General features: G+C 39.3%; 1 protein-coding gene and 1 pseudogene across 2 annotated transcripts; both read left to right on the top strand.

Moving 5' to 3' along the window:
• Positions 1–40055: 40055 nt before the first annotated feature.
• On the top strand, positions 40056–49257 carry LOC131316230 (ubiquitin carboxyl-terminal hydrolase 3). 2 transcript variants are annotated; one of them, XM_058345534.1, is made up of 10 exons: positions 40056–40163; positions 42013–42104; positions 43780–43911; positions 44043–44081; positions 46664–46769; positions 46952–47010; positions 47116–47190; positions 48099–48147; positions 48510–48586; positions 48827–49257. In XM_058345534.1, the coding sequence occupies exons 2-10, from the start codon at positions 42039–42041 to the stop codon at positions 48920–48922; spliced, it is 699 nt and encodes a 232-aa protein (XP_058201517.1). In that variant the 5' UTR covers positions 40056–40163; positions 42013–42038; the 3' UTR covers positions 48923–49257. The 2 variants fall into 2 exon arrangements, with proteins under 2 accessions (XP_058201517.1, XP_058201518.1); XM_058345535.1 differs by lacking the exon at positions 44043–44081 and having other exon boundaries at positions 40062–40163.
• On the top strand, positions 42211–43596 carry LOC131316129 (eukaryotic translation initiation factor 3 subunit D-like; annotated as a pseudogene).
• Positions 49258–57993: the final 8736 nt, after the last annotated feature.

Here is a 57993-nt window from a genome sequence, read left to right as displayed (position 1 = left end):
TTTCAAACTCAAAAATTATGGACTTATTGAAATCTAAAAATATGCAATATGAATCTTATTTGAATCGAGATCTTTTATATGATGCAAAAAAAATTGAAAATTTATTTTTCATTTATATTATTTTTGAGTTTGAAAATCTAAAATAAGCTACTTATTTTTTAAGAATAGTTCTGAAACGAGGCCATTCAAAATAATATTTGAAAAAATAATATTAAATATCAAATATCATATGCACCGTAAAGATGGCAATTTTATCAAAACTCCACGGGTAATTTTTTTTTTAAATATTACAAGTATTAAGTACATCGTTCACCACACTTGCACACCAAATGCACATCAGCCTGAGGTGGCAGCTCAATTGGCTAAAAAGGTGGGGCTCTCTTCCAAATGTTTTAGCACTTTCAAAATTAGGTTAAAAATTTGTCCAGAAAATCGAGATTTAGTTTTATGCTACTAACCAAAACACCCCCACCATACTACGCTTTTGTCTCCCCCGACCATCACCGTCGTAGGCAACCACACCGACACTACACCCACCCACCGAAATCAAAGTTGTAGCGAGGTTCTCCCAAACAAGTACAATTAATAGCAAAGCACGCGACACGTGAGGTCAATGCCGTGAATACTTCAGACGATGCCATCGACCAAGTGGGGGGTCGGTGTTAAAGACAAACGGCATGAGAAGCCAGTAGCTTGCATGATTTGTTCAGTAACAAGATGCCCGAACAAATAGGATTCTTGACCCATATTGCCTTAAGTGATAAGGTGGTGGGAATATTCTGGAAGCAATATATTACGTGATAATATGAGATCCCGAGAATAAAGGATCAGATGGAGTTTCCTAACGAGGATAGGATACTTGGCTTGTTATGGAAAAGAATTCCATAAGGATTAGAGGTGTAATTCGATTAAAGGAACGAGAATCCATCATATTCTGGGTTTCCTATACGAGATAGAAAATCTAGGGTAATTAGGATGTTTGGGCTACAAGCATCAGAATGACTATATATATGAGGTAAACCTAGAGGTGAATGGTACGCAGTTATTTGCAATTGAATTACTTTCCTAGTGATAATTAGGGTTTTTTGTGAGTATGAGATACTTGTTCTCTTTGCAACTTAAAAAAAAAATTTCAAAAAATTCCCCCTAGATTCCTCCTACTTTCAATATTTCTATCTCTATCTCTCTCCACTTATTACCCTACTATTTTTCAAAAAACTTTTCAAATTCCAATCCAAACAAAGCATAGGCATCGGAGGACCTTTGCCGACGAGAGGTAAATGTGCGCTCACCCCTACCTGTGTTTGGAGCTAGGGTTCCGATGAAGAGCTAGTGTTTTGGCAAGGAAGCATGTGAGATTGCTCAACCAAAAAGCTATTACTAGCACTAAGAGGATTTATTCCTCTTACAATTAGTGTCGTCTATGAGAAACGAACAATTCCCAGAGAAGAATCAACCATGGTGGACGAAACCCCGCATGATCCAAAGAATCTACTCAACTCGGGAGAAGACTACGACAAGTCATCGCCAAAGGCTCTGAAAAGGCTAACCGGCGACCAGTGAAAGGAGGCAGCGGGCAAAGGCCCCTCTTTGGCTCTAATCGAAAGTTTCAAGGATAAAGATGGCAAGACGAATTCGAGGTCCTCAAAAAAGGATAAGTCCCACCACAGGGACGAGTCTGCTAGTCAATCAAAGAGCATTCGAGACGATGGTGATGTCCTTGATAGGAAGAGGTAGAAAATCGAAGAGTATGCACGCTTGATTAAAAGGTGCGGAAGAGAGATACGATAGATCGAATATGATAGGGCTCACCCTGAGAAGTCTGGAGATTCACGAGACAAATCCAGGAGGAGGAGCAAAACAACGGAAAGGCTTAAAACGGCTTCCCCATGAAAAAGGAGAAGCAGAGCCGTACCCATGAGCGAAAAAGGGCTTCTTCATGAAAAAGGAGTTGGAGTAGAAGCCTAACTCCAGAGGAGAAAAGGTCAAGGAAGCACCACAGAGACAGGTATAAGAGACCTAACTCTAATTGGGAGAAAAAGGGAGCACGAAAAGCAGCGGCACAAAAGATTGGTCGACATGAGGACGGAACCATGACTGCACGAGAGGTAGCACAGAAAACCCTTAGTAATATTGTGTCTACCCCTTTCTCCAAGAGGTTGCAAGAAGCAATGTTGTCGAGCAGGGTGAAGCATAGCCAGTTCATCCTTTATGAAACTAATGTGGACCTCGTGGCTCACATACAACACTACCAGCAGGATATGTTTATGCATGTTGGCGACGATGCCATCATGTGCAAGATGTTCCTTTCGAGTCTGGGGAAAATTGCTCTGGCTTGGTTCCACAAGTTGGACCCACACTCTATACGAGGATGAAGGCAACTAGCTGAAGAGTTTACTGCTCTATTCTTAACGAGCAGGAGAGCACCAAAGACCTTTGAGTTTGCTGTTAATTCGGTCCAACAAACAGGAGATCAACAGGGTCGTCCATACAAAGCTTTGTACAAAGCCATTTCAATGCTAGCTTGGTAACTGTTGTTGTAAGCAAATTTGACCAATGGTAGATGTCGCTCCCAATTCCCCTTAAAGTCCAAAGCACAGGCACAGAGCATGCCCTCTAAGGTTTGAATTGTCCTTTCAGATTGCCCATCTGTTTGTGAGTGAAAGGCTGTCCTAAGGTGGAGGTCAGTTCCTAATGCTTTCTATAAGCTCTTCCAGAAGGTTGATGTGAATCGCTGGTCGCGATCGAATACAATGGATATTAGTACACCATATAAGCGTACAATCTCTCTGATGTAGAGTCTGCTGAGTGCATCCATGGAGTCAGTCATGCGTATCAGCAAGAAATGCACTGACTTAGTCAAATGGTCATCAATTACCTAAATAGTAGTGTTGGATGTAGGGGATCTAGGCAGTCCTGTCACGAAGTCCATGGAGATGTGTTCCCATTTCCATCAAGGAATGGGCAATGGTTGGAGGGTCCCACCAGGTTTTTGAGGTTCAGCTTTGACTTGTTGGCAGGTGAGACAGGTAGACACATTCTGCCATGTCTTTCTTGATTCCACTCCACCAATACTGTCGACGAAGGTCTTAATACATTTTTGTACTTCCTGGGTGGACAGCGAAATTGGAATGGTGAAACTCCTTGAGTACAGCTTCCCGAAGGGTACCAATGTTAGGTACAAAGATTCACTCTTAAAATCGGAGGCTCTTGTCAGCATGAATCACCCATCCCACGGACGTTTTCCCGGTTGATAGCAGGTATCGGATGAAGTTGCATTCTTGGTTGAAGGTCTGGGCCAAAAGGATTTCTTGGTGTAAGGCAAGGGTGGCAACTAAGGTGGAGAGAAATGCATGTTTCTCCGATGGTAGTTTGCAACTTGAATTCGTTGATGGCTTCCATCATTCTCCATTCATTGATAGCTAAACAAGCCATTTGTCCTTGAGTTTTGTGACTAAGTGCATCAGCGACCAAGTTCGCCTTCCCCAGGTGATAAGACATCGTGAAACTGTAATCCTTCAAGTATTCCATCCATCTCCTTTGCCTCATATTCAGTTCCTTCTAGGTGAATAGATATTTCAAACTTTTATGGTCTGTGAATACCTCGAACTGTTCTCCATATAAATAGTGTCGCCAGGACTTGAGGGCGAATACTACTGCCGCAAGTTCCAAATCGTGAGTCGGATAGTTCCTCTCACGTAGCCTCAATTGTCGGGATCCATAGGCAACCACTTTTTCATTTTGCATGAGCACAGCTCCCAATCCATTTTTGGATGCATCAAAGTACACTATATATCCCACGTTCTGCTCAGGGATGATCAATATGGGGGCGCTAGTTAATCTCTTTTTTAGTTCTTGGAACGATTTCTCACATTCTTCGTTCCATTCAAACTTAACTCCTTTCTGGGTCAATCGCGTCATTAGTTTTCCCAAAATTGAGAAATCTTGATTGAATCTTCTATAATAGCCTTCTAATCCCATGAAACTTCTAATCTCAAACACTATTGAGGGTCGTTTCCAGTCCATGATAGATTCTACCTTGCTATCATCCACCGATATTCCTTTCTTTGATACCACGTGTCCTAGGAATTTGACTTATTTCATCCAAAACTCCCACTTGTTGACCTTTGCATACAATTGATTATCCCGAAGTACCTACAATATGATTCTCAGGTGCTCCTCATGTTCTTTCTCCTTTGGCGAGTACACAAGAATGTCATCAATGAATACCACTACAAACTTGTCCAAATACGGCATGAAAATCTTGTTCATTGGACATATGAAAATGGCGAGAGCGTTAATTAGCCCAAATGGCATTACTATGAACTCGTAGTGGCCAAAACGTGTATGGAATGCCGTCTTAGGTAAATCACTGTCTATGATCCGCGATTGGTGATACCCAAACCGTAGATCAATCTTCGAGAAACAAGTTGACCCTCTCATTTGGTCAAACAAGTTGTCTATTCTCGGAAGTCAGTAACGGCTCTTAATCGTCTCTCAATTGAGTTGGTGGTAATCAATGCAGTGTCGCAAGGTTCCTTCCTTCTTTTTGACGAACAAAGTGGGGGCTCCCCATGGCGATGTGCTGGGTTTGATGAAGCCTTGGTCTTTGAGTTCTTCAAGTTGCTTCTTTAGTTCTTGGAGTTCAGTCGGTGCCATTCTGTACGGGGTCATAGAAATTGGTGCCGTTCCTGGTTGCAATTCTATAGTGAAGTCCATATCCCGATGTGGTGGTAGTCCCGGTAATTCCTTAAGAAATATGTCATCGTATTCACATACAATGTGGGGAAGACCTAACTCCATGCGATATGTCTCCTCTAATTTGAGGCTCGCTAGCCATCCAGAAAGCTTGTTGTGCCACATCAATTTTTGCGTGTTTGCAACGGAAAGGTCTTGTCTATCCCCCTTAAATCTGAAGCATGTCTCGTTAAGTGAGTATGCCGTCACCATCTTCTGATGGCAATCTATGACGACACAGTGCGCAAATAGTCAATCATTCCAAGGATGACGTCGAAGTTCGTCATGTTGATTACTCTTAGGTCACATGTCAAACACAGGTTAGATATTTCTACTTCGCACCTTTTATAGACTAGTCCCACGAAAATCTTAACCCTAGTGGTGAAGTTACATGCATCAATGTTCCTAAGGGTTCCGTTTCTAGTCCAAGTGATTTTACACATGATGAAACTATGAATGAATGCGAGGCATCCGAATCAAATAAAGCTTGCACGCACGTGCTAAATAATATAAGGGTACCTTGTATCACTGAAGGGTCTTGTTCCTCCTCCGTTCCTTGTAGCGCGAACACTCTAGCAGTAGCTTGTTGATTTTGAGGTGGTGGTGGATTCCACCCGATACGTGGCCGATTTTGGTTGCCTTGCTGAGTCCCAAACCCAGATGGTTTGATTTGCCTCTAAGATTGCCCACCATGTCCGGAGTTTCCGGATCCAGCAAGCTGAGGGCATTGATTCTTGAAGTGCCCTTCTTGGTTACAGTTGAAGCATCTGCGATTCTGACCTTGTGGGGGGTACGGTCCTCTAGGTTGAATCAGAATTTGGTTCGGGTTAGAGTTAGGATTAGGGTTAGGGTTCCTCCAGAGTTGGTTGTGTTGTTGTGGACAAGGGTTGTTCGGGGAATAGAGTTTTGGACCAACATACCCTTGGTTGTTATTTCGAATAGGTCCTCCTTATTGTTGAGTAGTCCTTTTTTGCATTACAGGTCTTATGATAGTCATTAAGTTCTCTTTCATAAATCAAAGTGGCCTGCTCCACCTGTGCGTAAGTCAGTCAGTTAGAAGTCGCATCCCAACTACTTTTTCTCTAAGTGTGTGGTCTGGTCCCCATTCAAACTTTCTAGCCTTAGTCGATTCGGTTGGTATATACTTTGTGGCGTAACGTGACAGTTCGTCAAATCAGGACATGTATTGGGTCACCGTCATTGTTCTTTTATGTAGAGACAGAAATTCTTATGTCATCTCATCTTTAATAGGGGTTGGAAAGTACTTCTCCAAAAAGATAGTCTCAAATTGAGCCCACGCAAGCTTGGCAAGGTTGACTATAGCTTTGGTGGCTTCCCACCAGTAATCCGCCTCTCCTTCAAATTGGTAAGTGGCCAGAGCTATCTTGTCAGCACTTTGCTGGACTCCCAGAGCGTCCATCATTTTCTTAACTTGTCGAATCCAGTGGTTGGTGACAAGGGGATCAGGTGTTCCTTGGAAGGTAAGGGCTGCTTCCTAAATTCGGAAAAGAAGTAAGTGCGGTTTTGGGTTCTTGGTTGTTACGCATGTGGGTTAGTGACTAAAGTTTGGAGGATTTGTGCAACATTGTTAAGGGCGTTGGTGATGAGTGGTTTTGGTGATTGTCCATTCGGTTGACCGTTGCTACCAGATCTATTACGAGTTTCCACCATCTAAAAATATGTATATACATATACATTGGGGGGGGGGTTTCCTTGTTTTCTAGGTCAAAAATAAATTAATTTTTTTTAAGGATTCTGTAGGAACACGAGATGCGATAATGTGACTAAAAGTTTATTCTCATAGATAATGATAAGTGGTACAACATAGATTTTACTACACATCTCGGAATAGAAATAACAAGTCCAACAGAAAGGAAACACACATCATCCACTAGGCGTTTAGAACTAACACTAAGGTGCTAGCTTAATTTATTCATTAGTACATATAAAATTGCCCCCATTTGCCCATCCTACGATCAATCAAACTGCTCCAGGTAGTGTCCTTCCAATTGACTCTGCCGCTCAATCGTGTCCTCGGTCAGACCGTAACACTGCCATGTCACCCGCCACTGAGGGCTCGTCTACTCCCACGTGCTGTTGGGATCGTAAGAGCGCTCCTTGCAAATCGGTATCCCAGTGTAGCTAATATGGTCGGTGAAGTCTACTCCGACCAATATGATGCGGTGAGTTGCCTTGGGTCGATGGTTCGATACGTAGGTATAGTGAAAGTGGTTTGCATCGTGCTCTGCAAATCCTGGGGGCATTGTAATGCGGTAGTAACTACGATAGCATGGTGTCAGGAGGCAGACTGTGTTGGGATTATTCCTTTAAATCAATATCACACGCAAATGGAAGCGTAATCGAAAAATTAAATATGCAATAAACAAGGCACAACGTGAACAACCAATATTATGTGGTTCCCCAAGCTTGGGTACGTCCACGGAAGAGAGAAATCAATTTCCACTATCACTAAAGGTTTACAAAACATCAAAGATCTCACAAATACCCTATCCAACAACCTATAACCAAAGTAGAAAGATCTTACTGAATACTTTTTAACACGACTGGAAATGAAAGCCCGAAACTGAGATCAAAATAGCCTCAAATGTCCTCAACAAGCTACCACAAATTTGCTTCAATTGAGAGGACCAATGGCTGCCCTATAGCTTTCCCTTTTCCACCGAGAACACACTGATGCACTCCCTTTTTCCATCTCCACCGAGATCACCAACACACAGTCACACACAGTACACCTCTCTGTTTCTTCTTTCTTCTCTCTCACACCCTCTTCGACTGCTTCTTGCCAGGAGACAAAACTCCTTTTTAGCTTCTAAGAGAAGCTAAGTTACTCATGTGCCAAATGGTGTGTAGAAAGTTCCACAAAAGTAACTAGCCCACAAATTAATCTTTTTAGGCAAAACCCCAACAATCACCCCCTTTTGCTCTGATACCACTTGTTGGGAAAAACTACCCGAACACGATGAATATTTTTCCCTCCTTGTGCAAATAGAGAATAAGCTAAATATTGCAACCACAATAACCAACAACAAGCCAATCTAGGAGCCAAAAAGTAAATAGCAACAAGCAAACCATGAGATACCGAAATTTATACGTGGTTCCCCCTAAATTAGAGGTATGTCCACGGGAGCGTAATCGCTACCAAATCTTCCACTATAATGATAATGGGGTTACAAGAGTTCTTCCCTAGCAAGCTACTAGAGGCAGTCAAACATCACCGTAAGGGGGATTTCAACAAAATCAACAAAATACAAGTTTAGGTCTCACCAAATGTGGATATCCCAAACTCTTAGAACCCGAGAGAACTTTGTCGATCCTCTCCGATAAACACGTAGAGCTTGTCGAAGTGAAGAACATACCAGAATCTCATCAAAATCGAAGAAGAAACGGTGGTCCGATCTTTGCTTGAATAGAAAAGCAAAACCCTTGCCCTTTCTGCGTTTCTGGAACTCTCGAAAAACAGCAACAGTAAAAGTGAGACTAAAAAAGTCTCCTGACTTTCTTTTGTAATCCCATTTAAGAAATTACAAGCTTCCTCCTTTGCCATTTCAAGAATAGCAAGATTACCCTAAATATTCTTGAACCCAACAAATGAGTCCCATGTGGACCCACTAATTAAGGAGAGACCCACCCAACAGATCTCCCCCTCCCAACTTAGGTGGGGGGTTCAACCAACCCCACTTGGGAACAATAGAACATATGCTTCTCATTAGGTGAAGATTTTGTCATCATATCAGAACGATTATTGTTTGTATGGACTTTCTCTAGTTGCAACAATTTTTCATCCAACACCTCATGAATCCAATGATAGCGCACATCAATGTGTTTCGACCATGAATGAAAAGTTGGGTTCTTGCTCAAATGAATAGCACTTTGATTGTCACAATAGAGAACATACCTCTCTTGTTCAAAACCCCAATTCTTGAAGAAGCTTTTTCACCCATAGCATATCCTTGCAGCCCTCTCCATTGCAATGTACTTGGGCTCAGTGGTAGATAACGCAACACTTTTTTGCAACTTGGACTGCCAAGATACGGCTCCCCCTGAATAAGTCAGCAAGTAGCCTGAAGTGGATTTTCTAGAATCAACATCTCCCGCCATGTCTGCATCTGTAAAACCTTCTAACAAAGGCTTTTACCATTTCCAAAGCATAAACACATTTTGGAAGTACCGCGGAGATAACGCAAAATCCATTTAACTGCAGCCCAATAATCCTTTCCCAGATTAGTAAGAAATCTACTTACCACACCAACTGCATAGGCAATGTCGGACCTAGTACATATCATTGCATACATCAAAGAGCCAACTGCCGATGCATATGGAATATGCTACATTTCAATTTTTTCCTTCTCACTTGCTGGACTTTGCTTGAAGCGAAGTATGAATGATTAGCAAGTGAAGTGCCAACTGGTTTAGCCTTACTCATGTTAAATCTCTCTAGCACCTTCTCAATGTACCTTTCTTGCGATAGCCAAAGCTTGCCATTTTTTCTATCACTGGTGATCTTCATACCAAGAATTTGCTTCGCGGGACCCAAATCCTTATCTTCATAGCAAAGGATTTGCCAAGCTCCTTTTTCAACTTCTCAATTTTTCCTGCATCGTGGCCAATGATCAACATATCGTCCACATAGAGCAATAAAATAATGAAGTCACCATCGGAGATTTTTTCATAATGATCCGAAGAAGTCCTATTATACCCATGTTCAACCGTGAATTAATCAAACTTCTTGTACCATTGTCGCGGTGCTTGCTTTAGCCCATACAAGTTCTTCTTTAGTTTACAAACTAAGTTCTCCTTGCCTTTGACTTTGAACCCCTCCGGTTGTTCCATGTAAATTTCTTCTTCGCACCCCCTCACTTGGGCTCCTCGCACCACCTCGTTTGGGTGTTGTGCACGCCCTCACTTGGGTGCTTATTCGAAGACATCGGCAACCAAATTGGTTGCAAATGTGACCCTTTTCCTTGCACTTGTTTTTCCTATGTCAGCCCTATCAAAACTCATCACTTGAGACACATCTTTTTCGATGTTGCTCGCCACACATATCAACTCATTTGCTTGCGCCCTTACACGCCACACTTGCGTAACTCGACGCTTCTCTTTTCCGCTAGCTTGGTGTTCGAAACTTGTATGCCTCCTCTCAACACGACCTTGAAGCATGTACAAGTTTCCCACCATCATGTCTCGCAACATGTCACACCCTCGATTTTCAACATAATTACATAATACATTTTAATAAAAGAGCCTCGCATATCGTACATATTACCCAAAAGAGTTCCCACATGTCTTAAATTTACAAATCAAGTCTCCAAGATTAAAGTCTTACAACTTAGGCACTTTGGCCCCAAATGTACAGAAATACAAGTACGAACCTGTTTAGAGTATTTTAAACGATTAGTCAAAAGGATTGAAAAGATAAGTTACAAATACATCTCTGTCAAAATAATGTTAATACAAAGATGCTTAAGTAATACATGAGATTAGCTTCCGAAAAAGTCTTTCATTCCCAAACACACATTGCATGCGAGCTATTGTCCAGCGTTTTGTCCTGAAAAGAAAGATTAGGTTGAGCTACACGAGCCCAGTAGGAAAATCTTTACCAAATCTATGTATAAATATAAAGCCAAGTGCAAAATGAGATGACAATGAGATGTAGTTCAATCAGGAGATAACAACGAACTCATAGGTGTATCGACATTCATTACGATTGCTAAAGGATATGTCATTATCACAAAAAGCCACACAATTCATAAGACTCATACACTCTAACAACTCAACAAGACTTGCTATCCCAAATTTCCACCATCGGTATTTTCACCCCTTGCGTTACCGTATAACACTACAAGGATTACGTGTTACCACCCCTTATGTCACAATGATCCTTAACGACTCGAGTCACAGTATTACCACCCCTTGCGTTACGAGACCTGTCTAAGTCTCCGTATTACCACCCATTGCGTTACGAGACTCCTTAAACCAACTTCCAACTCAAACAACTACTTTCTCGCGTAATATGCAAGTTAAGACTCCCCCGTGTTCACATTCCTAGATGAGACTTCATACAATATGCCAACGTTATCACAAATATGCATAAACATTCACAAGTGCCAACAATTAAAAGAAAGTATTTAAACGAAGTTTCAACTAAGCAATTCCTTGTTTGTTCCGCACTAATGGAAGGCCAATGGGTCCAGAATATCATCCACTAATCATAGGAAGTCATAATGACAAAACAAGAATCATAGGAGTAGCCAACGGATGTTGGGAGACCGACACACCCCCACTCTAACAGTCATAACTTTCTGTGTACTTAGAGTCTTTCGGTGATTTTGGTGGAAATGAAAAGTTAACTTCAAGACCTTCGAATTAATATAAAGTTTGCATGAATCTAACATTGGATGAGAAAGTTATGGCCGTTTGAAGTTGAGCTGAAACCCAAAAGACGAGCAGAACTTCCAGAGAGGGGAGGGATCGATCCCCCCACCACCAGGGATCGATCCCTGGGCTTGCTGGACCAGAAATAAAAGGGGGGATCGATCCCCCAAGTTTAGGGATCGATCCCTACGCGATTTTGGGTGATTTTTTGCAGATTTTGATAGATTTCAAAATGAACGAAGGGAGACAATCAAAGCCCGATTCTTACACCAAACCAACATATAAACACATAAAAGAGGTAAAAAAAGTCCCTACCTTGCGATGAACACCAAGATCTAAGAGATTTGAGCAAGCCCTAGCCTCATTGAACTTCAAATCTTTGATTCAAGCTCGACCCACGGATTTTCGAGCTTAAGAACGCAAATGAAAGGCCGGAGAGAGGTTAATCTTTGAGGGTTTTGTAAGATTGAGTGAGGTTTTGAGTGTAGGAGCAAGAGAGAGAGAAAGAGATCGGTGCAGAGAGAGAGAGAGAGACCGGATGAGAGAGAGAAAAGGGGATATACAATTATCCCCTACACACACATCCCCTATTTATACTCATATATCTTTATATCACACCTATACTCCCTCAATTTTCTATTCTTTCATTTCACTCATCAATTCAATTAACCAACAAATAAACCATATTTTCCTCAATTAGCATTTAATAAGTATTTCAATAATTAAAAATATCTGGGTCTCTACACAACACCACCTTCTCATTCTTGAAAACCTCAAGAGCTCCATCCCTTGATGCAAAGCTACAACCCTTTGCGTCCAACATTCCTAAGGAAATTAAATTTTTCCTCAAACCCGGAACATGTTGAACTCCGATCAATGTCACAAACCTTCCATCGGCCTTACGAAAATGTACCAAACCCATGCTAACAACCTTGTTTATCGTGTTGTTCGCCATCCTAACGGTACTTTTCTCACAAGCCTCGTATGAACAAAAATACTTCCGATTTGAACACATATGGAATGACATCCGGATTTCATAACCCAACCAAAATGCTTCGTACATTCGGAAGTCACTAGAGAGAGAGAGAGGAGTGATGGCAGCCGATTTGTGGCTTGCCGGTGAGGTTTTTTCATGTATATTATATTTGATTTGTGAATAATACAATTACAGAGTTTTTCCTCAGATCTCTCATTTGTGCTAAGTTTGTTTGCACACTTGTGCTTATGGGTAGGGGTTTCGGGCGGGGGTCACGACCCAACAGACTGTGCACGAATATTTTGTGTGCATGGGTACAGAGGTTCCAGTCGCACATAGACCAGAGTGTTGGGTTCATAATCAACAAGTTGGCCTCACCATGATACTCAGGGAGGTTGTGCCATGAGGGGGTTTGGTTGTGGTGGAGGATTAGCATCTTCAATCTCACTTTGTGGTTCCTCCTCTTTGACTTGTGCAGGGGGTGGTGGTGGTATCGGGCCCATCGGCTCTACTTGACCGATTCTTAGACCTAAAATAATGGATTGCCCCAAGCGTAGGGTTAAGACCGATGCAGCACAATACCCGGTAAGACCAGAGTCGAATCCACTAAGGACGGTGACGTGTGTGCTATGAAACCTCGAGTTGTTATAATTTAAACGGGCTTTTAAGTAGCCACCTCTTGTCGATTGATTGAGATTAACTAAAACTTAAAGAAATAACTGTTCTTTTCAAATAATTAAAAGGATGTATGGTCGTAGGGTTCACAGCACTTGTAACTAGTTCGGATTATCCTGCTCCATTCGCTGTTCTTAAAAACATTCAATTTCAGATTGGAAAAAATACCCCGCGAGATGCGAGACCCCATGGTCGCCGTTTACCCATGCGCAGCGAAGAATGAGTTTTGGATCCCCATTCCCCCGTTCACATAGGCTCAGACTATGCATGGGTTCGTCCACGGGAAGAATTTTTCCAATCTTAAATCGGTTTTCCATTGTTTGAAAATATGAGCAGTACCCGAACTGGCCACAATGTGCTAATCACCCCGCGACCCTACCTATACGACTACTCAATAGCCATTGCACATAAAATAGAAGAAACCCTAATTTGATTCATGTTTTTTTATAAAATTTATAAAATTAAATATGGGGAACCAAAGATTCAAAACAAATAAAGGAAAACAAAACACATTAATAAATAAGAAAAACTGAAACGAATTTCCGAAGGATGTATTCTGAACGGAAGAACAAAAAAGCTCAAGAACAAAACTTCGAATCTGAAATCTCCAATTGCTCAACTGTGCTAAGTAAAATTCATAACCTACTAAACTAAAACTTAAAAGTATTTATACTAATCTTTCCTCAAAAAAACGTAATTCCAAAATAAAAATGGATAAAGGAAATTCCGGAGTTAACGGACGCATATCAATACTAACAAACTTTGTATCGATACGCAAATGCTAACAAAAGTATCGATACCAACAAGTACTGTATTGATACGAATTCCTCTGGACCAATTTTAAGCTCAACAGTATCGATACTAACATTCTTAGTATCGATACGCATTCTTTTCGTGGGAATCCAAGCCCTTTCATGCTCGCCTCGACTGAATCCTTTTGTCATGCACGTACGTCCAATGATTCCCACACTTCGCCAAACAAACTTGGCAACAAAACCGCCTTATTTCCTGAAATTAACCACGAACACAAAAACCAAGGAAACAACGGCATCAAGTGGAAAAATGAGATAAACCGCGCATCTAATGCGCTAGTATGCCCTATCAAGGCGCTAATATATGCAATATCACGCGCCTATCACACCCCTAACTTGAGCGTTACTAGTCCCTAGTGACGAACGAATATGAAAGTAAAACAAAGACACAAAAGAGGGGATACGAGGGTTATGCGTAATGTATAAAACTCATTTGAAACACAAGATATCACCTCAGTCAACAACCTGCAACTCAAACGCATGCATGCTTTGACAAAATTATAAACAATATTAATGCCTAACGCATGCGGAGAAAAGTGCCCCCATGAAGCAACAATTTCACTCGCTCACTAGAACACTCACACATCTCACAAAAGACGCTTGGCGAATAACGTGGAACCAAAGCAAAGGCTACCACGTGCCAATCAAATAGACGCCACAACAAAAAGAAACAAACTGATTCCATAACTAAGCAACGTCCACATAAACATGCATTTATAAAAATCAATAACTGTGCACAAGGTCCACTAAGGACTTCCAGGCTAAAAATTGACTGTGGTTAGAAACGAAGGGGAACCTACAAAATAGGTGGCAGCCTATAGTAGCTCAGGGATAAATACCCAGATAGCCGCCACCTTACCCCTAACTACCTGTTTTGCACCAACCGGTGCCAGCCAAACAAGTCCAACAACGAAAAGAAAGAAATACGAATAATGTGTTAAAATAGACCCATAATGAATGAAAAATAATAAAAACCACCAACACTAATAAACACACCACCACATGACATAACACCCCCCCCCAAACAGCCCTGTGCATGAAGAACCAACTCAGTTTGAATCACTACCCTTGAAATCATCGCTATCCTCTTGGGCCGGAAACCTAACAAGCTGATATGGAGCTGAGGACTTCCCGGTCATGTGCTCAATCATCCACTTATTTTGATGGGCTTGAAACAACTGTTGCCTCCTGACCTGCCTCAACTCTTTCTTCAACCTCCGTTGGCTCTTGGCCACTGCCACTTCTAGACAGAAAATCTTCTTCAGCCACGTGGTTGTGCTGGCATTCGCTGGAGGCTCCTCTAACAAAGCACTCCCGGCTCTACTAGAATGGGCTGCACTCCTTTTCAAAATAGAGCTATCAATGGGGCCTGGACTCAACTCATCATTCCTGTAATACTTGGCGGCCAACCGCCCGCCTCGACCCACTGCCCTAACAATCGCAGATATCAAACATGGGAAAGGCATCCTAGTTTGAGTTGGCGCATCTCTAAAATCAACCATCTTCAAGAAAATGAACCTGGCTTAATCACAAACAGTATCCTCATGCATGAACGAAAACATCATATTACTCGTGGTGACAGAGGGCTTATTCTCAGTAGCCCGAGGGTCAAGATTGTAACAATCTAATTGATTAACAAAACGGAAAAGCGGCCTAAACTTGCCAGGCTTGTGCGGTATCTAGGCATTCTTCCTCTTAGAATACAGCAAAGCAACTACATCCTCCGGCTCAAACTCGGAGTCAGACACCAGGTAGTTGGAAGGGACCGTGGGCCTGTGGTAACTCAAGGCTCCGATAATGATGTCTGGAGTCACTCTAACAAATAACCCTACCAACTTTAGACTGCAGGAAGGCATCGGGATGAAACTCCTATCCATCCTCAGGCAAAGAATAATTCTTATAAAACTCTACCACCAACTCAGTATTATACCCAGGATTGGGCTCGAACCAGAAAGACAAACCTTGGCGGTCAACTGCCCGGATGACCTTATCCTCTAGCTGAAAACTATCTCCGATGATATGCCTCTCCGCCTTCAATTTCCTTGTCTTGAATAAAAGTTCCCATTGCTCCCTCTCGTCCCTCTCAATCTGATCCCGGGTCCGTCTCCTGGCCCAGCCCTGCACTGGGCGAATATCAGCCTCTAAACCCGAATCCACATCTGGAGCAGCACTTGAACTAACTCCCTTGCCCTTCTCTGCAGCCGTAGTTTGCTTCTTGGGTGCCATGCAAAAGGTTGGGTTAGGTTTTATGGGTTGGGTAGGATTCGGAGTGGATTATGTAGGAGAGATGGATAAAAGGAAAAATTTAGTGAAGTTTGGTAAAATTTGGTGAAGTTTTGGGTTTTTTTGGTGGAGGTTTTGGTTATGGAAGTTTTGGGGTTTGCTGGGAAAAAAGTAAAGAAAATGAAGAGTGAAAGAAGGCAAGAGAGAGAGAGAGAGAGAGAGAGAGAGAGAGAGAGAATGAATAGCAAGGGTCGGCTGCCCCTTTTTATTCCACACAGCGTGTTCTTCTTCTTCTTCTTCTTTTTTTAAAATCGGAAGGTGGGTCAAAAGCGCTACAACCATATGCTGTAGCGATACGGGTGAATCTGGACTGCTGGCCACGTTTCTGTCTCTCTTTTTTTTTCTTTTGGGGGGGTGGGGGGACTAAGGGTTTTGGTTTTTTTTTTTTGAAAAAGGCTTTTGGTTCCCAAAGCATGACACCCAATAAAACTTCTTCAACTTTACTCCCAACAACAACGATGCTCCAAATGAGACACCCATGATGCACAGAGCTAAACCCCCCAACTGACTCCAACCAACACACCGGATTCCTAAGTTGACTCAGGAACTAACTCGGATTGGTTTAAACTGGAAAATGGGACTCTTTGTGGTCTAATCATGCAAAAACGCCTTGTCTCATCCCCTATGCACGTTACTAACTCTCACAAATGCATGAAAAAAATATTCAATTTACTCAATTATGAAACAAAAGACTACTATTTTTCGCAAATGCGAGAAAAAGAAAAACAAAGAAATATGGGAATGTGTTTCAGGATACAAAATTAACCACATGGGGACACCCACTCAACATTAACGACAGCACAAACATGTTCACGAAGCGCCAAATATATGCATGAATCTAAGTTAAACAAGCATAAAAATTTGGCTAATTCTAACATGCTCACCCAATCATACAATCAAGCATAACAAACGTATCCCCAAAATAAAAAAATGAAAATTACCCCTAACAACACCATGAAAACATGTACAAAGTACACCCCTCCCCCCAACTAAGTTCAGTAGATGGAGCATAAGGCCGTGTTGGGTGCTTCACCCTACCAGCTCGTTTATGGTAAGGGCTGCCACTTGCCCGTTAAGATGGAGCATAAGGCCTATTGGGCTATTAAGACGCTAAACGCGCATTTACCTGAGGCGGGTGCCCATAGGAAACTCCAGTTGTATGAACTCGAGGAAATTTAGGAATGACACGTATGAGAGTACGAGTATTTATAAGGCTAAGGTTAAGGCGTATCATGATGGAATATTCAGCGCAAAACATTTGGTGTTGGTCAGAAAGTGTTACCGTATAACTCGCACCTCCATCTGTTGGCCAAAAGAAACCACACTCATTGACCTTGGCGGTGGTCTTTTTCGCGGAGAAATGACCTCCGCACACCTCGGTGTGACAAAACTCAAGAATTCCCCTTTGATCAGCTTCGGGAACACACTGGTGCACAATTTGGTCCGCGCAATACTTGAACACATATGGATCATCGTAAATATATTGTCGGACCTCTCTCAAAAATCGCTGCTTCTCAGCTATGGACCAATGGGGTGGAATTTTCCCGGTCACCAAGTAATTGGCGATATCTGTAAACCATGGGCATACATTAGCAGCGAACAACTGCTCATCAGAGAAAGCATCCATAATGGGGAGATGAGAGGTGGGGTCATCAAACTCCAGACGAGACAAGTGGTCGGCCACTACATTCTTAACCCCTTTCTTATCCTTAATGATGAGGTGGAATTCTTGCAGCAAAAGAATCCACCAGATAAGGCAAGCCTTCGCATCCTGCTTGGTCATTAGAAACTTCAAGGTCGCATGATCGGTATACATCATAATCTGCGAACCCACCAAGTAGGACCAGAACTTGTCTAAGGCAAACACCACCGCGAGCAATTCCTTCTTGGTAGTGGTGTAGTTCATTTGTGCCTCGTTTAATGTCTTGCTCGCGTAGTACACGACGCAAGGATCTTTCCCTCGCCATTGCCCTAAAACCACCCCAACAGCATAGTCGGAAGTGTCGCACATCAACTCAAAGGGAAAACTCCAATCCGAAGGCTGCACGATCGGCAGGGTAGTGAGACTCTGCTTAAACATCTGAAATGCCTCCTCACATGCCTCAGTCCACACAAAGGGCGTGTCTTTTGACAGTAAATGGCACAACGGCCGAGAGATAGCATTGAATCCCTTAATGAAACGCCGGTAGAAACCGACGTGACTGAGAAAAGATCGAATGTCTTTTACAGACTTTGGAATGGAAAGATTTAAAATCAAATCAATCTTTGCCTTATCCACCTCAATACCCTTGGATGAGACAATGTGTCCCAACACAATCCCTTGGGTCACCATGAAGTGACATTTCTCCCAGTTAAGCATAAGCTGTTTCTCCTCGCACCGTTGCAAAACTTTTCCTAAATTCTCGAGGCATTCGTCAAACGAATCCCCGAAAATTGAAAAGTCATCTATAAACACCTCCACGATCTTCTCTACCATGTCGCTAAATATTCCCATCATGCACCTTGAAAAGGTTCCGGGAGCGTTGCATAAGCCAAAAGGCATGCGAAGGTAGGCAAACGTGTTGTAAGGACACGTGAAGGTAGTTTTCTCCTGATCCTCCATGGCTACCTCTTTCTGATTATAGCCAGAGTACCCATCCAGCAAGCAATAGAATGCCCAGCTAGCCACCCTCTCCAGAATTTGATCAATGAAAGGGAGAAGGAAGTGGTCTTTTCGGGTGCTCGCATTGAGCTTTTAGTAATCTATGCAAAACTCGCCACCTGGTTTAAACACGGGTCGGCACCAGCTCGCCCTCGTCGTTCCTCACGACGGTCACTTCAGCCTTCTTAGGCACTACCTGCACCAGACTCACCCACTTACTATGGGCTATCGGGTAAATAATACCTGCATCTAAGAGCTTTAGCACCTCAGCTCGAACCACCTCCTTCATATTGGGGTTCAGAAAACGTTGAGGTTGCCTAGAAGGCTTCACATCCTTATCTAGAAAAATGCGGTGTGCACACACTATTGTACTAATACCTTACAAATCCGCTAATGTCCAGCCTATCGTGCCCACGTCCTCCCTCAACAAGGCAAGCAACTCAGCCTCCTGATCCTCTTCAAGTGATGAGGAGATCATAACCGGAAAAGTATCATCGCCTTTAAGGAAGGCATACTTAAGCGTGTCTGACAGAGGCTTTAACTCTGGTTTAGGCGGCTGGACAGATGATGGGAGAGCTTTAGGAAGTGGGGCGCCCAGCAACTTAAGAACTGGTTTCTAAGCGGCGCCATACACATCCTCCACTACAAACATCTCCATTAAACTTCCTACCTCTAGAGAATCTAAAAATGACACATCCTTGGCGGTTAAGGCTATCTCCATAGGATCTCTGTACAACACACTATCGACTTGCTCTTGCACCAGTGTGTCGATCAAACTCACCTCGTACACCTCCTCATCATCCTCAACCCGACTATCCACATTGAAAACATTCACCTTCATTTCAAGTCCCCAAACGACAATTGGACTTGTCCAGTTTTGCAATTCATAACAGCATTGGAGGTGGCTAGAAAAGGACGGCCAAGGATGATAGGAGTCTTTTCAAAGACCTCCGGTATCGGGCAAGTATCCAAGACGATGAAATCGACTGGAAAAAAAGGAACTCACCCACTTGAATTAAAACATCCTCCACCACCCCCTTGGGAATTCTCACACTCTAGTCAGCCAATTATAGTGTGACCGGTGTGGCTCTCAAATCGCCTAAGCCAAGCTTCAAGTATGCCGAATAGGGGAACAAGTTGACACTTGCTCCTAAATCTAGCAAAGCCTTATCGAACTTTTGGCCTGCGATCGCTATAGGGATGGTGGGACAACCAGGGTCCTTACACTTGGTGGGGATCTCAGCCTGGAGAATAGAGCTCACTTGCTCCGTCAGAAGCACTTTGTCCTAACTTTTAGTTCTCCGCTTTGACGTGCACAGATTCTTCAAGACCTTCGCAAACTGAAGAATTGCGTCAATGGCCTCCATCAAAGAGATAGGAAACTGAACTTTCTTGAATAATTCAAGCATTTGAAAGTTCACATTGACCTTAGGTTTCGCCACCAAGCGATTTGGATATGAAGCAACGGGTGGCGTTGGAGTCGTGGGGGCTACATGAGCAGGCATCACCACTTTAGGAGACTCTGCCTTTTTTCCTCCGTAGGAACACTTCCCAAGTCTGGGACGATTGCTGGTGCAACTACCGGCACCGGGGTGACACCGATTTCTGCTTTAGAGATAAGTCCTTGTCGATCACCTTCCCACTTCTGAGAGTAGTGATCGCCTTAGCCTCTTCCAGACTGAGATTTAGATTACTTCGGCCAGAAGAATCGCCCACATAATGAGTACTGGCGACATTGACTTGAGGTTGAGAAGGAACCTTCCATTCTCCTGTTGGACTTTGTCCAACTACCGTCGATAACTGGGTCAATTGGGTCCTAATGTCACCAATGGCTTGCTTGGTTTGCTCAGTAAAGCTATTCTGAGACTGTATGAGAGCCTTTATCATCTCATCAGTCTGCTTATCCCGCGGGAGATGGTTAATGCTAGGGGGTGGTCCAAAAGATGAAAGACCAAACCCCTACTGTTGCTGAGGCGGGTAACGAAACTGGGTCATTTGGCCTTGAGAAGGCCGAAATTGCTGAACTTCCTGCTGAAGTGGTGCCTGGGGATGCACTGGGGCTTTTCGATCCCTCTAACCCAAAAGTGGATTTTAGGCCCACCCAGGATTGTAGGTTTTGAATACGGATCCCAACGTTGATTAAGCGCATTCACCTTAGCCTGATTACTAAGGTATGCGTCTTTAACAATAGAAAACACAGGGCAAGCAATGACTCACATAACGCACACACCTCCTCGACTCTCACCTGATTTGCCTGATGGACTTGGTTAAGCTTCAAGTCCTCTAATTGCCTAGCCATTCTGTCTAGTTGAGACTGGACATTATGCTCTGGCAGGCTCCCTGTGCAGCCATGGCCCTATCACTGAGTTCAGAAGGTTCCCAACTTTGGTGTTTCTGGACCAACTTGTCAAGAAAGTCCCACGCTTCGTTCGGGGACTTGTCGAGAAAATCCATCTCTTTACAGAGATACTCAATTTGTTGGGCCATCGCAACATTCAGACCCAAGTAGAAAAAAGACACCAATTGGGGTTTGACAAACCCATGGTGTGGCAAGGACAAAAGCAAGTCCTTGAACCGCTTCCAACACCTCAAAAACGACTCGCCCTCTTTTTGCTTATATGACTGAATTTGGTGAGTCAGGTGCTTCGATTTACTCTCTGAGAAATATTTCTTGTAAAATAGATCTCGGACAGCAGCCCACGTCATGAGAGACTAGGCTTTTTGCATCCGCAGCCACTTATTCGCATTATCCTTAAGCGAGGATGGGAAAAGTTTAAGGCAAGAATTCTCCCACTGGGCAGTGGTGGCAAGGGTGCACACCAACCGCTCGAAATAACGGATATGATCATACGGATCCTCATTCTCTTTCCCATAGAAAAGGGGAGGGGCATTATGTATAACAGGCTTAATGGTGAAGGCATTACGTGCCTCCATCGTCTCAGTCAGCAAAACTATTGGTCTGAAAAAAGTGGTCTTCTCAGGATGCATGAGTTCACGCATCGACCTTGGTGGCTCTGCCATCGGTGGCTCGATTATTAAATCAACGAACAAGCCACCGATATCAAACGACTTGCCGCTAAAAGACTCTTCCTCCACAGTTACTCTCGGAACTCTCTCAATGGCTACGAGACGCCTGGTATTGTCTCAATAGTACTTAGGCTTTAAAGGTGATTGCTTTCCTACGATGGAGGATTGCTTACCTCTACCTATGTTGACTCGAAACAACTAAAGAAAACAAAATAAAAATAACTACCCGAATTCTTAACACATGTTACAGTCCTTGGCAACGGCGCCAAAAATGGTTGACCGATTCCTAAACCTAAAATAATGGGTTGCCCCAAGCGTAGGGCTAAGATCGATGCAGCACAATACCCTATAAGACCAGAGTCGAATCCGTTAAGGACGGTGAAGTGTGTGCTGTGAAACCACAGATTGTTATAATTTAAATGGGCTCTTAAGTAGCCACCCCTTGTCGATTGATTGAGATTAACTAAAACTTAAGGAAACAACTGTTCTTTTCAAATAATTAAAGGAGGTACGGTCGTAGGGTTCGTAGCACTCGTAACCAGTTCGGATTATCCTGCTCCATTCGGTGTTCTTAAAAACGTTCAATTTCATATTGGAAAAGATACCCCGCGAGATGCGAGACCCCATGGTCGCTGTTTACCCATGCGCAGAGGAGAATGAGTTTTGGACCCCCATTCACATGGGCTCCGACGATGCCCGGGTTCGTCCACAGGAAATATTTTTCCTATCTTAAATCGGTTTTCCATTGTTTGAAAATAGGAGCAGTACCTGAACTGGTCACGGTGTGTTAATCACCCCGCGACCCTACCTATATGACTACTCACAAGCCATTGAGCATAAAATAGAACAAACCCTAATTTGATTCATGTTTTTTTTTTAATTTATAAAATTAAATATAGGGAACCAAAGATTCAAAACAAATAAAGGAAAACAAAAGACTTTAATAAATAAGAAAACCTGAAACGAATTTCCGAAGGATGTATTCTGAACAGAAGAACAAGAAAGCTCAAAAACAAAACTCCAAATCCGAAATCTCCAAAAACTCAACTGTGCTAAGTAAAATTCGTAACCCTACTAAACTAAAACTTAAAAATATTTATACTAATCTTTCCTCAAAAAAAGGTAATTCCAAAATAAAAACGGATAAAGGAAAGTCCGGAGTTAACGGACGCGTATCAATACTAACAAACTCTGTATCGATACGCAAATGCTAACAAAAGTATCGATACCAACAAGTACTGTATTGATACGAATTCCTCTGGACCAATTTTAAGCTCAACCGTATCGATACTAACATTCCTAGTATCGATACGCATTCTTTTCGTGAGAATCCAAGCCCTTTCATGCTCGCCTCGACTGAATCCTCTTGTCATGCACGCATGTCCAATGATTCCCACACCTCGCCAACAAAACATGGCGACAAAACCGCCTTATTTCCTAAAATTAACCACGAACACAAAAGCCAAGGAAACAATGGCATCAAGTGAAAAAATGAGATAAACCGATCATCTAATGCTATAGTATGCCCTTTCAAGGCACTAATATATGCAATATCACGTGCCTATCAGGCTCCGGGTGTGTCAATCTCCATTGGAATTTTGTTTCCCTCTCGACTGGTGCATTAATAGGTGCAAGCCAACCATCATCTTCATCTTGTATCTCACAGTCTGACAAGAAGCTGGCATCATCGCTTCCATCACTATCATCGCTTCCTTCATCAGGTTCTCCTCTCTCAGGCTCGTTGTTGTCCATATCTGCATCGTAGTCTTGAACTTGGTTCTCTTTCAGAAATGGCGGTTCCTCCGGATCTTCCTCCTCGTCGGGTTCTTTAATGCCTTGGGGTGGATCATAGTTCATCCCAACTACACTTGCGAGTAGGTTTTACACTCTGTATGCCACGGTGGTGGAAGCACCGATGGCATTGGTCAGAGTCTCGATCCTCCTATTAGCTTGTATTTGGTCTAAAGGGTGGGAATCATCATTGCCATCTATGGGTCATCATCCATGGGAAAGTTTGGGTTTCTTGCTTAAAGTACATGTTGTCGCTTGAGTTCCTCTGCTATTTGTGCAGTGTTTGGGTCCATCTACAGAGAAATTATTATTATTAGACTTAGTTATTTAACACATATTTATACACAATAATATAACGATATTTAACTACCCAGGTTGTATCCTTAATAACGTGATCTACCCAATCTACCCAAGGCCGAGGGTTTGAAACTAAAGCTCTGATACCAAGTTATAATGCCCCAATTTTCAAGAACATCTAGTAAATCTTTTTCAAATGATTTAATAATATTAAAATAAAAATAACTTTTAAAGACAGAGTTTAGCGGTGGAAGTCTTAAAAATTCAAATAAAGATAACAACATTAAAGTCTTACAAAAGATGCAACGATAGTCACTTAAGATTACAATACTTGAAAGTTTAAGGGCAACACTTCAAAATAAAATCAGGGTCTCTACTGATAATTAACCCAAGGCTCGACAACTCCCTTTTTTGGACCGAGAGGTCTTCAGTGGGGTATGAGTCTTTTAGTGGGGCATATTGCTCTTCAATATCTCCTTTAGGACCTGATGTGGAAACGCCATGAGTCGATACTCAGTAAATAAATCCTACCCTACCAACCATTTACTTTACAACTAGCACGCATGATATAGCAACTAAAATTTAAAAGAAGTGTAGTAATACATCATCCTTTTCTTACAAACCTAATACCTTACGTGTAATGTAAGATCTTTTCCACCAGATCTATCCTCCCTAACCACTAGTAATGATCCTCCCATGGGTTCACTCCCTCTTGTTTGTACTACATCGGGGTCCTAAGTGAATTACGTACCTAGCCTGGATTCACTTACAACCATAACAAGGGGGTAGTTTACCATGCCATTTCACAACTTGGGTTTGCGTAACAATGCTACTATTCTCACTTCCACAGGGTACTGTACCGTATTTGAGGCTTTTTACCTTTTCCCAGATACTGTACTCGGGGTCCTTTACCATCTCTTAACTCTTTAGCCTACTTTACCATTTTATCCTTTACTTATCATCGTCCATTGGATCACTACCCGCAACCAACCCATGAGCCTAGGTCCAACTAGCATGCACAATCATAACATAGATCTCATAAAATTTTCAATTCATCATCATAGCATAATTGACAAGATAACAGCATAACATTTAATTTGTGCGATAAAGTAACATGTAATGTTATCATATTTAGATAATTTCCTAATGTGATCAAGTAACTTAGTTACTTTTTATTCAATTATAATAGGTAATAATACTTTACACTTTAGTGACATTATCATTCTAAAAATATTATTATTTTTCTTTATAATATAACATTTAGGGAAAATTTCTGTTATATCCCTTCGACTTTAAGTGAAAATTTAATTTGGTCCTTCACCTTTTAATTTGGACAAATAAATACTTACATTTTCGATTTTGTTCCAATGTCAACCCTCCGTTGGTTTCTGTTAATGTTTTGGAAGGAAATTGATCATGTGTTGGGCACATGACCAATTTTGAGGGGTATATTTCTCCATTCATGTCTCTTTCTTCCAGCCATTATTCCCCTCTAATTTCTCAACATCCCCATCTCTCTCTCCTCTCCCATGTCATCACCAATGTCACCACCGCCAGAAACTACCTCAGATCACCACAAACCACCAACTATCATCACCAAAAACCACCAGCCATTACACGACCACCACAAACCACGACCAGTCACCACTCTCACCGCAATCACTGCGATACACCACCACCTGTTTCACTACCACCACCAGTCAACACCACCAATCACCGCCAGCACAAACCCGAATTCAAACCCCCAAACACTTCAATTTCGAATTACATAACCTCAATGTCAGAAACTCCTAAAATTTTGAAATTAAAACCCTAACCTCAAACCCCCAATTCGAAACCCCAATTTGGATTTCAATCCCCCAATTCGGAATCCCCAATTTCGGAATTCAAAACCCAATTCAAATCGTATGAGAACCAAGCCCTTACCTCAATCGTGTCACCATCCACCACCACAACCACTACTCATCACCATCATAAACCACCGACCACCTCACCGCCGTACATCAGTCATCGAGAAGAGAGGGAATTTCGGATCCCCAAACCTAAAAACCCTAGAATCGTGCAGAAAATCCGAACAAGAGGGAGATTAATGAGTGAAGTTTATTTGAAAGAGAAGAATATGAGGAGAGGGAGAGAGAGAGGAGTGTGGGTTTTCTTCTTCGTTAGTGGTGGGAGATGGGAGAGGAGAGAGAGACGGGGATTTTGTGGGGAATAATGGCTGGATAAGAGAGACATGAATGGACAAATATACCCCTCAAAATATGTCATGTGCCCAGCACATGATCAATTTTCGTCCAAAATATTAACAGAAGCCAACGGAGGGTTGACATTTGGACAAAATTGAAAATGGAAGTATTTATTTGTCCAAATTGAAAGATGAAGACCAAATTGAATTTTCGCTTAAAGTCGAAGGGATATAACAAAAATTTTCCCTAACATTTAAGTTGCATGAAAAAAAGTTAAACCTTATTATAAAAAAAAATGTCTTTAATATACTAATGTAACATTTGAGTTGTAACAGTAAAAATAATTATTACTATTATAGAATGGTTTTTTATATACCAATATAACATTTAAGTTGTAAAAAAAATAAAAGTAGAACATTTGATTCGCTAGGACATAGATTTTAGTGAACCTAGGGACTTAACCGTTATTTAAACATAACTTGTAATTCTTGATTTGGGCCAAAACACTACACTCAAATAGATAAGGGAAACGACTATAATTATGTCATTAAATTTCAAATTTCCAATGTATATCAACAGTGGCAGAACGAAAATTGGGTTTCGGCCATGACAATCGTCCCCGATTGATTTCTTCCACTAGAAACACTACGATTCAACACGTAAACACACAATATATTTAGGGAGAAGTAGGATAGAGATTAATCTACCTTGAACTCGGTCAGAAATTACGGTGAACGGTTTCAGTGGATTTTTGGCAATCAGAGAATACAACCGGGGCGAAAGGCTTCAGGGACGGCTTGGGATGATTGGAAATAGGTTCTGAGATGCTTGAGAGTATGTTAGCAGATGGGTAGCTCAAATTTGTGTTCAGATTAGTGTAGGGCCGAAACCCACTTTTACTTTCTTTCTTTAAACCTCCATTAATGGAGTGAAGTTTTCTCTCTTTCCTTCTTGCTTCTGGGTGCAGCAGAGGGTATATGTGTGTGCTAGGATTTTCGGATGGAGAAAGAGAGGTATTTATAGAGGAAGTGGAGGGAGAGGGAGAGAGGTGGTGATGATGGGAGGAGCTGGCTATCGAGGGGAGGTTGCGGCTAGTTGGTGGCCGTAATAGCTAGATTCAGGGAGAAAAATGGGGAACCATTGGGTATTAAGGTGTTGTCAAATGGAGAGGAAAATAGAGAGATAGCAGGAGGTGGTGATTCAAGTTGCAGGGGGAGGGTGGAGTAGAGTGATAATGGTGGTAGGGTGATGTTGGTGTTCAGTTGGAATTTCGGGAGAGAGAGAGAGAGAGAGAGAGAGAGAGAGAGAGAGAGAGCTGAAGTGGGTGAGGGGAACATAATCCCTTAATTTTAGGAACAAAAATATTTTACATATATATAACCGTATATGTATATATAAAGTATTCAAAAGGAAAAAAAAATGTGACAATGTACATGCACTTTCTTTAATTAATTATGACATAATAATTGATCTTATTAATTATTCATTTTCAAAAAAAATTAATATAAAATATTTAGAAATTTTTGGGTTATTAAAAAAATTATCAAATTCATCAGACTCAGAGGAATAGTCTGATTCAAAGTCAGAATCATCAAGAGAGAAGGCCAAAACTATCTCTAGTGTGGCTTCATCATTAAAGAGAAGAGTTACTTAATGTCAGCATTGACAAGATCGTCATCTATGAGGGCTAAAGAGTTCACCATATATCCTTTGTGAGCATTGTTTTGCATAATGATCCTTTTTCTTACAAAAGTAGTACCGATCAGATTTTAGATGACTTTAAAACTACTTTTTCTTGAAATACCTCAATTTCTTTTGGCGAGAAAACTTGTGTTTGGAAAACTTGTGAAATTTTGAAGAGGGAAATTTCCATTTAGTAGTGTTTGGTTTTCTGAGAGGATGGTTTACTAGTGCATTTTTTATCCTTGCACTTGATAGACAAATCTGGTCTATGATATGCTTTATCAAGAAGTTTTCCTTGTTCTCCGAGAACTTGAAGGAATTTCTGATGATTAAATAATTTTTCCAAGGCAGTCAAAACATGTTGATCGATATTGCCAATGAAAGTTGTATTCAGTATCATTCCTTTTGTTTGAAGTAATCGCAATGTTTCATTTCTTAATGATTTGGGAAGAGAGTTGAGAAAGGCTTACTTCAAATTGACATTATCCATTCCTTTTAAAGGATAAAATCTTTGGGACATGCGATTATAATGGATTCCTAAATCTTTCCCTTTTGAATGAGCAACACCTCATACTAAGATACTCTTCGCGAACGAACGCCTTGTGAGTACTGTGGGTTCCATGGAACTTAGGGGTTGTTCGACTAAAAAATTAAGCAAGGCTTTCCCGCCAAATTCGGCTAAAAAAGCCAAACGACAGTGAGTTTTCAAACCCTCGTCTGATTTGATGTATGTAATGTTTGTGTTTGTTTGTATTTCCGTGAGAATGAAGTTATGTGAAACCTTCGTTTGTTACGCATAATTTCTGTAAATATGTTTGTTTCTGAGCTGCATAGTTTTTCCCCCTTTTTTTTGGATAAGCTTCTTGGTGGCATTTTTTTTAATAGATGCTTGTCAATGGCAACAAAGGGTTTTCTATATATGAGAGGAATTTCACCATGTGAAAAGAAATGGTAGAGAAATCAGCACTTTTATTACAGTTTTATCTTTTCCTTTCCTTTTCTGCTTTGGGGTATAAATCGATTTGAAAAGTAATGATGCAAACAGAACCTTAAGCTTTGTTTGAGGGAGCATCTCTAATCTTGGCTTAAGAAATGGGAATGTCAAATTTTGTCTAAAGACTTATGTGATAATTTGGCATACGAAAATTTGACATTTTCAGATGTAGGCTGCAACAATTATGTCAAACTTAGGTATTTTTTTAATTATTTTGTAATTTAGCAAGTTTTGGCAAAGAATGATGGTCTCACTCCAATAAAGCACTCAAAGAAAATAAACTTGACAGTTGCCCAATTTTTTCTTCTTGTGAGAGCGATGCTAAATGACACTTATAGCATTTGATGTGTATGTAGTTTCATCAAACGCGAAAGTGGTGTGGAGAGAAAAAAATGAAGTATCCAAAAATTATATAAATTTGTTTCTATATAAGTGTTAGAGCCAACAGAAATCAGAATCAATGGCTTCAAACATATCCTCCTCCAATTTTGGTTCGTTGCAGCGAGTGTGTGGTTAGTGTGGATCCGGACCTTGCGTTGTCAGAACCTCACGATCATCTACGAATCCTGGATGTCGTTACTTTAAGTGGCCAAATAACCCAGTAAGTGTACATATAATATATTCAATCCTTAACTTGTCAAATTCAGCACAAATGCAGTTACTACGAATATTTTTTACTAAACTTAACATTCTACTACAACAACCAACCTTGCGACAAATGGAATGGCTGGTGTGATGAGTCTCTTCCAAGCAACGCTTCTGTCCCACGTCCAAACAAGATACATGGTGTTCCTTTTGAACTTTCAATTGTCATCCCTACATTGACTGCTGACATTGCAAACCTCATGGTTGAAAATTGGGAGATTCTCAACTCAGGGAGAACACTCAGACAGTCATGATTGCCATAAATGTCATACAAGTGCTGTTGCTCTGTCTTAAGTTCACCTAGATGAACCTGACTTGTTGACGTAGTTCCATAGTTGGACTCGTAATCCTTTTGTTTTAATATTTGTAATCGACTTTTGACTTGTAATGTGCCTTATGTAAATATGCCTTGTGTAAATTTATGTAATTGACTTGTGACTTAAGGTGCATAGTATGAAAATATTAATACTTGTTTGATGTTTTATGTCTCTTTTATCTTCCGTAACTTTTAATTTTATGGCCACATTGGATTTATACCACATGGTAAACTCTAAGATTGTTATATTTTTTGTTTCGTTTAATATAAGTGAAGACATGGTGTCCCCTCGTAAGATGTTGAACCTTGGCAAGAAGGTAGCACCAACTGGCCCTCATCGTCTTGGGGTTGTGCCTTCCGGACCATACAAACCCGGAAGAGCTAATTGGGATTCACTGTAACGCCCCGATTTTCCAAGGAATTTCGGAAGCATTAACGCTAAAATACACTGAATTTTGTAAATTACTAGGCCCCTATTTGTCGTTATACAAAATGTACATAAAAAAAATACAAAAAAAAAAATCTAACATTTTATTTAAATATCTTCAGAGCAACTCTAGTCTTGATTCAGATCTCAAACATACTCAGTCTCTGCTTTTGGTATTCCTCTTGCGTCAAACAGCTCCAGCATTGAACCCTGCACTCTCTGGCAAATTGATCGCCGAAGCAAACGATTTACTAGGATACAAACGTATCCGTGAGTGATGATTCACCCAGTAGAATAATCCAAATCCTACCAACCTCTTACTTTACATTTAGCAGATCAACAATATATCAATTCACAAGAGGTATAGCATAATAACACATCGCCCTTTCCTTTACTATCCATTATCTTACATGAAATCTAAGGATCCTCTCCACAAGGTCCTTTCCTCCCATATCCACCAACTTTGACCGTCCCATGGAATAACTCTCCCTTTATTTGTCCTGCACCAGGGTTCTAAGCGAATACTACTAAATTATGTATCAAGTCTAGATTCGCTTACAACCATAATAAAGGAACAGCTCACCATGACAACTCAGCATTAGAGGTCGCACTATCTCATTGTCAGGATCATTTACCGTCTCCCAACTCTACACACTGGGTACTTTACCATACCCCTAATCTACATACTGGGTACTATACCGTATTCAAGGATCCTTTACCGTTTCCCAAAATACTGTACCCGGAGTCCTTTACCGTCCTCCACGCACACACTGGGTACTGTACCGTATTTAGGATCCTTTACCGTATCCCAAATACTGTACCCCGGAGTCCTTTACCATCCTCCACACACACACTGGGTACTGTACCATATTTAGGATCCTTTACCGTGTCCCAAATACTGTACTCCGGAGTCCTTTACCGTCCTCCACACACACACTGGGTACTGTACCATATTTAGGATCTTTTACCGTATCCCAAATATTGTACCCGGAGTCCTTTACCGTCCTCCACACACTCTGAGTACTTTACCGTACTCAGGGTCCTTTACCGTTCCCCAACTCAACTAAAGGTACTTTACCGCACCAAGTCCTTTACCGGCACCTAACATCCTCAATCAACTTTACCATTTTATCCTTTACTTAACCACGTCTACGTGTTCACTACTCGAAACCACCCATGAACCCAAGTCCATTCCAGCACGTTCAACATGATACAATCAATCAACAGCTCAAACATGATACATTTCAGTGAGACAACAATATAACAATTGATATGTGTAAATAATTAAACTCATAAGAGATTTGGATTGGGCCAATGCCTTTTGGGGTTACTTATAATTTCCATCCAACAATTCAGTTCATTTGAAATTTTATTAATTTAGGTTGTTCAGTAGAAATTTTGTACACTTCAAGATAATTTGATAACTTTATGATTCAAACTATATCTAAAGATTTTATGTGTGAGAAAATAGACTTTAGGTTTATTTATAATATTACAATAAAATATATAATGATCACTGTACATTTTGTTTTATACCTTAATTAGGCTTCTGCGTGGTCTCGATGCACATTACCTACTTCCATGAGTAAATTGTATTAATACAAAGAAAGTTTTAACCTGAACCAACTGTTCAGAGATTTCATCATTATAGACTAGCATTTGTTAAATTCTTATTATTAACTACAAGCTTCTTAGGTAACCTTTTTACTTTAGGAAAACTAGAACCACTATTAATAATTACCAAATTACCTTATTATTAGTTAGTGGACGGGGTGACACCATTTATGTGCCAATATATTATCAAAGTTTATAATGCAAAATATACTTCACTAATTATATAGTAGAGTTCATAATTAGTTCACTATCACGTACAGTAGAGTTCCCATTAAACAAATCTCCAGTTAGCAATTATACTTCACAAATTAGTTCATAATATACTCGATCGCAACATGCTTTGCTCCACGCTATATATTCCGATGGAAAAGAAAAGTGATACGCAACAATCGAATTTCGCAATGAACAACTACATACGAATATACTTAGGAGAAAGTAGGGGAGCGATTATTCTACCTTAAATCTAGCCGAAAAAGCGGATACTAGTTTGCGGACGATTTCGGTAAAATGAAAAAGATTGTGGCGGTAGCGGGGGACTCGGGGCTAATTGGAAGGTGGTTTGTGGATGCTTGGTGATGTAGTGATTGATTGGGAACCTGAATATGATGTACGGAGGAATTTTATGTAGAAATCCGTCTCTCTCTCTCTCTCTCTCTCTCTCTCTCTCTCTCTCTCTCTATTTTAGACTCAATAATAGAATTGGGAGTGAAATAATATACTGGTGTTCAATTTTCGAATTTATGTGGGTATGTATAATGAGAGAGAATAAGGTAATGAGAATGTGAGAGGATAAGTATTGAAGTGGTAGAATGGGGAAGCAGATTGAATGAAAGAGATACTGATAATGATAAAAAGATAGGGGACAAGTGCCACATTTGGGGGGAGGTTTCAATTCTAATGTATGTGCACGCATGTATGTACATGGTGAGAATGTATCGGGACGCGTGTATGTATAGGATGAGAGAGAGAAGTGGAGAGTTAGTTTGAATAGAGTTCTAGTTAGGATTAAGATAAGATATGAATATGAATCCCTAATTCCCTGTATATCTAAAGTTTAAATATATATCTTATACAATAGTGCAAATAATATCAATTGTACATATAATAACATATTTTAATTATTCAATCTAACAAATTATTGAATTAGAAATTTAACAATATAAATTTGTATAAAAAAAATTGGGTCAAAAATCCAGGTCGTTACATTCACATAAGACAAGGTTGTTCTTACAGCTAGCCATAAAGGAGATTGAAGCTGAGGGTAGGAGAACGACACAAGTTTCCAACAATTCGCTGCGCAACATTGCTGCAGAGATCAGCGCTATGACTAGAGAAGTGATCAATCTCAAGCAATGTAAGAATCGGTATGGCGTCTTAAAACGAGATTGACAAGCATGGATGTTACTAGCTAATTCGAGAAGAGGTGCAACGGGCCTGGGTATGAATCCAGTCACGAGTACTTTCACAGCACTCGACCATTTTTGGGCTAACCTAATTGCGGTAAACACTTTCTCCAATCCAGAAGCTTTTATTCATATATTTTTCTTGCATAACATATGTGCATGACAACAGATTAGAATTTTTACTTGGTTAAACACTTTCTCCAATCCAGAAGCTTTTGTTCATAAGTTTTTCTTGCATAACATATGTGCATGACAACAGATTAGAACTTTTACTTGGTTAAACACTTTCTCCAATCCAGAAGCTTTTGTTCATAAGTTTTTCTTGCATGACAACAAATTAAAACTTTTACTTGGTTAAACACTTTCTCCAATCCAGAAACTTTTATTCATATGTTTTTCTTGCATAACATATGTGCATAACAACAGATTAAAACTTTTACCAGGTTAAATAACAATTAAGGTGAAGCAATATAAGGAAAGACAAATCTCTCAATGATAAAATATTCATTTTGCAAGTTTAGCTCATCTCTTCCACGGTCTAGTGTATCTAAAATGAGTATAGTTTCTTTAGTCTCTATGTTATAAAAGAAGTTTTATATTTTTCTCTTTCTGGTTTCTCCAATTCTCTTCTACTTTTGCTGATTAAAGTAATGGGGTCCCTTTTTCTGTTTTGCCTTGCTGTAAACCATTGATTGTATGCTACTTTTGCCCAGTCTTCACATGGCAACAGTGAAGTCTCCCATGCCTTACATGTTTTTGACCAATAAATGATTTTGAAGGACCAGAGATCACATGCCAAATAGTGAAGTCTGCCATGCCTTACATATTTTTTACCAATAATGGTATTGAAGGATCAAAGTTCACATGCCAAACAGTGAACCCTGTCCCCAATATTACTCCAGGACCATAATGTAAAAGGAGGAACAAGGCAATTGGATAATAGATTTGTCTACTGTGTTGGCCTTGATTTTTTATTTTCCATTTCACCTTTTGCAGTCTTTTCAGGCTTTTAAGAGTGTCATTTGCTTTCTCAACTCACCCGGGGTTATAAAAATATGGTAAAATGCATGCAATATTATTCAACCACAAGTTGAAATCAAATATCATTTTCAAGTTCCAGGTTTCTTAGATGGCAAACAATTTTTACAAAAAATCCAGGTGGCGACTCTTGCAAATTTTCAATAAATCTAAGAACGGGCAACGCGCGGGGAGCCCTCGAAAAAAGGGGTCTCTCAAGCTCTGGTAGCCCACAACATGGATAATCCGTTGAGTACTCCCATGGTGTTCGATCACTTAATGTTAACAAGGATCTCTTTCGTCATTTTAAAGAGGGAGAAGACATTCTTGGTCCTGAAGGACCATATATGAGTGCAATTGGTCCACTTATGTATTTGGCAAATTGTACATGACCAGATATAGCATTCTCGGTCAATTTATTGGCTCGATACAATTTTGCTCCAACTCAGGCGGCATTGAAAAGGAATTAAACACATATTCCGTTACCTTCGGGGAACGGTTGATTTGGGCTTGTTTTATTCAAAAGGATCGACATCTCAATTAATCGGATATGCAGATGCTGGTTATTTATTGGATCCAAATAAAGCTCGATCACAAACTGGATACATTTTCACATGCAGTGATGCTGCCATTTCGTGGCGTTCTGTGAAGCAAACGTGACTGCTACTTCTTCTAATCACTCTGAAATCATCGCAATTCATGAAACAAGTCATGAATGTGTTTGGCTGAGATCAATATTTCAACACATTCGGGAGAAATGCAGATTGTCGAACAATTTTGTATGAAGATAATGCCGCATGTATCAAGCAGATCAAAAGTGGTTATATCAAAGGAGACATAACTAAACACATATCGCCAAAATTCTTTTATACCCATGACCTCCAAAAAAGCGATGACATTGATGTTCAACAAATACGCTCTAGCGACAATCTAACAGACTTATTCACTAAGGCATTACCAGCTACAATGTTCAAGAAGCTGGTAGCCAATATCAGAATGCGTCAACTCAAAAATTTATCATGCACTATTGAGGAGGAGTCAAACACTTGAAGATTATTTACCGCGTGTACTCTTTTTCCTTCGCCAAAGATTTTTTCCCATTGGGTTTTTCTTGGCAAGGTTTGAACGAGGCATATGTTTAATATTTTGTCATCCAAGGAGGAGTGTTGTGAAATTAATAGTTAACAAAATGTAAGTAATGATGAAAGCCATAAGTTTCAGCGAATTAAGTTTACAAAAAACGCAGTTGTAACAGGCGTATTAAATATACGTTTGTAACTTGTAATCTTTGGTTCTTATAAAGACAGAATGGAAATTGCAATGAATGGGAAAAAACAGAAGTATCTGATTGATCCTGTAGATCAATTGTATTTCTGATAAGTTCCAAAATAATTATATTTGACATTTGTTGTGTTATTATTGTCCTTATTTTATGTTCTGTTCTTTTGTTATTACATTAATTTTATATCAGTTAGTCTTTTTTTATTTGTTTTCCTAACTCTGTGACTGTTATAAGTTGAACCCCTCTTTTTCGGTTGGGTTGCCTTCGTGTAACCAAGGTAATTAGCCTCAACAGTCGTGAAGTTTGATGGAGTTGGTGCATAACAAATTCTTTATTGCAGAATGACTTTGATTGTGCTCTAATGTAGACGCCCCATTTTTTCCGCAAACTCCCGTTCACGTGATTTTCTTTTAATCCTGCTAAATAATCTTTTCTTTTTTGATCTTTTATTTCTTCACAGGGAAAAATAGTTGATAATTTTTTATATATATATTATCATGAACATTATTATCTTACATAGAAACTCACTTTCTAGAAATTGAAAGACTATATGAAAATAAATCTTACTTGAAAAGTTTTGGATTCAAGCAAGTTGGATCAAAGCGATTTGATGAACACATATGTTCGAGCCATGCTTTTAGGCATGGGCATGCACTAGTATATTTATGCTCTCATACAGGTCTAAAACTGCTAATACAATTTGTAGTATGTGCATAAATATGTTCATATACGTATAAAATGATAAAAACATATATATACATACAGTCCTGTTCTGGTCAGGACTCCCGGACCAAACCTCCCATCTGCACTCAACTTATAAGCCGTTGGATTTAATCCAATGGCTTGGAATAAAATCCAGCCCAAAGCCTCCCACGCGCTATTGTTCCCCTTCTCATTTCCCTTTTTTTACTTCAAACGTGTAGAGAGAGAGAGGAAGCGAGCCAGAGCTCCGCCCGACGCACGACGACGACGACGAACACTCTGAGGTATCTCTCTCACTCTCTATCTCTCGCTCTTTCTCTGTTGAATCTCGAATCTCGACGAAACCCGTGACCCTATTTCTTTCTTGTTGTAAAAGCAGAAACATGAAAAAGAAGAAGAAGATTGAAGAGAAGATCGAAGAAGAAGAACTGGACTGAAGAGAACAACGAACGACTGGTATCTTTCTCTCTCAATCTGTTTCGTACCAGAAATTTGGGCATAATGGTTCAAACCAGATGGGGTATTAAGGCATTCTCTCTCTCTCTCTAGCTCGTTCTCTCTCTCCCCATGTCGATTAGGGCTGTTTTTTCAGAAACTCGAAATTAGGGGTTTTTTTTTCCTTTTGCTCGATTAGGGTATAAGAAACCACATCCATGATAGTGTGTTATCCGTGATTGCCCAAATTGTTAATCATTTCCCTATTCTTAATTAGTGGGATTCAATTAGTTGATCCATGCATGTCCCAGTGCAACTAATGTAAGAGTAATAGGCATTTAAAGTGTGTCTCTGTGTGGATAAGTGAGCAATGGTATTCACCAAGAAGTCCTCTTTGAACAATTTCACCACACCTGTACATCTCAACAAAATAAAACCTTCTGTACCTTCCAAGATTTTATAGTCTGAACCTACCAAAAAGCTAATGGTTGGAAGAGTTATGTTAATTTTCTTGATCAGTATTACATTAACCGGCCATTGTATATATCTCTTCATCCTTTAAAAATGAAGCCCTAATCTGTGGAGATAATCTAAGATTCGAGATTCAACAGAGAAAGAGCGAGAGATAGAGAGTGAGAGAGATACCTCGGAGTGTTCGTCGTTGTGCGTCGGGCAGAGCTCTGGTTCGTCGTTCGTCGGGCTCTGTTGGTTCGCCCCTCTCTCTCTCTACGCATTTGAAGGACAAAAAGGGAACTGAGAAGGGGAACATTAGTGCGTGGGAGGCTTTGGGCTAGATTTTATTTCCCAGCCGTTGGATTAAATCCAATGGCTTATAAGTTGGGTGCGGATGGGAGGTTTGGTCCGGGAGTCCTGACCAGAACAGGACTGTATATACATAAGGCCCCATTCCACAACATTTTCTTAAAAAATAAGTACTCATTCCGTCCCTTTTTAAGTGTCCTGCTTCGTAACTCCAATTTATTAAAAAGATATCATCATTATACATTTCACATCAATTTTTTCTTCTACTTTCTCTACTTACTTATCATCATTACACTTTTACTCACTAACTTTTCAAAATGAAATCTACTTTTAGGGACAAAATAGACAATACACCAACTTTTATCCACTAACTTTACAAAATGGACACTTATTAAGGGACAGCCCAAAATGGAATACTGAACTCTAAATAAGGGACGGAGGGAGTACTTATTTCACATTTTTAAACTCAAAAATAATGTAAATGGAAAATAATTTTTTAATTTTTTTTTGCACCATATAAAATATCTCAATGAGATATATCAAACAAGATTTATATTGATAAAAAAATTATTTACATAAACATATAATTTTTGAGCTTGAAATTGCTTTCTTAAAAAATAAGTACGTTTTCCGTTCGGCTAAATAAGCCATTTTGGTTTATTTTTTGTCCTTATTCAATTTTTTTTCATATTTGTTAGTTTATCGTCAATTTTTTGTGGATTATTACATCATCATGACGAGAGGAATCTAAAAAGTAAAATTTTTTGATTGAAATCCAATTTTTTTTTGAATAAAGACGAAAAAAATGGCAAATTGGCTTATTTTTGTCTTTATTCAAAAAAAATTGAATTTCGATCAAAATTTTTTACTTTTTAGATTACTCTCGTCATGATGATGTAATAATTCCTAAAAAATTGACGATAAACTAACAAATACGAAATTTGAATAAGGACAAAAAATAAGCCAAAGTGGCTTATTTAGCCGAACGGATTAGGATCAAGTGAGGGATCCCAATAAACCAAAAAATGCGGGCTGCTGCTGTACGCCGTTGGATCTCATCCAACGACTGGAATTTTAAAAAGAACTTGGCGGGTAAAATGGGGGAGATAGGTCGGGTTTCATGGATGGGTCCAGGTTATAACAAAGGGAGACTTAAAAATCCATCCTTGAAGCCTTAGAGACTTATGTTTTCATCCTGCCCTTTTAAATGACTTATGTTTTCATCCTTTCCCCTTTTTTAATATCTTTAATGCCTTTACTCTATGTTTCTATGTATATATATATATATATATATATATATATAAAGTTGAAAAAGGGGACGATAACATAAATCTCCCCGTCCTCGCACGAATCTCATCAATCTCCGGCTTCCAGTCCCCCAAAAATTTCGCACTCCTATCCCTACAATTTCGACATAGATAGTAATCATCCATATCCATCTGTAACAGAAACCCCAATCAACTTTTGGGCTCCATATTTTCGTAAAACCCTAAACTGTAGAACCCCAATCGAGTTCGTCATCCATTGTTGCGAATCCCGGTGGAGAAGAATGGCGAATGCATTCCCCGATTCTTTCCGAGCGGACTCCGGCCACCGAGTATGGCAACACCGAACGACTCCTACACCAAGTACGGCGGCAACATATCAATTTCAGAGATCTAATTGGAAACAACACGGCTGTGATCTTCATTTCCTTGTACGTACACGACGAAAATCGATCGTACTCGTCGATATATTCGTTCTTGTGGTACTACAAATGTTGCTAGTTGCTACTAACCTGGTAACTCTTGTTGCTACTTGGGATTTCTATTGTTGCTGCCTTCTGCTACCTCTTTTGGTGTCTTCATATGGTTGATGACAATCAACCATCCTTCGCAGCTGAAGCAACTGGGTGAGAAAAGGGGGACGAACTTGACTCGGCTACGTCGGCGATTGGATTTTGTTTAGTTTTATTCTATTTCATGGTAAATTATTTACTTCATTTACCATGAAATATGTTTGTCTATATTCTTACCATTTCGTGGTTAATTATTTGGATCGTTTATCATGAAACTATTTCATGGTTAATTATTTGGACCGTTTACCATGAATCGAATCTTTGAAATATGTCTGTTTTTCATGGCAAATCATTTGCAGAAGATGATCAATATTGCATGTATAATTGTTCATCGAAATCATGTTCGCATCACGGTGTATTACGTACAAGCAGATGAGTTATTATAGTGGTTTTTGAATTCATGGTAGATTAGTTGTAGTAGTTACCATGAAATAGGTATTGGCCAACCAGATATGATAAACTGACCATATTTTATGAAATTAACATAATAAGTTGACTATATTTTTGCATGTATTGATTATGTTAAAATGCCCATGTATTAACCAAAAAGGTTATTTTTTTAATTCATCTTATTCCATGAAATATGGTTAAATTACCATCAAAACATGTGTTATCGTGATTAGTGTTTCATGGTTAAATTACCATGTCGATTTCAATGTTTCATAATCATTCGTAATCTAGCTAGAAACCGATTTAATGAACATGACATACTCCCAAAATATTATCATTGAAATATAAAAATAATCAATCATATTAAAATTTCCAAAAAATATGTACTGTGATTGTTTTGATGCGATTTAATTTGAAGTATAAAAGTAATAGGATAAAAAAAATTAAAAGTAATCAATCATATTTAAATTTACAAAATCCCACTGAATTAGGAAAACAATCCAATCCAGTCCCACTAAATTGGAAAAATAATCCAATCCAATCCCACTAAATTAGGGAAGCAATATAACATAATATATGTATATCATAGTGAAAAGGGTAAGATAGGTAATTCACACACTAAAAGGATGAAAATATAAGCATGAAAAAAGGACAGGATGATTTCTTACATGGCATGTATAAAGAGGATGGATATTTAAATATTCCCGTAACAAAACCCTGAACTCCCCCGTTCGGCTTCCATTCTACGCGTTAGAGAGAGAGACGAGAGAGAGAGAGGACGAACGAAGAAGAAGAAGAAGCAGCAGACGAAGGAAGGAGAACGAACCACACCACCAAGGTTTCTCTCTCTCTCTCTCTCTCTCGATCATCTCTGGATTTTCTGCGATTTAGGGCTTCGAACCAGATTTAGGGCTTTGTTTGGTTCGAACTAAAAAGCCCTGTTCGTTCTCTCTCTCTCTCTCGAATCTGTATTTTTGTCATCTCTGGTTCGATTCAGAAATTAGGGTTTTGGGTTAGTGACATTAGGTCTCTCTCCCTCTCTGTGGTTCGATTTCAATTTGTGAAACCCAGCAAAAGGATTTCGAGGATTTCAATTTGGGTATAATACGTTGCTGTGATATTTTCTTTTCTTGTTTGGAAATATGGTTCTGAACTACCTTAGAGTATTATGGTAGTTCTACCTTGGTAGGTCATTGGCGATGGTAGGATTGTTATGAAAAATTGCAGCGATGAAATCAAAATCGAAAGGAGGTCATGATATAGTATTTAAAATATCTGATTGTGCTGGGGTTTTTTTTTATTGGCTCTGATTGTGCTGGTTAGAGGGGAAGAATTCCGAATTCCACTTAATTCTTCGTGTTCCTTGCTCTGACTAGTTGTTGGAGAAGAGAAAAACAGGATTCGTTACCTGCTACGTTTTCTACTATCTGGCCATCCAAAAGTTTGAACATCCTGTTCAATACTTGTATACTTGTTATAGGTCGAGCATTTACGTTTTCATGAGCACAACACTGAAGGTTGTGAACCGTGTAGAGTACTTGCTTTCTCATGTTTTACAAAACAACCAGAGTAGTAGAATTTTTTGCTGTTTATGACTATTTGATCTATGTTAAGATATATGTAAGGTAGTTGGTTTGCTATACTATTATGTTCTTTTCCATGTGATATTTCGTTTGTGTGAGTTGTAAGTATATCTTTTGGCTAACGGAGGAATGATTACAAGCTAGCATACAAATATCATGATATGTTACACTCTCTTCTTCTAGTGGTCTTCGAGTCTTGTTCCATTTTCTGACTTCTTTTTTTTCAAAAAGGAGAGTGCCATAAATATGCACGTACTTACTATATACTGTATCGTAATTTTTTTTCAAGACAATATAAGTTCTTGACCATTGGACTTTGTGTCGGCGAACATCTAGGCAAATGATAATCCATAGCGGAGATGGCAGTCAACATAAAGCAAAACAAATAAACATATTGCTGCATGAAAAAATCAAACTCCAAACTTGGGACTACAACTGCTGAATAACGTATGCACACCATCTAAATATTTGCATGGTTTACCAACCTACACTAAACGCAACTAGGAAGTGTTAGGAACTCAGACAACAGTGTATAACAGTGCAGTTGTTACTGTGAATGAATTTTCTATAAAAAATGAAGACTTGAAAAAAGACTTGGAAATTCTGCCATCAAATGAGCATAACCAAGCCAATATCAGAGCATCAAGTGAAAAGTCAATGATCCACCTCCCAATTAGTTAACCATTTGAACCACCTCATGAAACTAGACCCCATTAAGCTCATCCAAACATCTTGATGTAATCGAGTAATAGCAACTTTTGTGTACGGAATCATAGGCCTCTGATCGAGTGTGTTGGGACCCACATGTCCAGTGTAGATGGAGTCAACTCCGTCACGGTTTTTTGATTTGTTTACCATCATTCATTTGATTTAGCTAAAATCTCCTCTCTTATAATTGTAAAACGTCCAGGTTTTGGCATTGACTTTGACCTTTTAGAAATCAACGGCTCCTTTCAAAAAATTTATATAATCACTTCACTTATTGGCACAATTTGAATTGGTTTTGTACTATTCAGAACCTGACCTTGCGGTATGGATATTCGTTTCTTTATTTAATTAAAGACTTGTAACTTTTACTCACGTGCTCGGGTCGTGCGAAATCAGGGCGTGACAGAGAATATCAGAGAGCAATGGACGAAAGGCCTTCTGCTAAGAGATGGCTTCCTCTTGAAGCTAACCCTGATGTCATGAACCAGGTACCTCTCTCTCTCTCTCTCTCTCTCTCTCTCATCCGTAGTTTTGTACTTATTTCGTATTTGGTTTGGATTTGAACTCCGTTTGCTTTCTTACGATACGAAATGAAGGGAACCTAACACGCCTAACAACCACCGCAACAACAACCCCTCCGATTCCGCCTTCGACTTCACTGACGACGACTCCAACAACCCCGACGACTCCTCCTCCTTCCGCCTCATCGACGGCAAGCCCCCTCCCTGCCCCCGCTTCGGCCCCAAATGGCGCTTCAACCACCATCACCACCACCGCAACCAAAACCAGCTCCCCCAGCACCGCGATGAGGAAGTCAAGGCTAAAAAGCGCAAGGCCGAAAAAGAACGCACCCGCCACTACCACCAGAACTACCGCTCCAGCAGCGACCACGACCACCAGTGCCGCGAGGCCGCCTCGCTGAAATCCTCCGTCGACATTCAGCCCGAGTGGAACATGCTCGACCAGATCCCCTTCTCCACCTTCTCCAGGCTCTCCTTCTCTGTCCCAGACCCTAAGGTCCTACTCCTCTGCGGCACCCTCGAGTTCTACGACCGCTCCTATGAGTTTATCGAAGAACTCCTGCCCCTAGAGCGCTTAAAAAACTGCAACTTCTTCAAGGTCACCACCACCGACCATCCGGTCATCCGTCGCCTCGTCAATGAGGATAAAGCCACCGTATTCGCCACCGACTCGATTTTATCAACCCTCATGTGCGCTCCCAGGTCTGTTTACTCATGGGATATTGTTATTCAGCGTGTTGGTAATAAGTTATTCTTCAATAAACACGATGGGTCCCAGCTGGACTTGCTTTCCATTCACGAGACCTCCTAGGAGCCCTTGCCTGAGTCAAAAGGAGGATATTAACTCGGCGCACTCGTTATCTGTCGAGGCGGCTTATATAAACCAGAATTTCTCCCAGCAGGTTCTTATTAGGGATGAGAATAAGGTGGAGTTTGAAGAAGGAAACCCGTTTGCAAACGAGGGGGAGTAGTTGGCGTCAGTGGCGTATAGGTACAGGAGGTGGAAGCTGGATAATGATATGTATTTGGTGGCGAGGTGTGAGGTGCAGAGTGTGGTGGAGGTGAATAACAAAGAGTGTGAGAGATAGAATTGCGAAAACCAGTTCTTGCTATTGAATCAAAAGCAAATGAACTCAGGGGGCACCTATGAGAGTGAGACATTGTATTGTGTCTAAACTCTAAACAAAACTAAAAACAAAGAGTGTTTAAGGTTTTTAATCCCTAACTCAACCAAGTTTCGCCAAACCAATCGGATTTAATTGATGGAGGTTGTTCCATAGTCGGTTATGCAGTTTGATCAGCGGTTGAACATAGGGTTGGGGTTTTCTTGAACAATTAATGTAGAAATTCACTTTGTTGACTATATGGATTTGCATAAACTATGCAGAAGTTCTTGATTCAGTTCAGCTGTGAATGTTGCCAATGGTAGGTAAATGTTTGAGTATAGAATGTAAGAGATTTTATTAAATTCCTTTGGAAATAGAACATGATATTTTTGTTTGGTGGATGAGAAGTCGTATATATGTTCAAATTGGTTTTTACTTTTACAGAAATTACGAAACAAAATAAAACTTCGAGTTGATGGCAAGAAATATGCTAGGTTTATGTCCGGCATGATTTATTTGATTTTGTCATGGAGCAGTTCCTTTGGGGCCTCGGGCTTCGTGAGGATGAGGCAGAGTGCTACGATGTATATGGATTGGACGAGGATCTCTTGGAAATGGTCCCAAAACCTGTTCTTGCTGTTGTGTTTCTTTATCCGTTGACGGCCAAGGTGTGTTGTTTTTGAAATCCATATTTGCGCTACTTATGCTTTTGAGATTTTGTGGACTTTAGCCCTTTGAGTGATGTGTTATTGACATGATTGCATGGGTTGACCTGAAAGAAGTGGTTTTTGGCTTTCAGACTGAAGAAGAGAGAATACTTCAAGATAGTGAGATGAAGGTAAAGATTTGGTGACATAATGTGTTCTACTAGAAGGGTGAAACTTTTGTTTTGTCCAAGGTGCTGCCTTTTTGTTGATCGTCTCTTCTCACTTGTTTGCAAGCAATTGGTATGGTAAATGATTGGAAATTGGAGTTTTAGCTCTCAAATTGAACACTGCATACCTCCGTTAGGTACTCAGGCTCTTGTTGCTGTGATAGACATTGATAATGAAATTTTGAGTTTAGAGAAAAAGCTCAACATTGATGTTTCTTGGCTTAATAAATCGAATAGCTTTCCCAAATTTATTCTTCTTTCAGTTTCATTCTAACTTTCTCCAGATCGATTAATTTCATATTCTAACTTTTGTCGACAACTAGGCCCATTTTTTAAACATGTTTGCTCATTTTTCGTTATTTTATGCCATGACAAACATGTAGCCCTCTCAGGAAGTCTCCATTGTAATTGACAGATCGTGGTTACAACTGTTTGATGTACCCTTGTGATGTAGGACAAGAGAGGTTTAGGGTTTTTTTGTTGAATGGAAGACAGTGCTAGGGCTCAACAAAATAGGAGAAACACAATCAAAACAGGGATGTGAACAGTACCCATGAACAGTAACAGGGCAGATAGTAAAAACACAAACAGAATAGAAGAGAAAAGAAGAAGAAGAAGAAGAAAGCTCTAGGAATCACTCCTAGAGTGTTGAGGCATCACACCTAGGGTTTGATTGCATCACACAATCCAAAAATAGGCTTCAAAAGCTCAAAAATTTCTCATAATTTGCAACTCCCTTAAATTGGAAGCATTACGTTGCTTTTATAGACTTGAAGAATTCCTAAACCAACTTTGACTTCTAAATCTGTTTGTTACTAAAAATGATTCACAATAAAATAAACCCACTAAATAGCTTGACCCATAAAACAACCCACGGGCAACCCCTACAGCCCATGTACGGAAAACCAAAATACCCCTATTCTTAAAATTTCCCAGCAACATTCATATTCAATAGTAACGTAAATAAGACTCTACTACGACTCTTTGTTTGACTATTCATGCTATCTTTAGGTCCCATCTTGAGATCATACGAATTTCCGTATCTTGCCGCTTCCTTGAATTTACTTTTCCTTGAGCCTTTCACAGCCTCCATCACCTTGCAATTCATAGTTGGTTAGATGCTGTAAACCACATTCTAACCTCCCGTCTTTCGGAATAATTTAGTGATATTTAAAAGAGTTTAGCGTAGCTATCTCTTGATTAGCGAGTTTGACTCTCTTTGGCCTCAATTTTCATTCAAAGGGCAACTCAACAAAAAAGATGTGTGAGTAAATGTGGAATAAGTTTTTTGGAATGAACAAGAGGCCATAATAAGCTTGTCAAGTGCTTCGAAAGCTCTTATGCCTCAACAAAATGAACTTTTTGTCTAGTGTCGAGATCACAATCTTTTAGCAAGGCTAAATTTAGATTGAGCGAGTACAATTAACAAGAGAAGAGGGGAAATGTGATTTGTAGCTATTGACAATAACTTGAACTAGTAATTAGATTTATACCTTACATTTTTTTTCTGACAATTACCACTAGAAAACTGCATCGAACTTGCTGCAATTATGAGAACAATGGCTGGTACGCTATAAACTACTACTAAAGTCTTAGAACTTGAACAAAGACAAGTTTGGTTGTTGGCGTGATGATTGAATGTGTGTTTTCCCTCAACTTGTCCTTCTATTTTAGACAACTTTGACGGTCAGATTGGCTGGCAACTGCTTTAAATTGTCGTAATGGCACTAGTCCTATCTGTCATGGAAGTTTATCTCTCCTTTGGCTGCCACCAGTGCCAGATCTCCCTCTTATTCTTCCTTTTCCTTGTGCAATTACGCGGGAGGGAAGTCTTTCCAGTGGAGTACCATGTTTGAACCTTGTTAAGGAGAAATGATAAAATGCTTTTGGAGTTTGGATACTAGTAGATTGTTGTCAATGTATGCTTTTTGTGAAAAGATCTGATTAAAAGATTAGATTCGGTATCTAAGTGAGGAAAAAACGTTTGGGGTGCGGGGCAATTATTGGCCTGTAGTGAATCTAGTGATGCAAAGGAGGGTGTATATGTATATGATGAAAAACTATTCAGAAAGGTGTGTTTCCATGCGCTTTTTACTAGAATGATTTCTTTTGCCTAATAAGGTTCATGGATATCTTTTTGAATAATCTTGTATAATCAGTATGGTTTAGCCGTATGGGGACTAGCTTGAAATTTTTTATTCAAAACGATAGTGCCGTCTAGAGAGATATACATGAAGTTCAGCGAATTCTCATTAGTCCCGCATTATTTCTAGCATACAGAAAGAAGTTAGCATGTTGGTCCTTCTATAACATAGTAACTCTACTTTGCCCCCTCCGAAATGTGAATAGTTTTACCTCACCCACCACAAAATTCGTGGGTCCGCTATCGGCCCCCTTCCAACACGCTATTTTTTACACCTTGTATGAGATCATTCATACTATTCACCTGAATGTTTTACTTAAAAGCCATTACTCTCTTTTTTTAACAGTCTATTATTTTGGCTAGCCTTTATCATCTTCATCCATTTGTGCCAACCTGTCTGCAGGAGCCTACCTGTGGAGTTTACTTCATGAAACAAACTGTGGGAAATGCTTGCGGAACAATTGGACTTCTGCATGCTGTTGGGAATGTTGCCTCTGAGATAAACCTTGGTAAGTTACCTGACAGATATTTTGTTCATATGTCGTTGGCCATTGGGGGTTATAACTGGGCCAAAACAAATTTTTTGTTCCGTCAGTTTTTTTTACTTTCTTCTTCTATCAAATGCTGTTGCCTGTCCAAGTGATCACTGATGAGTCTGTGATATACCTTTTTGGCATTTCATTGTTTTCAGTTGAAGAGTCTTTCTTGGACAGATTCTTCAAATCTACTGCAAACATGGATCCATTGGAGGTTTTATCTCTGTCTGATCATTTTCTTATCAATAATTTGAAATCTTGATGAGAGATTTATGCAGTTTATCGTAACTTACGTATTTAATGTTGCAATCTTTTGTAGCGTGCAGCATTCCTTGAAAAGGACAGGGAAATGGAAGTAGCTCATTCTTTAGCTGCTACTGGTGGTGAAACTGAGGTATGTTTCAGTTGGTGACTTGCAATTTAAGCAGGTTATTATCATCTTATCCTCGCAGCCACTTTCCAGTTTCCTCAATAGAACATTAGAATGATCCATTATCTTTAATGGGCTTGTTCCGAGGTGAGCCCCATTTTGTTGGTTTCCAACTGTTAAGACTACCAAACAGATCCTTCAAGCTTGGATAGACACTGGTATGATCTAATTTAATCTGACCTTTTTTGGATGGGGTCGATGTTCTTTCATACAGGGTAATTAGAAATTCGCTAGGAGATGTATTCAGCAGAATGAGAAATTCCGTGTGTGGATTGATGTAACGTGTACTTGGAAGGAGGAGTTATTGGAACTATAGGCTGTCAGTAGGTGAATGTAGCTTTTGGGTGCTTTTTTCTATGCTTGGTGGTGCTAATGCTGGAGTATAGGTTAACTCTTGTAGTATACAATCACCAGTGGAGTAATTTTTTGGGCGCACACATACTGAAACTATATGGAGATCTTTATGATGTTAAACTTAAATTTTAGAGACCAAGTTAGCGAAAATGCACTCATTTCGGAGCGTAGAGCGCCAGTGAGTATACCTACTATAGACGCATCTGATACTGGCTGCTACTTATACTTGAATGACTGTTCTGTACGTTATTAAAAAGAAACAGGGTAGCATCCCTGGACAAAACGCAATATTCATGATATTTGGACCACTTTATTTTGTTTTTGTGCTCAAATTTTATTGGTGATGCTTGCTGCTACCATAACGGCGTAACCTCTCATTAAGCTTAGCTCTATTACAATCGTCTTTTATGTGAAATTTCATGGATACTGTCGGAAAGTAGCAATGTTCTCATTCCATCTCCCTTCCATTTACTTGGGACAATTTGTATTTCTGACTTCTTACAATTTTCTTCCTTCAGGTTTCAGAGAATGTGGACACGCATTTTATCTGTTACACCTGTGTGGATGGTAACTACTTTCCGAAATATATTTCCAGTTTCTACAATCTCTTTTAAATGCTTATCAGTCCATATCTCTGCCAGAGAAGACAGGAATGTGAATAACTTTACTGCGTATCAAGCCGAAGACAAAATTTCTGTTTATCAAGATAACATGCTGATGAAAGGTTTATGGTTGTGTATTGCATGATCACTTGAACTGAAGTTTTATTATGAACACCATGATTTTTGACTCATCACTTCACTCAAGGAAGAAATGAAGAGTTGGGAATTAAATGCGTTTGATCATGCTGTTGGTAGCTGAGTCCACATAATAGAGTTTTATTCTGTGCATTTCACCTGACAGGTTCGCAACCGAATATGATTTTGTAGGCCAATTATATGAGCTTGATGGACGGAAGTCGGGACCAATTTCACATGGTCCATCCTCACATGGCAGCTTATTGCAGGTAATTTATTTTGCCAGCTATTGGATCAGATAATACTGTAGTTGCACCTGAAGGTTTAATCTATGGATGTTCTTTGTTGTAGTGGTTGTATGGTTCATATTTCATGCCGTTTGAAATGTTGGGAGTTTTCGTCGTGTGCCTGACATTCCTGTAGGGTTGTTCAAAGAGGTTTATGGTGACACATCCGTTACTGTTTGGACACAGTTTGACTTATTGGTAATATACTATGTTTGATTTCAGGATGCAGCTAAAGTCATACAAGGAGTGATCCGAAACAATCCTGACTCAGTCAACTTCAATGTCATTGCTATTTCAAAGAAATCTGGGGAGCCCTAGTATTGCTGCGATGAGCTCAAATGATCGGTTTCATGCATAGGTTGAGTGTTTTGCTTTACTCACCCGGATCTAGTTGTTTCGTACCTCACCACTTCGTCGTGCTTTCAACACACGGTTGCCAGAATTCAGTACTAAAACTTGTTGCAGTTTTTTTGCGTATGCAAGTTTTTGATTACACTTGTTGCGTTAGGAAAAATAATTTGGTTTTATGAATGTGGTGACTGATGATAACCGACGGCATATGCCTATTCGGCCCTTGAACAATGTTTGGGCCAACTTTGCTGCTTATTTGTAGCTGTGATTATATTGGATAATGATTCCAGGGTTCTACTTAAGAGTGTGTAGGCATGTAAAATTTTGAGCCAATCACAAGTTGCCACGTGTTACGGGACCTAATAAATAGGGCAGGATAAATGGTTAATCAAATGTTGTCATGTGTCTTGAGGTCAAAGGTCAAAGGTCAAAGTTACACAAATTGGTCAATCAAATGGTGTCACGTGTTGAAATGATGCATTTATTGTTTTTATTAAGTCTGGCCATTCAAATTAAGTCACTTGATGAAATAATTAATTCTATTTCTCTTTACATGTAATTATCATTCTTAAAATAAAAAGAAGGATAATTATCAAGTTAAAATAATTGTTTCTTTTACAACAAATAAAGAAATAATTGAAGAGAGATAAATATGGAGTTTGGATCATCCATGACTTTTCATCTCGCATCCTTATAAATTGAAGTGTTTCCTTTCATATTTTTTTTGGGATCATTCCATTTAAGGCATTCAGAGCTCTGAAGATCAAAGCTTCCAAGCCATTAGAATGCTTCAAGTCTAGCCACATCAAACAAAAGGTTCTTCATATCAAAGCTATGAAGAACATTCAAATCAAGTCACCATCGTCTTCTCAAATATTGGAGAGCCATTCGTTTCGAAATCAAACACAGAAATCTCTTTGAAGATTAAAGATTTCAAGCCCTTCAGAACCCTTCAACATCAAGCAAGACGCCTCCTTTGATCAAAGTTTCAAAGCCCTGAAGAACGCTAAAGTCAAATCTCCTTGTCTTTCTACGAAATTGAAGAAGACTTCAAATAGCAATTTGAGACCAAGCTTTTAGAGCCCTCAAATCAATATCTGCAAATCTTTCATCTCGTTCCACCTAAATTGAAGATCTCAAATGCAGATTTGAAACCAAGCTCCAGAGCCTTCCAATCAATATGCAAATCCCTTCTTCTCCTTCAATCAAAAAGATCTGAGATACTGATTTGAGAAGAAGCTTCAAAGCCCTATCCACAAATCTTCTATCTTTTTCACCTAAATTGGAGAAAATCAAACAATTCAACTTGAGAAGAAGCTTCAAAGCCCCCTCAAGTCAAAGCCCGTCAAATTCGCCGTCATCTGCGCAAAAACTGCAGAAGATATCGCCGTTCAAATCGAGATCAGGTATCAAGCCCTCGTTTCAACAACCGAAGAGAAGAATCATAAGATTAATTTCTTTTAGAAATACATCAAAGATTGTTACCCTAACTTTTAACAAACCAATAAATTGACTTTATTCAGCATTTTTCTGTCTTTTTTGCACACTTGAATTTTGCCTGATACAGAGTGTTATACTTATGTGAGCTGGAGAGTTCCAAATAGGATGGAATGGAGACCGTATCCTTTTTATTCTTGTTCTTTTCCTAGCGTACAACTTGTTCGAACTAGATCATCTTTCAAAAGAATCAGGTTGACAGGGATACAAATATCGTAAGAGATATCTGCAATCGATTGCGAATCTTCTGCATCATAATCTGTAACAGTCCGAGTTTCATAGTAACATTTTTTTATTTGAATATTTAATTTTAGGTCGTTGCATATTTTTACGTACATGATACCTTATAAAATTTTATACGCGTGCAATGTGTGCGAGTACATGAGTGAGAGTCGTATGTACATTGTACCTAATTAATTATGCATGCTATGTACGTATACTAGTATTTGCTCGTGCCTGAAGGCACGAGTCAATGATTTTGTTATTCAATATGATTTCAAGTAGTTAGGTGTGAGCTTAGCTAGCGGAATGCTCATGCCTGAAGGCACTTGTGAACGAAATTTAACTTCACGCTATATTAACCACTTGATTATAATACTGATCACATCCCAAAAACCTAATCGTCTTCACAAAATCCACTTTATAAGTTTGAAATAGGAAAACTTTTATTTTATCCATACAACAAAGTAACATCTAACTAATCAACTCAAAATGAAAGAAGATTGAGGTGATTTCACTTCTACCTAATCAACTCGGTATGAAAGAAGTTTGAGGTGGTTTCACTTCTATCGCAACATGGCTTTTGACGTTACAAGGTTGGCCACTTCCACCTATAAAAATCAAAAATTATTGTTTCAGCTCACACATACCATTTCAAGCATCAAGTATTTTCGTAGAAACCGCTGCCATTGCATTTTTGGAGTTGCATCTACTAAAATTGACCTTTATACAGGTTATTCCTCAAGAGTGAAAACTAATAACCCATTAGTTAGCAAAAAAGCAAAATAATTTGGTACTCTTCCAATTTTTTCCCCAAAGATAGAGGCATAAATAGAGTGTACTGGTATGCAATAATCAAGGAACCAAAAAGCAAACAACTCATGTGTTGAAGCAAGGGTTTTCCCATCAGGATTGAATGCTGCTGGAATGGTTGACCTCGGAGGAGGCCTCAAAGGACAATACTTAGCTGATAAATGTAGCAACGACTTGGCCTCAACCCTAAAATAAACCAAAGACGCGCCTAGAACTCAACATATTCAAAATGAGATAAAAACTAGTAAATATAATACTAAAACTTGTGTGGAAATATCATGATAAAAGGCCACACTTTGCATCTCTCGTTGCTTCAAGTCAGGACCCTGAAGCAATCCCCCAATTCTGTCTAGGCAAGCATTTTGTTCTTGGAGATACCTCTCTTCGTGCTAAACTGAGCGGTATCCAATAAGACCTTAGTGGTATGTTTCAATCTTTTAGAATGCCTATTACGAAACCTTCCCAATTGAATGCAAACCTACCAATGCTCAAGACTTGACCAAATTAGAGAGATGGATGCCGGAAGGTATTAGAATTACCACAGATTTCGAAACCTCTAAATCTACTATGTACCTGTAAAAGGGCAAAAAGGAGCATTAGTGAAACCTCTTAATAGAATTAATTTTCATTTTCCGAATAAACGTCAATCACGGTCCATCTAACCAATTTCAGCAAATGAATTCAAGAAAAAACAAAAGACAATCTAAAACTAAGAGTTACTTAATATTCAAAAAGTTGCTCACCCCGTGGAATTGTCTTGTAACAGATTCAAAGTGACACCAATTGCACTTTTTATTCAACCGACCTAGAAAAATAGAAAAAAGCAAAATAGTTCCAAAATTAATTAGATAATGTTTTGGTGGATAAAGCCACCCAATTTCTAAGCTAGTAACAATGTTGTGGTGGATAATGATGTGCAAGTGGCGAGACGTGTTTGAGAACAAAATAGTTCTGACATTAATGCCATACGAAACAAAATTGAGCTTTTGTTTTGGGTTCAATTAGGATCGGCTATTTGAATCCATTTTTTCCATTTCCCTCTACAAAGAGCTACATGTTCACAATGAATAACCTGTATAAAGGTCAATTTTAGTAGATGCAACTCCAAAAATGCAATGGCAGCAGTTTCTACTAAAATACTTGATGCTTGAAATGGTATGTGTGAGTTGAAACAATAATTTTTTATTTTTACAGGTGGAAGTGGCCAACTTTGCAACGTCAAAAGCCATGTTGTGATAGAAGTGAAATCACCTCAAACTTCTTTCATATCGAGTTGATTAGGTAGAAGTGAAATCACCTCAATCTTCTTTCATTTCGAGTTGGTTAGTACTTAGATGTTGCTTTGTTGTATGGATAAAATAAAAATTTTCCTATTTCAAACTTATAAAGTGGATTTTGTGAAGACAATTAGGTTTTTGGGATGTAATCAGTATTATAATCGAGTGGTTAATATAGCGTGAAGTTAAATTTTGTTCACAAGTGCCTTCAGGCATGAGCATTTCGCTAGTTAAGCGCACACCTAACTAAGGTCACTTGAAGAAAAGATTACCAAATGTGCAATGAAGTGCACTTGTGTAATCATTCGTTGTACTTGCATTTTCATAATCAATTTGGATATTTTCAATTCATTGTTCCTCTATATAAATTCTAGCACAATTAGGAACCTCAAATTCACTTGCTCCAATTTTGTGCTCGGTGTAATGTAGTTTTTTTTTTAGAGGGATTTACTTCTTGTTGAAACGACCCACCTAAGGAAAGGTACTTACAAAAAGAAAAAAAAAAAGAAAAAAGAAGACGAAATTCGCAGCTTGCCAGATGCCTTTTTTCAAACAACTATAAATCCCATGAAAAGCATTTCAAATATGAAATCATCTTTCATTAACTTGAATCTAGACAGAAAACTATACCTGTAAGATTTTTCTGAAGCCATTTCATATTTTTGGGGCTTACGTGCCTATCCCATGTTTAAAGGATGTCATAGCTCCAAACGGATGTTGTAAACCTCCAATTCCAACCGCGCGAAATCTCAATTCACCAATGCTGTAAATCTCCAACGCCTTTTATGATGTTCTCTTTCTACGGCATAGCTCTATTGCTATAGTGTTACCAACTGGACTGGTACTTCCAAAATGGAAAAAGACCCCAAAAATCAAAATCAAAAAGACCACAAGAATTGAATTTTCAAAATTAGCCCAAACAAATCCCAAAAATCAATTTCAGTCATCCATGAAATCTTACCTAAACTCTGCAATTTGTATGGGTTTCAGGAACTCTCAGGAATCCAGTATTTGTTTTAGGACCATTGAGATTACCATATACCCGAAATGAACTGATACGTAATCAGAACTTACTGATACAATTTTTCTATCTAACCGGTATAGTAAATATAACGAATACATAAAATCGATACGTATTAACCGATACTTTACATAACTGCCAATATCTAGACTTTTGGCCGAGGAAAAAAAAAACTTTGGATTCCATGCACCTTGGAAATATTTTGGCCAAAGTGTCATTCTGATCATTCAAAAGAGAAAATGCTATATTTGAAGAAAATTTGGTACATAAATGCTATATCTACTTCATGTATATAGCATGGGAAATCAACTCACACACCTTGAAAAAGAATAAATCGACTCATCCTTTGTGTATGGCCTGTGAAAAGAAAAAGAAATGAGTAACAACACCCACATAAAAGTACAATAAGTACATCCAAGAGGCTACCCCAAAGTTGAAAAAATTGTTTGAGCCTTCCTCTACACAAACCAAAAAAAAAAGCGAAAGTTAGGATGAATTAACAAACAAAAGTATCTATATTACTTAGAAAAAAATAAACAAACTAACAAAAGTAAAAAAAAAAAAATCAAGTGACGCAATACTAACCTTTTACCAGAGAGAGAGCACGACAAATAGCAATAGAAAATAGCAACACAAATAATGGAAGGAGGTTAGCTAAAAGGAATATAATAGGAAAGAAGAAAATCGTCTATATAGATGTGGTTTCCATTTAACATTGAAGAAATTTGAAAGAGTCATACGTATGAAAGATTAGAAGAATTCAAAATCATTACCAAAACTGAAAAACCAATTATCAAAATTGAAAAAAATCATTACTCAACCATTTATTTCAGAAAATGTAAAGTATTTACTAAAATACCAAGGTTGAATGAAGGGTGGAGATTTATGTAGAGAAATATGTGTTAAATCAAACGGTCAAGATTTATGAAGGAAAAATATGTGGGTCACCACTCCGTCGCAATTTGTATTATAGAGTGTAGTATTCCTATATACATAAACGAAAATGATATTGGTACCGACAGGGTCGGTACCGAAATCGTAGAGACGGCCGCGCCTGGCCGTCTCTAGCCACCGGACGGCCGATCCGAGCCGTCCAAAAATTCTATAAAAAAAAACGAGAGGGCCGATGCGAGAATCTACGGCATCCGAGGTGTGTAGGGTGCTTGATCCGAGCACCCTTTTTTCGTGAATATATGTATATACACACACACACATATATACATATATTCACGAAAAAATGGTGCTCGGATCAAGCACCCTACACACCTCGGATGGCCCCCTCGTCTTTTTTTTGTAGAATTTTTGGACGGCTCGGATCGGCCATCCGATAGCCGGAGACGGTCCGGCGCGGCCGTCCCTACGATTTCGATACCGACCCGTCGGTACTTGTAGCACTACTCATAAATAAAACTCCTAATATCCTAGCTACCCATTTCTTCTCCTTACAAAACCCATCCCCTCTTTAGAGAGAGAGAGAGAGAGAGAGAGAGAGAGAGAGAGAGAGAGAGAGAGAGAGAGAGAGAGAGAGAGAGAGAGAGAGAGAGAGAGAGAGAGAGAGACTTTATCCCTAGAATACTCTCCTCCAAGTTTCATGCTCCCTTCGACGGGTTCCTCCTCCTGAACAAACATGCTACCAACCCAAAAACTCTCTTTAAAACCAACCCAAAAACTCTCTTTATAAACCCAAGGTACCTCCTGTTGGAACATTGAAAGGTTTTTAATAAAAATAAATTAAAATACTTATTACCTATCATTACCTCTCCGTTACAATATTAGTGCATAAATGTTGTCGGTTACAAAAACATAAAAGTGATATTTATTCCTATCATTATATATATCAATAAATGGGTCTTAATCCAATAACCTCTATATATATGAGTTTTGACAAGTGTGAAAAGGAGTGGAAGTGAAGAAAGTATTTGGAGAGTATACACAGACAATGAAGGAGAGTTTTTAGAATATTCTTATACTATTTTTATAGAGTTGGGCAACTCGGTTCGTGACTCGTTCAAACCTCCCGGTGGTCGTGAACATCGAGCGAGGAATGCTTGTGAGCGCTTGGGTTTAATCTTGGGGCTAGTACACTCCGGTGGAACCTTCACGAGGGGAGGAATATTAGCCTTAAGATAGTGACTACACGACTCTCAATCTCACAGGCAACATCTTTCCTACTTTCACTATTTCCGTACTCTCATGTCTTTCTTATTTGTGTTTTTGCGTTCATGTGGTCCAATGATTCTTGTTATAAAATGATATTTGTGAACCAAAGTTCTAACAATTTAAGGCTAATATTTATCTCCACAACAAATTGGGAAAATTCACACTAATTTTAGCTTGGGAGTTTGACTGAATAGATTTGGGCCTTCAGTCAGTGCGCACGTATTGACATGTATATGCTTGCATATGTTTTATTATTTTGTAGAAAATAAAATTTCTATCAACATCCCATACAACTAGTGATTGAGATGCATATCCGAATGATTTTGTGGGTTTTACCTAATGCCCGACCGAAACAATATTTACGTGGTCGTTGCTAAGCAAAAGGCGAACACTAGATTATAGTGGTTTTGTTGCAAAAGAATCAAGGAGTTTTAATTGGAAGTGGTTTTAAATCCTGGCAGTATAAGTATTTACAAATTGTTCTGAAGAGATATGTTCCATTGTTTAGGAAAAGGAAAAAGAAACGGATTATGTGCATTTTCTTCGACAGTTTGGAGACGAAAACCAATTGTTATAGTTTGAACCAATTCTCTTATATTTGAACACAAGTTTATTACATATATTATTTCTGATTCCTTCAAAAGAAAAAACTCTGTTTTAGTATTAGATCATTTTGAATTTGTCAACAACACCACCGGTGAACAACCATGGGTTGTTTTAAAAACAGTATTTGGAAGAGAAAAATTTAGTATTTGGTTTAGTCCAAAGTGAGTCTAGTCTTCCAAAAGGGAAGAAACAGAACAGAGTATTCAACTCTCTGGGAAAAACAAAGAAGAAATCAATTCATAGTTCCTCTTAATGTATTTTTTGGGAAAAGTTGGTCTAAAGGGTAAGAAAAGAGTATCGCATTCTGAGTAAAGAAAATAAAACCTGACCTGTGAGTGATTTATTTTAATTAGTAGTATCTCTTAAAGTTTGAAGTTTTCTGCTGAAACTGTCCAAATTTATTATTGCAAAAATAAATTCGGAGAATTGATGTGACCCTTTATGATCTCGTTGTGTATGGTACCACGGAGTCACGGGTTTCTTTGATTTATGTTATAATTTTTTAGCTGTCGGTGAAACAAGGAGTATGACACAATAAATGATGAGGTGTGATTTGGCCTTGGATTACATACTATTGCAGCTACATCCTTTCAAGGTTTTAGTATTTTACCACTTTGGTTTTTGAACCTCATAACTTATTTCTTATATCATAGTGTTTTTTGACACACAAGTATCCTGAAAAGGTTGAACCATATGCTTATAAACTTAATAGTGTAATTAGTTTTCTATTACACATACACAAGTTTCGTATCCTTTAATTGCCGGTGCTACTTGAAATTAATATTAACTGACTTAAGAAAATAATTTCAGTTATGATAGTTGATATTTGCGTATTGTTACCGTTTGTGTGAATTTCCTCACTACCTCTCTCCATTGTTTGGTTAACAGTTTTTTTTTATCCGCGTTTGGTTAACAGTTTACAACTGAATCTCTTAAAAAAAAAAACAGTTTACACCTAGCTATAGCAGAAAAGGGGAAATGGAGAAAGATAAAAGAAGTCATTTCAGTGGATAGCATGAGTCATTTCAATCTTGAGTGTGCATTTGTTTCGTCTCTCTAAGGGCCTATGTCTCGTAAAGCCTAACGTATGGTTATAGAATCATGAGAATTGATTTGACGTTGTGTTGATAAGTTTCTATGTATGAAAAAAGAAGAAGAAGGTAGTTTTAGTTAAACCCATTAGTCTGGCCGAGCGGGAAGGAAAATCAAAAGCCCTGATTTAATTCAAGATATTGTTCTTGAAAACCTTCTTCAGAAAATAAAGGGGAGAGGAAAGTACAACAACTACCCATTATTCATAGTAGAACAAGCTGTTTTCTTTTACATTGTGATGATGTTCCAAATATCTCTATTGTGGTGAGTATAGACACCATGACTCCTACACTCGTGTAATAACCGTCAACATAATTAATGTTGTTTGTTGCACGATGAATAATTAGTTTATC

This window comes from Rhododendron vialii, chromosome 2a (genome assembly GCF_030253575.1).
Source record: "Rhododendron vialii isolate Sample 1 chromosome 2a, ASM3025357v1".
NCBI classification, from domain to species: domain Eukaryota; kingdom Viridiplantae; phylum Streptophyta; class Magnoliopsida; order Ericales; family Ericaceae; genus Rhododendron; species Rhododendron vialii.
Note: the sequence above shows the minus strand (reverse complement) of the source record. Positions and strands in the feature narration are given on the sequence as shown.

Bases quoted from the DNA above. Each gene is read 5' to 3' on its own strand.
- LOC131316230 (XM_058345534.1), top strand. From the start codon at position 42,039: ATGGACGAAAGGCCTTCTGCTAAGAGATGGCTTCCTCTTGAAGCTAAC. The intron at 44,082-46,663 runs GTAAAGATTTGG...ACCTGTCTGCAG, and splicing joins TTCAAGATAGTGAGATGAAG to GAGCCTACCTGTGGAGTTTA. The intron at 48,587-48,826 runs GTAATTTATTTT...GTTTGATTTCAG, and splicing joins CACATGGCAGCTTATTGCAG to GATGCAGCTAAAGTCATACA.